At 37.8% G+C, this 59,189-nt stretch overlaps 3 protein-coding genes across 3 annotated transcripts in view; 2 read left to right on the top strand and 1 right to left on the bottom strand.

Annotated features, from left to right (window-relative positions):
- Window positions 1-4,257: 4,257 nt before the first annotated feature.
- Window positions 4,258-48,932, bottom strand: Trappc3l (trafficking protein particle complex 3-like). The gene is made up of 5 exons (XM_013032808.1): window positions 48,891-48,932; window positions 45,560-45,657; window positions 43,297-43,396; window positions 8,537-8,722; window positions 4,258-4,377 (listed from the first exon to the last, which is right to left on the bottom strand). The coding sequence occupies exons 1-5, from the start codon at window positions 48,930-48,932 to the stop codon at window positions 4,258-4,260; spliced, it is 546 nt and encodes a 181-aa protein (XP_012888262.1).
- Window positions 10,677-14,811, top strand: Fam26e (family with sequence similarity 26, member E). Its single transcript, XM_013032807.1, has 2 exons — window positions 10,677-11,236; window positions 14,422-14,811. The coding sequence occupies exons 1-2, from the start codon at window positions 10,688-10,690 to the stop codon at window positions 14,809-14,811; spliced, it is 939 nt and encodes a 312-aa protein (XP_012888261.1). The 5' UTR covers window positions 10,677-10,687.
- A 9,595-nt stretch (window positions 48,933-58,527) lies between the features above and the next one.
- Window positions 58,528-59,189, top strand: part of Fam26d (family with sequence similarity 26, member D) — a 5,012-nt gene continuing 4,350 nt past the window's right edge. The window contains exon 1 of the mRNA XM_013032786.1: window positions 58,528-59,085. Coding sequence (XP_012888240.1) covers window positions 58,528-59,085 — 558 coding nt within the window. The remainder of the gene's footprint in view (window positions 59,086-59,189) is intronic.

The raw sequence follows: 59,189 nt of genomic DNA, 5'->3' as shown, positions 1-59,189 counted from the left end.
TAAACCAAAGGAGGAGGCTGCAATGCTTGGTAAGAAATGTACGCATTATCCTGCCCATGTAATTGTAACCCCTCTGTACAGTATGTTCACAAATAAAAAATAAATAAATAAAAGAAGAAGATTCCTTGGAAGAAAAGTGAAAATTATGCAGTGGCAAAAGAACTGATAGAAAGAAACAAAACAAGCAGAAAGAAGAAAAACAAAGAGATCTGAGAAAGATAGAAGCTGAACTAAGTGATAACCAGGAGCTACCTGAAGATATATATTTCTTAAGAACTTTTAGTAAAGTCTTTGCAACTTTTTTTTTTTACCCATACTGGGATTTTAACACAAGACCTTAATTATCACTTAACTTCCTTGCTCAGAGCTCTACTTGAAACATGCCTTTAGACAAGCATTTCTGGCTATTTTGTAGATAGAATCTTGTAGGTTTTTCTACCAGAGCTGGCTATACCTCAGCCCCCTTGATAGCTAGAATTACAGGTGAGTCGCTGGCAAACAGCTTCTTTGCAACTTTTGATCTTGTTTAGCTCTTCCTTTCTTAGTGAAACACCTGGAAATATAAATCTTTGCTAATCAACATTGTGGCTATGCCTTGTTTCCATCTGCAGGGTAATACTTCTGATTTGAATAAGAATTGTGTCTTCTCAGGTCATAATCTGGCTCTTCACATGTATACGCTGCTGGTGATTTGCCATAGATGCTTCTGGTTAACCACTGGAAAAGCCTAGCAAAAATCCAGAGTGAGGCAGTGCAGCAACTGGATAGATCTTTTAAGAAGGAAGCAACTAAGTGAAACAATTGAAATTTGGCCCTCTGCTACAGGAGGAGGTTAGGTCTAGTGGGAAGAGACTCAGGAGGTCTTGGACTGGGAATTCTAGAAAAACTTTATACATTTTTAGCAGCTACTATCCACTTAAAATCTGAATAGTGTGAACTTTGAACTTAGCTTAAATTTAGACAAAGCCAATATCCAGAGTTTGGATGATACCTTCCTCATGGACTGTGAAGATATTAATTTACCAAGAAGATGTTAATTTATTGGAAAGACATTAATTTACTTCCACAGCCAGTGGGGGAAACTATGGAATATCATGACCACCCAGGATTTACAATCCTAGCTGGAGAGCCACTTGCCAGTGAATAAATAACATGTTCAACATTCACCAAATTAATTAACAGTTAGCAAATCCTTGTTAAAATAGTAGCAGACGTTATTAAATTATCCTCTGGTTACCAAACTCGTACTGTTCTCTCACTTCAAGCATTTCTTTTCCCATGTTTCTATTTCAGTTTTCATAATCTTGGAGAAAAGGGAATTTTCTACTTATAAACAAAAGTATATTTTGATGTTGTAACGAGATCCAGGCTCCCAATTGCTAATGGATGAAACTGAGAGGTTTGAGAAGACAATATTCTGTGTAATGAATCCACAGAATGCTGAGGGAGTATTTCTGATTCCTGGCAACTGTACATAATGAATTAGGCAGCTAAAGCAGACCTCCTCAGCCAACAGCTTAGGCAGCAATCAGGGGTGTCATTTCAATAGCACTTATTTATCTCTCTCCCCTGAACATTTTATCCTGCTTGGTTTTGCCAAATAAAAAAACTCAGTGTTGATCAAAGTTTTGGGTAGTGAGTACTTTTGCAAAGTGTAAGTATAGCACAGCTCTGAGTTATGCCCTAGATCAGAAAAGCCAACTTTGCACAAATGCAATGAAAACATGTTTTGAGTACAAGATTGAAGTGCCATCTCTGTTTACTGTTTCTCTGCATCGTCACTTAGTTGGTGGAGAGGGCATTTCATAGCTCTCTGATAGTATCTTTCTACTTGTTTCCCAGATCAATGGAAGAGTCTCAATGGGACTTTGACTGGAAATTCTAAAATGATGCTGTGTAATAGCTGTTGACCACTAAAAAAAATGACTGGTGTGACTACAATTTTAATTCAGCTTAATTTTGGTCAATTTAGATTTTAAAACTAAAGTTGTTAACACTAATCAAACTTATTTGTTGGGGGTACCATGTTTTTCACTTTAAACTTTGGAGATTTACCTTTAAATTGAGATGTGCTAAAATACACACTGATGTTCATTGTTAGTATGAAAAAGAATGTAAAATGCCAATGTTGAAATAATAATATTTTTGATAACTAGTAAAAATGGAATGCATTATCAAAATGATATGCATTTTATACCTTTTATACCTATTAAACATGGCTAAAATGTGAAACTATGTATGTGGCTCTCATAATTCTAGTGAATGATACTTTCTAGATGATTTTTATAATCTTCCAAGTAGAACATATACTATCAATGAGCCTTACACTTTAGTATGTGGGGCACCTTTCATAGCAGACATTCAGTGCCAAGATACTCCTTTCCATGTGGGGTAAGGAAAACAATGGAAGGAGAATCAATTTTACCTTGAAGCCATCACCAAGTTCAATACTCAGTGTCACTGACATTACCAAATTAAGCTGCCTTAAAGGAGTGGGTAAAACAGAGAAGAAGGAGTAAGGAGATTATATAGGTAAGAGAATATTTCACAGAATTGAACCTTTTCAAGAGGGATGGATAGCTGGATGATGGATTAAGAGAGGCGTCCTTAGGCCTGGATCTCAATGGATTCTTGATTGATAGATGCAATAAAGAAGAAAGTATCTGAGTGGGTGGAGGGGGAAAAAATCACAGAAAGAAGCTGTGTAGGCAATAATTCTTCTGAAAGCATCAGTTTACAGTATTTGACCAAGTTCTTTCTGCTAGCAGATATCATCTTCCAGAATCTACTTATCACTGCGCAACAGGCCTGAAATTCCTTCTGTCAAGGTTGCAAGCAGCCCCATGACCCTATAGGGTCTTCTCTGCCTATCCCTGTGGCCTTTGAAAATACAGCTGGATAGGTTGCCTATACCACTAAAACAGAATTGAGACTGGGTCTTTTGTCTCCTGAGTCCTAATTAATATCTATCACTAACTGCCACATCATTTATCCCTGTTTTTGTTTTCATTTTCAGCACTGTTGTTTGAACACAGGGTGTTGTGTATGCTTAGGCAAGCACTCTACCATTGAGTATAATCTCAGTCCCATCGGTATTAATTTATAGTATTAAAATGATTGTAATTTTTACTTGTGATTTGAGTTTTGTGCACATCCTGGCAGCTTCTGGTCAGCCACCTTGTGTGCTGATGGTCTGGTGACAATTATTGTTTCTTTAATCCAGTTACTTTTGAATTTTAAATATGCTCCAGTCACTGACAAAATAGTCATTGTAAAATTTATATGGAATTAAAGTGATCATTAGAAGTCAAAGTGACTAAGTTTTGGAGTAAGAAAATGTTCTCAAAGACCATTATTTACTTCAGCAATATTTCATAAGAAGGGAAGGAATTTTAGTTAAGAGTAGATGTCTAAAAGTTAAATAAATTGAAATAAAATACTATTTTTAAATGTTTAAGAACTGGCATCCAAGTCATCAATAGCTTTCCTTAGTGACCACAAATCAAAAGTAGCCTCTGGAGGCTGAAACTAAAAGCCAAAGCACTATATGAGAAAACTCACAACTGTACTTTCTCAAACATATGAGAACGGCACAAATAGAACTATTTCTACAGAGAATGCAATCTACAGTATCTACAAACTGCCAATATATGGTAAGCTTTATGCTATATTATATAATACATTTTTCCAGTGAAAAGATAATACTAGACACCTATACACAAACTGTTTATATAAGAGGTTCTTTCTTTTCCCCCTTCAGTTACAGTAAGTAAATGGAATACACTCTCTGAGGATGGATTGTGTTATATGTGAAAGTCATGCTTGCTCTTGAATAAGAGTTGCCTATATATATAAAATCCGATGGGGCTGGGAATGTGGCTTAGTGGTAGCATGCTTGCTTAGCATGCATGAAGCCCTGGGCTCAATTCCTCAGTACCACATAAATAGAAAAACCAGGAAGTAGCGCTATAGCTCAAGTGGTAGAGTGCTAGCCTTAAGCAAAAGAAGCTCAGGGACAGTATTCAAGCCCTGAGTTCAAGCCCCAGGACTGGAAAAAAATAAAATAAAATCCTCTGGACATGAAGTTTGAAAAGGTGTAATTTATAAGCATGCCTGGGGACATTTCGAATTTCTGCCTGATTTATAAGCATTACAAAGCCCATGCTAAGGAAGCAATTCAAAAGTCCCATAGCTGTGCATGGTTAGCTCGTATCCACTCTCAGCCAGCCACCCTGTGGAACGTTTGCACACTAGTCTTCATTTTTTCCGTCTATATTTCTTCTCATCTAGCTTTTTCAGGAATGTTATTCCTATTTCCGTCACACTGTCGCCTTTTAGTCTGTCTTGCAAGAATGTAACATCAGCAGCCAAATTAACCTAGGAAAGAAAAACCGAAATAGGACTGTTTCATTCAATTTTCAAAAATCTCTAAATATTTCTTCATCTCTCAAATCCAGTGTGCTCCACAGATGACTGTGTGTTGCCCAGAGATGGTCTGGCAGCACATGACCTCCGTCATGTGATTTTACTAAGGGAAAGACAACTTCAGGGCTGGGATTTCCAGACATGTACACAATGCTGAGCTTTGCTCATGCATAGAGCTGGACTGTGGCTCCATCTCCAGAAAAGATAGCCTTTACCCAGTGTGCTTTGTCCAGTAGAACTTCCAAGGATAAATGGATTCTTAAAAGTTTCCTCCCAAATGGATTGACAATAAAGCCTTCTGTCATCCCCTAAATAATATAATAACTTATTCTAGCAACATTTAGCCATGACTTATGGCTTTAGTTGCTTTGAAAAAAATATCAACTAAATAAATTATAAATATAAAATTAAAGATCGAAACTACAGCCATGAATATTTGATAGCTGGCTCTCGTTTCTTTTTGGAAGCATTTCCCACTTTTTAGACAAATGAAGGAAGTTCTTAGGGCTCATTTCAGAATTCATTAAACTCAACCACCCTCTGTACAGAATTAGTTCAGAATCATTTAAGATCATTAGGATAAATAACATAAATTAGCGGAAGTACCTAATTACAAACAATCACAAGTGTAAAAATGTCTGAGTATAGCAAATAAGTAATTAATAATTATTGAATCCATCTCCATGTGCCAAATTATCTGGCACATGGTACAAATACCAGAGTACAAATACCATCCTTTGTGGTACTTACTACCAAATAGAAGGATAGAGATGGCACTTTGAAACACAAAATCCAAATTTATCCTCAGCCTTTTCTTTTTATAATTTTCTTTTAGTTAGTACATATTAAGATCATGAGGAAGTTTTACTGTAGTAATACCATAGACACACACAGTATACATAGAACAACTTTACCCCCTCCACTTTGTTCTGAAACCCTTATTTTCCCCCTCTCTTTCAGCGATTGGTGAATTTCATTTTACTGTCTTTATATATCTAACTACATCAAAATCTATGTCTCTATATTAATATAGATGGACAATCCTACAAAAGTGCTGGAATAGAATTATGAAGGATCTTTGCGAAAAATTTATTGTTTCTGTTGCTTTATGGTTTTGAACTACCTTTTTCTCCTTCCCAATTATTATAAATAATTAGAATTTATGATGACACTGATCAAGATATATTGTATTCACAACTGCTTTGTTAAATGGCAGCTCCTTTGTACAACTACTTAAAGATAATAATATTTTAAAATTACATATGCAGCTCCTTAGTGAGTAGGTCAATATATGCCTAGACTTCGGTTACTACCTGGCCCCATCATTCTTAACAGCAAAGGTTCTGGGAGAAAAATGAGACTTTGTTGACTCTTCCCTCTTCCAAAGCTTCCAATAGCAGTTCAATAGACTATGACAGTCTTCTTCTCTTTCTACTTTCCCAATAAAAACTTAACCAAAGTTTGCCACGATCCTTTGGTAAGGTGTGTGAATATTTTTGAGGTCTTGTTTCACTGTCTCTATATTGATCTTGTTTAGCCTGAGATACTGTGTTCTTCCTGATATATTTTCACCTGTATTTACTCTTGGTTTTTTTTTGGGGGGTGGGGTTTTTGTTTGTTTGATTGGGTTTTTTTTGCCAGTCCCGGGGCTTGAACTCAGGGCTTGGGCATTGTTCTTGAGCTTCTTTTTCTGAAGGCTAGCACTCTACCACTTTAGCCACACTGCCACTCTCTGTTGACTTTTTCTGTGGTACTAAGGAATCAAACCCAGGGCTTCATGCATGCTAAGCAAGCACTCTACCACTAAGCCACATGTATTTACTCTTTCTTTTTTTTTGGGGGGGGGTCCGGTTGTGCGGCCTGAACTCTGCGCCTGGGCGTTGTCCCTCAGCTCCTCAGCTCAAGGCTAGCGCTCTAGCGCTTGAGCCACAGCGCCACTTCCGGCTTTTTTCTTTTTGCTTATGTGGTACTGAGGAATCGAACCCAGGGCCTCAGGCATGCAAGGCAAGCGCTCTACCACTGAGCCACCTTCCCAGCCCTATTACTCTTTCTTGATATCCTTTGCAGTCTTTGTATTCTGTAACTTACTCCTAGTTCACTGTTACTTTGGGTTCTATATGAGGTTTCCTTTTCTTCTCTCTCTACAGCCTCTCCCTATTCATTGTTGGCTGATTTCAATGATTCTTCAGTCACAACCCTTCGTAAGCTTCAGACACTGGATGTCTTCAGTCCCTCTGTCTCTGTCTCTGTCTCTGTTTCTGTCTTTGTATGTGTGTGTGTGTGTGTGTCTGTGTCTGTGTCTGTGTCTGTGTGTGTCTGTGTGGTGTGTTAGGCACCCAAACTAAAGCAGATTCAAACATGAGATTTTTTCCCTTGCCTCTTCAAATTCCCAATGAACTCCTGGTTTTGCTCTCCTGGTCAGAGTGCAACCTTACCTACAGGCTGTTCCCCGGACTAAAAGTTATTCTTGAATCCTGTTTTCAGCCTTGTCCCTTAAGTCAGCTCACAACCTGTCTACCTTCATAAACCTTGCTCAAACCGATCGTGATGAGCACTCTAAGGAGTTTGGCTTTTGTTTGAGGTTAGCATCATAGGCTTCCTAACTGCCCTTCTTTCTCTGCTTTTCAGCATTGATCCTTTCAATAAAGGGCTAGGGGAGAAGCTGAACCTTCTTCTATTGTCTGGTATGTTGACAGTGGAATAAAATTTCTAGAACACAAAGTTCAAAATTTCAAATTGAGGGCTGGGAAGGTGGCTCAGTGGTAGAGCGCTTGCCTTGCATGCATGAGGACTTGGGTTCAATTCCTCAGCACCACATAAGTAGAAAAAGCCAGAAGTGGCACTGTGGCTTAAGTGGTAGAGTGCTCCCCTTGAGCTGAAGAGCTCAGGGGCAGTGCCCAGGCCCAGAGTTCAAGCCCAGGACTGGGATAAAAAAGAGGAGGAAAGAAAAAAATTCAAATTGATAAACCTGCACTGACTCTAATTCTTCAGGTATAGAACTCCGAATTCTTTTTTTTTTTTTTTGTAGGTCATGGGGCTTGAACTCAGGGTCTGGGTGCTGTTCCTGAGCTCTTCTGCTCAATACAAGCGCTCTACCGCTTGAGCCACAGCACTACTTCCAGTTTTCTTGTGGTTTATTGGGGATGAGAGTCTCATGGACTTTCCTGCCTGGGCTGACTTTAGAACCATGATCCTCAGATCTCAGCCTCCTGAGTTGCTAGGATTACAAGTATGAGCCACCATCACCTGACTTGAATTCCTTCTTTAATCTGATTTCTGTGAAGGATGCAAACCTCATTCTCCCAACAAGTCCTCTTTCCCTCTTTGTATCAGTTGTGCCAGATGAATTACAGTTATTGGTTCTTGGAATGAAATACTCTTCTTGCTCATTTGGACAATTGGATTTTTCTACCTAAAATATTTTCCTCCTGTTCTTTAACTCAAACCTTTCACCTACCATTTGTCTTTCAAAATCCAGTTCCATTTCTAAAAATTAACAGATGTCTTTCCTGCCTCCGGTCCTCTCCTGGCCATTTATCATACTTTTTTATACATATGACTTTGAATCAGATCCTTTAAGGGTAGTGATTGCATCCTGCTCATCTTTACATCATCAATGCCTGGGATTTAACAGATATTAACATTTGGATTTGTTATACCAATGAATAATTCAGGTGTGGAAGGCAACCTCCAAAATGGCCTGAAATGCCTAGTCCTCACCCTTGTTGTATCAGGGTTGGCAACACGTGTTACCAAGCTGTAATGGTGAGTTTGTGACCTACAAAGTTGTTTATAAAGCTAGAAAATCCACACAACTTCTTAGCCAGTGGCCAAGAAAGCGCTTGAGGTTACCTGCACAAGCTTAGAAGGAGGTCTCCAGCTTCAGTCAGGACTGCAGAGGTTGTAACCCTGGCTAATAACTCAAATCCACGTGTGCTAACCTTGGAAAGGTTCTGAGCCCCAGTTACCCAGCTGAAATGCTCCAAAATTCTCATCCTTACAAACTGTGTCTTGGTTTTGAGGTATTTTTTTAAATCAGTACTAGATAACTAACACAAGTGGAAAATGAAGTAAATGCATTCTCTCTCTCTCTCTCTCTCTTTCCCCTTACCATTTCCAGGGCACCTCTGATAACCCCACAGAGTAAGCTGCAGTAGCACAGAGAAGATCGCCCAGCCGGCAGCTCCTCCACAAACTCTGCCAAAGGATTCTTGTCTAGAATCAGGGAAAATTCATTTCTGCTTGAATTGTGACAGGTCACACTTGGTGTAATTCCCAAGTACATCTTGAAAGCAACCTAAAAATAAAGATGGGGAAGTGGAGAATTTAATAACAGTTGGTGTAGAACAAATATCTATTAGCAGGATAATGAAATACTCCGTTCCAGGCATTGAAGCAGTATGATTAAGACAAGTCTTCAGTGAGGACATCTGGACTCACACTTAGCTTTACAATTTATTGACTCTGTGCCATGTGAGGGTGTTTAATCCTTTTATTAGTTTGATGGAAAATCCTAAGGGATACATTATAGCTTATGGAAAACTGCCATAAGGCAATATTTTTGCAAAACATGCATTTAAAAATATGCATTTCCTTTAGGAGAGTGAGAGATTCAAAGATTATTACTCATGGACATAACAGTATGGTATCCGTCACATTAGTATTAGCAAAACTAAGGTCCTGAAGGAGAGGGGATCTCAGACACCTATGCCCCAACAGGGAAGTCCTGGCTAGAGCCAAGTAAGCTTTGGATCGATGACAGCTATGGATGTGTATGGAAGGAGAATCCTATTATTGTAGACAAACAGATCTCTGAGAAGGAGTAAGGGATATTGGTGAGAGAAACAAAACTGAGACATAAAGTAATTTTCAAAAACAGTGTTTTATAGCACTTGAATTTTACAAGGGAGAGATGGAAGAAATCTTGGAATCTATTTCTTTTGAACGTCTACTTTTCAAATGAGCAAGCTTTTCTGTTTCAGAAAAAGCAAAAAGGATACAGCCAAGATTGTAGTATAACTTAGTTCCTTGGCTCAGAGTCCAAGGCAATTTCTTTTCACAAAACACACAGGTCTGTAGTTAATTAATAAAAACGTGTCAACTTGACATGTTGTAATCCTTCAAACGTCTTAATTAACTAATGTTTTAAATTAAGAGCAGCATGGAAAAGAAGTGAAAGCAATTTTCTTTAGTCATAGTGTAAAACCATAAGAAGTTCTTTGATCATTCATTCAGAACATATTGGGCCTACCAAATGCCTCGTGCAATGTGAGTTCAATATCCCTTTGCAAAACAGTTGCTGACGGGGCATTCACTCTATGTTTGATACTGTGTTTAGTACCAGAAGACATGAATTAGCATGTATTAGCTAACTCATGAAGACATGAGTTAGCATTTGAAAAGCTGACAAGGTGGGGGTAGAGATGAGAAGCATTGTAAGTACTAGGAATATGACATGAAATATCACAATGAGGTTCAAAGAAGTTGTACCTCTATCAACTTGTGAGCAGTGGGGAGCTCTAAAGCTTGGAATGGGTTATGCAGAATCATGTATATTTTAAACCTCTGTGGCAATGTGGAGGGTGAATTTTACTATTGTAGGTACAGGGGGCATGCAGCAAGAGGGAGAGTTACTAATGAAGAAGTTACTACACTGGCCCAGAAAAGAAAAATGATAGCTCCTGTTTTGCTTCAAAATTCCAATTGTCTTTAAAACCTTCACATATAAATTTAAAACATACTAATTTGTAAAATATGGTGGAAATCTTTGAATTCAAACCTCTTTCAGAAGGCATAAGATAAATCCCTGTCTTCTAAATTGTAAGTCATATAACAAGAGAATAAAAGATCTTGAAAGTCTGAATGTGGAGATTTGATTTGGTTCCCAATTGATTGAAACCCATTTCTGCTAGTGTTGATTCTTTCCACTGGAAAATTTCTAACCTCTTTGCATGAGAATTTCTTTGTCTTTTAATCCAAGGGACATGGAAATAATATTTAAAAAGGAGTCCATGCACTTTGAATGTATTCTACTTCTGTGTTTAGGCAGCCAGTTCACGGCCCAGCATCCACCAGTAGGAGGCATTATCTGAACACTGTTGGGAAACACGCATTCCTAGGGAATGACATTGTTTCCTTATCTGGCTGAATTCAGCCAGAGAAGGAGGACTGTTGTTTCTAATGAAGAAAGAACTCCACCCTCACCCAGCCACAGCCACAGCTGCAGTGTCAATAGCAAGAGCAGCATTTCCCCTCTTTGTGTATGTCCAACATGGAAGCTTTTCAAAGCATTTTAAAGTTCTTTCTGAATCAAAAAACTGCTATTGGCTACAGCTTCATGGCTTTGCTGACCTTGGGAGGTGAACGCCTCTTCTCACTGGTGGCTTTCAAATGCCCCTGTAGCACTGAAAATATGGCCTATGGGTTGGTTTTCCTTTTTGCTCCTGCCTGGGTGTTACTGATCCTTGGATTCTTTCTCAACAACAAGGCATGGAAACTCTTCACAGGTTGTTGTGTCAATCCCAGGAAAATCTTCCCCAGGGGCCACAACTGCCGCTTCTTCTATGTCCTAGGACAGATCACTCTGAGTTCTTTGGTGGCTCCAGTGATGTGGCTTTCTGTGGCTTTGCTTAATGGGACGTTTTATGAATGTGCCATGAGCGGGACGAAAAATTCCAGACTTCTGGAACTGATTTGTCACGGCAAACCCAAAGAATGCTGGGAAGAGCTATACAAAGTATCCTGTGGCAAAACTAGCATGCTACCCATGGACAATGAAGAAGTGAAACTGTCTCTTCAAGCCCAGTCTCAGGTAAGAAGAAACTCATCTTTTTTCTTTCTCTCTCTCTCATAAACATGAATTGAAAGTATTCTCTCTGTTCTCTTGTTCGGGGAGGAGTCTAAATCTTGCCCAAATAATTAAACTAGATGGAAATTGGAATCTGATACAGTGCTAAGACAATCTCAGGAAATGCTTTTTAAAAGCTGGATGGCTCCGTAAAATTGCTGGTTGGATTCTATCTTTTCCATTTCTGAAAAGAAAACATCCTCTGGGTTATGCATATGTAAATACTTAAGTACTTTAAAACAATCTCTCTAGGTTGACTTTGTAAATAATGCATAACAGCCAATTCTAAACTGCGTGTTAATGGGGGGGCTGTAATTAAGAATTACTGCTTTCTATCAATTATTTATTTTCAAACTGGTTTCTCAGAGAAACACAAACATATTATTAAAATATGTCTGAGCCATCTGATCTACTACTTTTGTTGCCTGTAACATAATTGCCACAGGGATTCTCTTGAATGGTTTCCCGCAATTGCTGTTTCTGTGTATTAATAATATTGACAAACTTGAGAAGCATTTCCCATCTAAAAAAGGACTTAGTAGTCTTAAATAACTTTCAGTGAAAAGCGACCATATTCACTAGGGAGATGATGTATTTTACTCTTTGTACTGTACAGCAAAAGAACTTCTTATGTTACTTTAGAAACTCACATTTTGAGAGACAGTTTTATTTAGGAGGAGAAAACTTAAGCTTCACTTAACTGACACAAGGATATCTTAGTCAGTCATCTCCTCAGGTACATGACCAGAAATCCAGATGCATAGACCTTGTGAATAGTGGGAATTGTATCTCCAAATCAAAACAAGCAGTGAGAGTGAAGAACTTCAAAATTTGTCAGAAATAATACTCATTTCAGAAAAAAAAGCATTGAAAATAGTGTATGTACTTAAATATAATTTTTCAATAAGATCTGCTTTTATACACATCAAGCAAAGTCTGTTCTTAGGATCAATCATATATTCCAAAATAATAGACAGCAAAGTCACATTTTCTTTATAAACTGATAAGCCAAAAATTGTCCCCAAGCAAAATCTTTTGCTTTTTGTATAAAATACATTTTGATAAAAACCTGCCGAGCTCCTAAAAGTCTTCCTTCTTTTGTTGAAGGAAGGTAATAATTACAAATGTTATGACAGAACACAGGAATTACGGTTTATGTCCTCAGGCACCAGGCTCCATTCAGTCAGTGCCAGGTTCACACTTAGCACTGGGTAAGCTTTTCTTATGTAAACACAGGCGCATCCTGTCATAGCCAAGACTGGGTACAATGACCTGTTGACTTTTCAGCAGGATGAAAAGGACCTGGGGCTGATTTCTATGGGCGGATACCTGAAAGATGTGGATGAAGGCTGATGTAGCAATAGCAGATGCTGACCATAAGGTTCACATGGCAGGAGGCAGTGTATAGTCCAGACCAATAATTGGGCATGTGGGTGGGGGTGGAAAAGTGCATTCATCCATGGGTGGGGCCTGGCAACAAGAAATCCAGCTAGATGACTCTATTCTTAAGGAAGACAGAAGGGAACAGTGGAAAAAGCTCAGTGTTGAGTTAGCTGGCTTTGGATTTGAACGCTGATACTGCCACCCCTGAGCTAGTGACCTACAGCTAGAGCTCTAGTTGTCTCATTGTGAGGGATAATAACACCTACCTTAGAGAATTGTTGAGAGATTTAAAGAGATGAAAGTGGACATAAAGATTCTAGAACATCATAATGTCCTAAGTTGAAGAGAAAACTACCAGGAATGCTCTGGAGATTGAAGTGGAAGCATCCAATGCAATCTAATTAGACTGTGTATATTGTGAATTTGAGGAAGGAGAAGGTTCCACACTCAGATAAGAGCAGGTCAATGCTGACTTCATGAAAAAGGGGAAAGATGACCCAAAGCTGATCAAATAGTTTCAGACTCAGCTAGTTGGCTCAGGTACTGAGGGAGGTAAGGTGGCCTACTTGTAGAGAAAGAGAAATGATGAGCCCAGGAAAATTTCACGATTTTCCAAAATACCTCTATGATGTGCAACCCCCATTTTATAGCTGAAGAAAGTCTGAGAGGTACAGACAACATCCACAATGAGGGGAAATCTAGGATTTAAACCCAAGTAATGTCAATCCAAAGTTGGCCTATATGTAAAAAGTGAGACTCCGATCACCTCATGAATGAGACAGAGCATGGAAATCACTGATCTAAAGCTAATTTGGGGTTCTGTAATGGTCTTGGTGGGTTTAGTAACAAATTGATGTTTCAAATGATCCATCTGCTAATAGGTCATTGAACTAAATATCAAGAGATACTTTTGAGGAAATCTGTTAGTTGTCTAAATATTAAATTAATTCTAATTATGGAAAATAGAATTTAAATACTTAAAATTAGAAGCTATCTTGAGTGATGTGGCTTTTGTTTCTAAATAATTTTTAAAAATTAGCAGGACCATAGCTACTCAACAGGGAGTTTGCTTTTATTTTAATGACCAAACTTGAGAAGAAGTAATCCCCAAGATCAAGAATGGCTATTTTTTTTTCCTCAGCATTTAGACAGGATTTGTTTTTTTACAAGTTCAGCCTCCTTATTATATCAAGTCTGTCTCTCTTCAATATGGATAATAAATAACAACCATTTTGCTGCTCTGCAGATAGTCACATGAAATTATATATTTTAATTTATTATGAATTATATTTATAAACATACTTATAAATATTATATTTATTATAGATATGTAGTGAGAGATGATAGATATAATATATACATATATATATATATATATATATATAAAAATACCTGGCTAATAAACTGGTAATTCCTTCAAAAGCCACAATTACTCAGGCACAGAGGTTTTTCCTCTAATAGCTAATACCATTTGTGAGCTTTATCCAATACTTAATAATCTATACTTTTTATTCTTTTCTATTCACTAGCCTTCTGGTTATTTTACATAGCAATAATCTTGGTTAGGTGACTAGGTATAAGGCCAATTTGAACTCTATTTTGACTGTTAAAAAGTGTTGAAAAGTTTAAGGTGATTTCCAATGACCTATGGTAAGAACTTGTATTAATTTAGTTAGACATATTCTAATAATGCTACCTCTGTGGTAGAACTGCCTTTGTGTTGTCATTCTGCTTTTACATGCCCTCAATCTGTATCTCTTCCTAAGATTCTAGGATGGATCCTGATTTGTTCAGCATCCTTCTTCTCCCTGCTCACCACTTGTTATGCACGCTGTCGGTCTAATGTGAGCTATTTACAGTTAAGCTTTTGGAAGACATATGCACAAAAGGAGAAAGAGCAATTGGAAAATACATTTTTGGACTATGCCAACAAACTGAGTGACAGGAATCTGAAATGCTTTTTTGAAAACAAGAGACCAGATGTCTTTCCCATGCCCACTTTTGCTGCCTGGGAAGCTGCTTCGGAGTTGCATTCTTTCCACCCAAGTCGACAACACTACAGCACCCTCCACAGGGTGGTGGAAGATGGCTTGGCTCCTTGCTCCCAGGATGATGAGACAGCAATGGTCCTTGTTGGTTCTGCCCACAATCTATAGCTCATCATCACTGACTTGAAGTGTCCAGAAGTATACTATTCTGACAGCTTCCTTCTGCATCAATAACAACCTTGTATTGCCAGATTTGGGAAACTGATTCGAAGCTACCAAGTACAATGCCAGGATGGGCTCAAATTGATGTAAAGTGGTAACAGACTCTTACGTTAGTAGAAGATTGGGTTCTGTGGGCCCACACATTGCTCCAAGTTCTAAGATTTTAAAATTCAGCATATAGACTTTTGCAAGGGGTCTCTGTAAATATTGGTCATGGTATCTGGGGTAGAAGTAGTGGATTGTGAGGGAACAAGATAGCCAACAAGGACTGTAGCTATATTCAACATAGTAGGAATACTTGTATAATTCTGTTCTACTGCCTTTCAATATGCATGAATTGGTTCCTTCCACTTGAAAATCATTACCTCAGAATCTGAAGATCTCAGTTCTGAAAAACAAACAATTGCAAGAGTATGATATCTATAGGTTTACACATGCATGCAGTGCTGCATCATGACTTTTGCGGACCCAGTCACATTTGACTTCACAGACCAAAATGATAATTATATTTGTATATAGATATATACATACTTATATGACTACATGATGATAAAGACAAATACCTGAATATTATATATTAAACCACATTCCTTGGGGCTGGGAAGATGGCTCAGTGGTAGACTGAATGTATATGAGGCCTTGGGTTCAATTCCTCAGCATCACATAAGCAGAAAAAGCCAGAAGTGGCACTGTGGCTCAAGTGGTAGAGCGCTAGTGTTGAGCTGAAGAGCTAAGGGACAGTGCCCAGGCCCAGAGTTCAAGCCCATGAACGACAGAAATAAAAAAAAACCACATTCCTTGAACTGAAAGTTCATTTCTTTTCTTTTTTAATGTATTTTTATTGCTACTGCAAGATGATATACAGAAGGGCTATAGTCAGGTAATGAGTACATTTCTTTTTGTAGTGTCACCCCTTCCCTCGTTTTCTCCCAGTTTTTTCCCTCCTGTCCCTCTCCCACAAATTGTACAGTTAATTTTTAACACAGTGCCTAGTGAGAATCACTGCTGCATTTGTTCATCTTTGTCCCACCCTTGCTGTGTATCCCCTCCCCCTTTCCCTCCTAAAGACATATAAACTAACAAACAGGACAAAAGATAAAGAAAACCAAAACAGTAACAAAGGAAAAAAACTCTCATTTCCATTTCTTGGAGTTCATTTCAATTAACATCCTTTTATATGATCTTAAGCACATAGTTATTGACCCTTTGTAATCCTCTCCTAAGAATATCCTCCTTTGGTCTCACTGTATGAATGTCTAGAGAGCTATAAAATTTATCATGTCCAAGTGTATTTTTTTTGTCTTTTACCATCCTGTGTGTTTACTTGTAAATTTATAGACACAATCTAGTTACCACAAATGAGGGAAACAATGCAATCTATGTTTCTTTGAGTCTGCTTACTTCACTTATTTTTTCCAAGCCTTTGTATTTCCTTACAAATGTTACAATATCATTCTTTCTAATAGAAGAGTAGAATTCTATTATATATATGTATATATACATATATCAATATATAACAATATTTTCTTAAACCATTTGTCCACTGGATTGATTCTATATCTTAGCTATGGTAAACAATACTGCAATGAACATGCTTGTGTTGGTAGCTTTAGCATGGCCTGATTTGGAATGCAAATCAGAATAAATGGGGCTGGGATGTAGCTCAGTGGCAAAGCGCTTGCCTAGCAAGCACAACGTCCTGGGTTCGATCCCCAGTACCAAAAAAGAAAAGACAAAAAAAAATCAGGATAAATGCCCAGGAGTGGAGTTGCTGGGCTATAGGGAAGCTCTATGTTTAGTCTTTTGAGGAACCTTTACATTGCTTTCCAGAGTGGCTGAACAAGTTTACATTCTCACCAACAGTGATTTTAAAATTAAAAACACTCTGTGGACTAATGTTATATGGGTTGTAGGCTTAAGGATCCAGAAGCCATGAGTGTATTTTAGTCTGTTTGGGCTACTATAACAAAATACCATAGAGTGAATGGTTTATAGGTAATATAAATTGATGTTTTACTCTTTATAAGTTGCAATTTGGTAATCAGGTTGCCAGCATGGTCAGGGTTGAGGTTGTCCCTCAAGTTGCTGACTCTTCACTGTTTCCCCATATGGTGTCAAGACAAGTAAAGTCACTAGGGTATCTTTTTAAGGACATTAATTCTGTACCTTCTAATCTTACTACAATAGGGGTTAGGCTTCAATATATAAATTGAGGAGAGGGGAGAGCACACAAGCCTAGAGAGTGTTGCAGAGTAAATCAGCCATGATTGAAGATATGGGGTTGCTACTCAGAGTAGTACCAGAAAAAAATTGTTTTACAGTTTCCCATTTATTAGGAATGCGAACTTGGATTCTACCATGTAATTTATATATATGTGTGTGTGTGTGTGTGTGTGTGTGTGTGTGTGTGTGTGTGTGTGTGTGTGTAAATTTCCCTGAAGTCTTTGAGTGGAATTGTACTTAAGGAAAGGGAGGTATGTTTTAGGCTGTGAGTACACTTACATCACTAGTGTGCTAGTTAGAGAAAGCTGGATATTAGCCTTCTACTACCATGAAACATGATGCCAAACTGAAAGGAAATCCTCATAGGTCTAAGACCAACAATCTGTGGAGTTGTGACTGATCAGAAATCTGTTTTGTTTTCATGCCCATTCCTGGCACAGTGCCTCTGAAACCCTTGGAATTTCCATGCTGTATCTTTTTGTGTGCTAATGAGGTGTCCAGTGTTTCCTGGGTAGTCTGAGGATGAGGACTGATTTGTCAGAGGAACTAACCATGAGACTAAAGAGGTGAAATCTTTAACCTTACCCTCATCCCTCTGATGAGTTGGAGAAAACCCACATTTACATTCCTGGTGGTTAGTTTTTACTGTTGCATGTGAGTGCAGAAAGGTATGTATTATATCCTTCAGGTTTTAGAGGTTTGGTATTAGTTATGTATGTGAGAAAGAGAGAGAGAGAGAAGGGAGATAGGCGTGAAAAGGGCAGAGATGTCAGAATAGAGAGGTGAAACTCAAAAACACAAACCTTCTTATTGCTTCCTAACTTGAAGCTTGCCTGCCCTAACGAGTCTGCTAAGCCTGAAAAAGCCACCTAGGAACCAGGGGTCCACATGCATCTTTTGGCTAGTGGAAATCTGAATCAGCAGTTCTACAAAAGTAGCTTAACAGGAGGAAGCTGAAGATTGAGGAGTCAGCTCTGGGGCCTGCTGCTGTCATCCTGAGCCCCAGAGGCTTTCTACAATTAAGAAGCTTCCTCATGACCGGGATGCCTCATTCAAGAATCTCCAAACTGCCTAGTAACAAGCCAGCAGCCTGGGGTACTTTTTCTGTAGCTCAGTAAGTAGAAGAGGGGTTCATCCTCTTACTCTGGAACACGTGGCTCTGGGATGAGTCATGTATTCATCCTGACTTTTGCTCCCCATCCCTGTAGAAGAGTACTTTACTCAAAAGGGAAACACGTTCAAGAAACCTTATCTGTCTTGGAGGAAATAGGTGAAGATAAAGGAAACAAATTGCATCTGCTCTTGGGTGTCCAAAGGGAACAGGCAAGGAGACAAGCCGGTCTTAGGAGACTTCCGAGGTATAGACAATTTGTTGTCTTAGGTTAGGGTCCCTAGAAGCAATACCTCACCTGTGAAACTGTGTGTAAGTGATTTCCTAAAAAGTAATGTGCTCAAAAGAAGCCTCTTAGCAGAATAGACACAAGAAAATGAGGTTTCAGATGAATATTAGTCTAATCAATATCATAGAAAATTCTGGGCCATGAGCCTTGACCTTAATCTAAAGTGAATGCTAGGGCTTCTTATGTGGCTTTGAGTTATTTCAGAACAAAAGAGGGTGAGGCCTAGATGATTCTAAGTAAGACATAGTCAGTAGCCCAATGGTAACCCTCCAGAGAAGGTTACACACACATTGGGTATCAGCACCCTGAAATGAGATATCTGGGGATGTTTTAGAAGACATCCACTGAAGTCTGCAATTGCAATTCTTCCTCAGGTCGATACTTGAAGTATATGGAAGACATTACAGTCAATCCATGCCCAGGATGACTTCTTTTTTAAACTTCTAACTTTCTCAGAAGTCAAAGAACAACAAACCCAGGCATCTTGTCTTATTCTACTATTGCTCTATTACACAACAGCAAAGGATTGGAAAGTGTTCTTTGAACAAATTTGGTACGTTCCCATACAAGGAAAACATCAAAGGACATTAAAATAAATTTATATAAAATAAATTTATATAAAATAAATTTATATAAAATTTTAATATGCTATTTTTCTGCAAGGCTTTAACTTAACTTTTTCTTCAAGGTCACCTAATAAATTTAGAAGTCTTAGAACTCATTCAGTTTATTCACAAACAATGGAAACGGAGGGGGGAAAATGACTGGCCAATGTTACAAAAAATAAGGTTTGGTAGACACATCATTAAATATATTACACATTTAGTAATGTATTATAAAGTATATATGTATCTAAATATATTTTAAAATATGCATGTGGTTTTCTAGTTGGAACACTTGAAGCGCCACTAGAATTATTAAATTGAACAGGAAAATGGTGGCATTATTAATTTCAAATATGGTACAGTACTTAAAATCCTGATGATTAATTTTTATAAAAATTAGCTGTGTGGAAGGCTGCGTTCTGCTACCCGGTGAACTCATCAGTAGCAGAAAACTCTTATGTATTCTAACATGGCATAATTCAGATATTTCAGCTAATACTTTGTGTTAGATAGCTTTCAGTCACTAGAACAAATACCTGAAATAAATTGACTCATTAGGGAATAAGATGTATCTTGGCTCACAGTTTTTGAAGTTTGAACCCATGATAAACTGGTCCCATTTCTCTGTGGCAAAAATAGTTTGCCATGGTGAAATCACATGGAAAAACAAAGCCATATATGACCAGGAAGTAAAAACAATAGAAAAGAACATGTTTTTAGAGCTATTTCTCTCTTTGAGGGCATGCCCCAATGACCTAAAGACCTCCCACTATGCTCCAACTCTTTCTGTGACTATGTTCCAATAGCACCAAACTGGAGACCAAGCTTTTCATGAGCCCTGAAGAATCACCAAAGATCTAAAGAATGGCATAACTGTTTTTCTACTTAGACTTTAATGGCTTTGCATTCTCTAAGATAGGTTTCTAATATTCTAATATTTCTAATATTGCCCCATTTTTTCTCCTTTTGGAAGGCAGAGGATAGTATATTTCATGGGTAGAACTTGAATCTGTCTCTTTTTATCTGTCCAACCCATTAAGTGAGGCCCAGATAAGACAATGTTGTAAATCTCAGAGAATAAAGTTAGACAACCTGGAGTTTTGATGTCCAAAGACAAGAGTGTATGGGTGACACAATTCTAAGAGAAGGAGAATGAGAAGAATAGGAAAAGAATATAAGAAAGGGAGAAGAGACACATATGCATATACAGAGAAAGGAGAGAAAGAGACAAAGAAAGACAGAACCTCACAAATGTATCCTTCACCTGTCTTTTTGTTATCTCTAAGTCCTCAATGAATTGGATGGGCCCCATTCACATTAGGTGAGGGTGGATCTTCCTTATTCAGTGCACTGATTCAAATAACAAGCACTTTAGAACCTTCCTTGCAGACATATCCTGAAATGAAGGCTTACCATCCACCTAAGTATCCTATAATCTAATCATATCAATGCCCTAGATTAACTATTACACATTGTAAATTAAATACATCTGAATAGGTCAAATTGAGAGATAAAGGCTGATTCTCCATACTTTGAATCTGGACTTAATAAACCAATTAAAAACATGACAGAATATAAAATTGGATTTTTAGTATTTAAGTTTATCCCTTGGCAAAATGCAATGGTCAATAATCTAGCCACCATGTAAGAAGTCTAATTATCTAGAATCCTCCAAGTCATGAAGATATATAAGGTTCTCAAGTAGAGAAAGAGAGGAGGGAGTAGGAATAGGAAAGTAAGGAGGGAGAGTCAGAGTGAAATCCTTATGTGGCAGACACAGGAGTGGAGAGTCCATTTTGGAAATTCAGAACACAATACACGGAGAGTAGAAAAGTAGGAAGGCCAGCCAACAGCTAGAACAAAAGGCTCCAAATCCAAAGCTCTACTTAAATATGCATGCCAGCTCTACTGATGCTGTTGGCTTAGTAGAGAAGTCCCCACTATGTCCTGCCCTGCCCTGTCTCATTCCCCCCCTCTCTTTCTCCTTCCCCCCTCTCTCTTTCTCATCTTATCTGAATTTCTGACCCAAGGAATCATGAGCTAAAATAAATATATAAGCCACTAAATGGAGAGGGTTAAGTATTGTCTGAAGTAATAGACAACAACATACATACAAAAAAGAATTAAAATTCATAGAAAGAGAAAAACAACAGGCAATTATATTTATAGAGAGATTTATACAAAGCTTATCTCTATACATAGGCTTTTCCTAAATGTTTTATTCCTCTTTAGATTTCAGTTGGCAGTGTATCTTTTATAGATTAGTTGAATAAATGCTAAATTCAGTCATAAATGCTACCTTCAAAACAGTTCCAGCAAAAAAAAAAAACTTGAGAAGTATTTTTAATAAACTTTTAAAATTTTGTTTGAAAGGAGCACAGTGCTGTGGGCTAGATTCCATTTAAAGCAAACATATCATTGGGAGGAGTAATACATTAAATTATTATTTGCCATTAATATAGAGAACCAAATCAGAAAAGGGGAGGTTACATAAAAGACCTGGAGTAAGCTGGAAACAAATGGTTCTTCGAGTCTTATATCTCAAAGAACACCAGCATCAGCATCATGAGGAAGTTGGTTGGAAATGCACAGAACTCCACCCCTGACATGCTGGATCAAGTCTGCAGGTTTAGAAGACCTTAGCCAACTCCTAACCACTTGGATAGTGGTTCTCAAATTTAGTACATATTAAAATCATTAGGACGACTTATTAAAATGTAGATTGCTGAATTGCATCTTTAGAGTGTCTTGTCGGACTTAATAGTTGTGGAGCGAGGCCAGTAAATCTGACTTTCTAGTGAGTTCTCAGCTGATACAGAAGTCCTTGGTCCAGTAGGAATGGGGGCTCTAAAAAACGTAAAGCAGGCAATTTGGGTGAAGGTAGACTAGAAGAAATTCAGAATGGGCTGGGAAGGTAGCTCAGTGGTAGAGCACTTGCCTTCCATGCATGAGGCCATGGGTTCGATTCCTCAGCACCACATAAGCAGAAAAAAAAAGCCAGAAGTGGCGCTGTGGATCAAGTGGTAGAGTGCTAGCCTTGAGCTGAAGAGCTGAGGGCCAGCACCCAGGCCCATAGTTCAGGCCCCACAACCTGACCCAAAAAAAAAAAAAAAAAAAGAAATTCAGAATTTGCCCTAGATATACTGTGTCAAACATTTTTTGTTGTTATTCTTGTATCAATTTGTCTAAGAACTTGGGTATTCTTCCATTTGTGCAAGGATCACTTTCGTCTATTAGGATCGTTTTAAGTTTATCTCACCTAAATTTTGCAGGTTTATTGTGAACATTATTTGTGTGTCACTGTTTTTCTTCTTCCCAGTTCTTTTTCTAGTGATTGTTATCCCAGTACGTGAAAAGTTCCTGTTTTATATCTATTTTGAATAAATTTATATCTTGTTTTATATGAAATTTATAGCTCCCTACTCACCTTTTTATTGTTTGTAGAACTTTTCAGAGTTAAGAAAATATAGATTTTTTGCAATCCTGAATAACATAATAGATCTAGGCAATAAATATTAACTTCTTAACTGCTAGAAAAAAAGTCAAGGTGGGGGGGGCAGGATGAATCAGGCCTCATTCAATTTGAAGCTACACATGTATATTTTCATCTGTCAAAATGTCAACCGGATATATGTGCTTTGTGATGCAAGAAAAGAATAAGTAACACTGCCACTCATGAAATACTATTTTCTAAAAATTTACATTGGAAGCCAATGAAATATTTGGACACAATTTCTAGTTTTCAGAAAATATGAATGACAGAAAGCAAGAGAATTAACATTAAGAAGATGCACCCAGCTAAGTCTAGATATAGAACTTTTTGATGTTGGTGGTGGTGATGGTACTGGACTTTGAACTCAGGACTTCTACCACTTGAAGCTTGCAGCCCTTCGAACATTCTATTTCAAAGGTTCTATAGCCAGGATCTAAACTGTTTTCCAAAAGCTTATGTACTAATGGCTTAGTCACCAGCCCCTAGAGCTATTGGGAAATGGTGGACTCTTTAAGATCTGGAGCCTAATATAAAGAAGTTAGGTCTTTGTGGACATGACTTTAGAGGGGATCTTGGGATACTAGGTTCTTCCTCTCGTTCTCTTTTTGCCTAGATTTGCTCTACCATGTTATCTGTATAGTGATGTTCTGACAAATTACAAGACTAAAAACCACGGGGTCAAACTACCATAAACTGACACTGGAGCCAAATAAAAATTTTCCTCCTTTTAAGTTGTTTATCATAGATATTTGTCAGTGACAGAAAGCTTCCTGAAACAATATGTTACTCAGTGTTTCTACAGATCAATAGCAGAAATAAAGAATAAATATGATATAGAGATAATACAATATGTGCACTTTATTTGTATCCTATTTCAAACAAATGGCAAGAAAATGTCTGAAATATTTAGAGGAAAATGGATGGGTAGTACATAATTTTAGAGAATTAGTTTTGTCATGTGTTAAGTGGCATTTTGATTTATATCTAATTATATAAATATATATATATATGTTGACATGATATCTATATTTTTCTGCAAAATACTCCAGAGAGAGAGGTTGTGGGAGGAAGGGAAGAACAGAGAGGGAACAAGAGAGGAAAAAGAAGAGAAAAAGGAAGTAAATGAGAATAGAGAAAGTTGTTTAAACAAAATGGCAAAGTATTTGGTACTTTTGACCTTTTGAAGCTGAATAAGAGGTACATTGCCTTGTTATTTTTACATTTGTGTATGCTGGAAAATTTTTATAATAATTCTATAACAAAATTATTAATATGTTTAAGTCAGTTCTTTTGCTGATTGCTGGTCATCCCTCACTTGGATTTCTGCTGCTGAAGAGAAGCCCCGCCTGAAGTCTTATTCTATTTTTTAAAATTACTTTCATAATGTTTTGTTTACATTCTCATAGCATGTTTTCTTTGATTGAGTGCCTGGTATTTTTGCTAAATATACTTTTGGGTAGGTCTTTTGCATACATTTTACTCCCATGAGATATACCTTGGATTGTGAAATGACATTTTGTTTAAAGAAAATCTAGTTGGTGAGTTTCTTCTTTAATCTCCTTCTTACTGTGTATGATTACCAGGGACCTACGTTGATTTGAATTGAGAACGACACAACTACTAAGAGACAACTACTGAGTTTTATTAATTTTTGAAACTAAGTTCACTCTAGATTCGAAATTACACAAGCATATGGAGAGAGATACATTACTAGTAACAGTTTTATAAAGAATATTAAAACTCACAAAAGTTGGTGTGCTTAAGCCACTTTTACCTATAGAACCTAAAAGTGACTCCTAACTTCTATGGCACAAATGTTGTCTCATGGTGCTATAATGCTGAGTGTTCATTTAACCTTTAAAAGCATATTACCTTGATAGAGGAGCACAAATGGAGGGAGGGAGGGTGACAAAATTCAGTCATTATACTCAATGTACAATATGTAAAAACTGAACTAAATAACTTGGGGGTAGCGAGGGGAGGAGGAAATGGGACAGAATGAAGGAAGCGGTGACATTGATCAAGATGCATTGTACTCAGAACCTGACATAGAATTGGAACCTCTTTGTACAACTACTTGATAATAATACCTATTTTTAAAAAGCATGTTCCCTCGTTTGTAAAATGAAGATGTTGAATGAGTACATTTCAATTTTTTCCAATTGTTATAGCCAGTAGTGCATGTGTTTCCAATCTACTGAGTTCTAGGTGCACACAGAGAATACGGGTTCATCTGTAAGTTCTCTGACTTCTGAGCCCCTAGCCTCTTTCACATCTCAGATCACTTTTTACATCTGGGGTTTCTGGATATTTGGGATAGCTATGCTAAAAAATGATACTTCTACTGTATCAGCAAGGTCAACTTCCTGGTTTGCTTCATTTCCTTAGATGAAAATGACTATTGCCAAAGAACGCACTTTCATCAGTGAAAAGTTCATATAAGGTATAGATTACTTCCTACACTTAATTTTATACATTTCAGATTCTATCTTTCTTTTTATAATTTCAAAATTTCCAAACATGAAGCTATATCAATATTAGAAAGAAATCCTTACACATCTTAATTTGTAATAAAATATTGGGTTAAAGTGAGGAAATGAATTCGTTAATTCACCGAATCACATTCACTGGGTTACTTCAAGGAATAGGACCAAGTTAGTAAAGTAAGAACTCGGGTGATATTGAAGAACTTCTCTTTAAAAAGAAGCTCAAAATGTAGTCATCCTCTGCAGTGTCCATCCCCTAGAAAATGGCGACTGGATGCTTTGTAAAAACATTCCATTTCTGGATGTTAGCATAAAGGGAGACGTTTCTACAGTAATAATAAATGCTGATGGCTTCAACAGAGCAAGGTTATTTCTCCCCGGGGTTTTGTTAGTCATGGGAGGAAACATGAGGGATAATAATCAGAGTTCCACAGAGGCTGGTTTGCTTCCTTAAGCAGTTGGCTGAGTGTGAGTGGGTTTCGCTGACCCTGTCCATGACTGGAGCAAAGCAGTCACAAACATCATGCAGCCACACATTCGTCTTTCATCGGTTTCCATCCATTTTAACACAGCTCTCAGCTCTTCCTGTACTCTTGACAGATAAGCGAGTCCTCTCAGCCACTGGTGGAGGGTCTTTGTTTCCATCAAAACACTTTAATCTCAGTCATTTCTGTGAACTTCCCCCCCCCCCCAATTTCATCCAGTGACTTTTATTTTATTTTTTTATTTGGAGCATGAGAAGTGACTCTGGTAGAATAACATGAGAGGTGACTGGTAGAATTGGTTGTAAGGTCTGGAGGATGGCAGCCATTTCATGCCCTCCACTTCTTCAGCATTCACCCAAGAGCTCTGTGGATGGTTTGAAAACTCTTGCTCTGGGGGCTGGGAAGGTGGCTTAAGTGGTAGAGTGCTAGCCTTGAGCTGAAGAGCTGAGGGACAGCGCCCAGGTCCAGAGTTCAGGCCCCACGACCGGACCCGCCCCCCCAAAAAAAACGAAAAAAAAAAGAAAACCCTTGCTCTGTCAGGTGCCAGTGGCTCAAGCCTGTACTCCTAGCTACTCAGGAAGCTAAGATCTGAGGATCAAGGTTGGAATCTAGGCTAGACAGGAAAGTTTGTGAGACTCTTATCTTCAATTAACCACCAGAAAAGCCAGAAAAGGAGCTGTGGCTCAAGTGGGGCAGCACCCAGGCCCTGAATTCAAGCCCAGAACAGGCATACTAAGGAAAAGAAAGGGAAGGGAAGGGAACAGAAAGAAAGGGAAGGGAAGGGAAGGAAAGGGAACAGAAAGGAAGGAAAGGGAGGACCCTTGTTCTAATGTAAATACCCATAGGGGTATTTTTTAAAGTGATTTTTTTTCTCAGAGATTATGATTTAATTGTTCAAACATAAGCTTGAGTATCAAGATTTTTTAAATACTCTAAGTGATATTGTGTTGATATAAAGTATCATTGGGGAGCATTTTAAAAGTGATTTGTTCTCAGAGAATGTGATTTAATTGTTCAAACATAAGCTTGAGTATCAGGATTTTGAAATACTCTACATGATTTTACAGTACCTAAGATCGATAACTATTGTGCTGATATAAAGTAAAGGCAAACCTGGAGCACATCTCACTTCTATGACCTACAAATCACACTACGCAGGGATGGCCCAGAGTTTGTTGGGCTGTCCTAAAATGTCTTTGGGTTGTTAGGTTCAAATAGATTTTGCTTATGCCTCAGGGGTTTGCTTTCTCAAATATTTGCTCCAAAGTTTTCATCTCCTGGTAAGGAATATCATTATAAATAATTATATATCATTGTATAATATAATAGTTATATATAACAGCTATATACCTGAGCATTTCAGGAAGCTATTGGTGCTTTCAACCCACACACTAAGGTTTGTTATGAAGGAGTTAGGTCACACACAAATGTGCTTTAAAGTTAAAAATAGTTGAAAAACACAAGGTGCAAGATTACCCTGTATTCCATGCTGTTTCTTAAAAGCATGTCTTCCTTTTACAATGAGAAAGTATTCTTAGATTTGAGGACAGGAAGTTGCCATTGAGAATTCTGTACAGACTTTATTAAAATGATTCTTCTTTTTAATCTCCTCACATTTGCTTTTTGGCAACATCTTTGTCCAGTTCATTATGTAAGTGGCTCTGCTTTTCCTTCAGAAGCTCCCACACCAAGTACCACTGACATTAAATAAATGTGTATGCTTTGTTACCATTGATCTATTTCATGTCAATTTAATTCTTAGGCTTAGTAAAAAAGCAAAACAAAGCACAGAAACCTTAGAGGTAAAGGTTTGCCTTCCCTACAATTTTATGTCATTCCCTCATAACCTTGCTCCAAAGCAGCTAAAAACCAATAAAAGAAAAACCAAGATTCTCCAAGGAAAGTTAGGGTAGGCAAGTTTTTATATACTAAGATGGAAAATTCAAAACTTCTCTAGAGCCTCTGTGGTAATAATTCCAGGGAGAAAAAAAATGCCTGGGTGAATCCAGATTTCCTGTATACTTTGATAGTAACCAGAAGAGAAAGACAAATATTCATACAATGAGAGGTGGTACTAGGTTTGCAGAATTCACTAAGAATTAAGCCTCAAGTCTCTCAATTAAAATTCAAGGATAATTTCCCTGCAGGTGCTTTCCTATTAAAACTGTGCCATAAGCAGCTGATGTGGTCTTCTGGGGTCTACCCAATTCAGAGTCCTACAAATTCATAGAACTTGTGGCTGTACATAAACATTTTTCCACAAAGAAAAACTTCTATTTCTTCTACTCTTCTGCCCCTCCCAGAGGCACAGAGCAGAATAGATCACATATATGTAGTGTTACATAAAGCTCTCTTGCCTACTCAGTGGGGAGAATCAAGCCTAAGTGGCCACATTTCTTTAAAAAGCTGCTTCTGAGGTACTTTATTAGTCACTTTTACTGTAAATACACTCATTTTTAAATAGTCCAAATGTAATGTTATGACTACAAAGTTTCTTTTCCTTCTCTTTCCACTCCCTTTTCTCCTCAAAAATGTTATTAACTAGGAAAATGGCATGGCATTCAGCTCACGAGGATGCCAGCCTCCTCTGGAATGTTATGTTGCATTGGGCTGTGACTTCTATGGAATTCAATGCCTATTTACCAAGGGCTCCCACTTAGTTTAATATATGGTTTAAAAAAAAGTGGAGGGAAAAGGAAGTCAATTTAATAGTCTTCCATCACTCATTTTTCAGTTAGCCTTTGAAAAATAGCAATGACAAGGAAAGATTTTATATTTAGGCTTAATCTATCTTGCATTTTGTTCGGTTGAGGGAGTAAAGGAAGCAGTAATTCTAGACCAGTGTTGAGAAAGGGCCTTATAGGGTGCTTTGGTCCCTGGATCCTCTCCTGCCTCAGTGTGCTGAGAACTGCTCTGTCTGATCTGGCCTTGTTTCCACCCTATCTGTCAGGATCTTCGTATTCACAAATGACCTTTTCACTTGGCTTTTCTCCACCCCTTCTACTCTGTGCGTGGTGAGGAATGATTAGGTCTCAAATTCTACTTAGACCCTGCAGGATCTTACGTTTCTACTTCAACCTTTTGACTGGTGTGAAAAGCACACACAGTAATAGCTAAACTGCCAAATTATTCTAGTATGAGACAGTGACAAGGTCCCCACGTGGTTTAAGATGTGTGGATCTTTGTAACTCACAGTGATGAGCCGGTAGCTGCCCTTCCCTCTCCTCTCTTCCTGTACAGCACCCTCCTCTTTTCCTGTCCTTCACTGCTGGAATTTCCTGAAAGGTTGTCTCAGGTCGAGTGGATTTGAGCTGAATGGGAGTTACCCTGCACTAGTCACTGCCTTCCCATCCATGTCCTAGAAAGTAGAAGTGGCATTGTCATCTGGTGAAACTGGCAGCTAGGCGTCACAGAGATGTGATACCATCTGATGAGGCAAGAGTTATATTATTGTCACCTTATGTAAGGATCAGCAAAAATCAGTTCTCCATAACATCAACAAAAGATTGTAGCATGGCTAGGTGCTGGTGGCACATGCCTGTAATCTTAACTACTCAGGCTGAGATGTGAGGATTATGGTTTGAAGCCAACCTGAGTAGGAAAGTCTGTGAGACTTACCTCTAACTAATCAATAGAAAACCTTAAGTGGAACTATGGCTCAAAGACATTGAGTGCTAGGCTTGAGAAAAAAAACAAAAACAAAAAACTCAGGGTCAGTGCCCAGATCCTGAGTTCAAGTCCCACAGCTGACCAAAAAAAAAAAGATTTTAGCATACAGAAAGATAAAAGTTGCAACACAATAGATTCCAGATTCTCCTATATTTTACTTCTTTCTAATTACATTTCTTCGCCTATCCCTGAAAGTAAGTTGTGTAAAAGCAAAGGAGTGGGCAAATGTAAGCCAATTCTAAAATTGAAAATAAAATTTTTATCCTAATGAAAGACCAAATCTAGGTCAGATATGAATGCTCTCTATTTGGCATTAGCATTATGAAGGCAACACTATTCAAGGTGTTGGACATTGTACTGAGTAATGACATTTAGGCTTAGAATGTGAATTATAGAAAGTTTTGGTGAAAATGTTCTAAAAATGCTCATTATATAAAAACTGAAGGAAGACAAATGCAAAAGGAAAGAAGAGTTATTTTTGCCTCTGGAAAAAGAACTAATGGTTATTAAAATATAAAAGCATAATACTACAAAACTTTGTGGACGGATTATACACATGGCTCAAGTGGTAGAATACCTGACTAGCAAGCACAAAGCAGTCAGTTCAAACTCCAGTCCTGAAAACAAAACAAAGCTCTCTTTTTTTTTTTGGAGTAGGAGAAAGAGTACATGAAAGAAAAGGAAGGGAAGAAAGAAAGAAAAGGAATAAGAGAGAATGGAAATAAGGAAGGAAGGAAGAAAGAAAGGAAGGAAGGAAGGAAAGAAGGAAAGAAAGAAGAAGGTAAGAAAAGAAAGAAGAAAGAAGAGAGGAAAGCTGGGCACTGATGGCTCACACCTATAATCCTAGCTACTCAGGAAAATGAGATCTGAGGATCTCAGTTCAAAGCCTGCTGGGGCAGGAAAATCCATGAGACTTTTTATCTCCAATTAACCACCAGAAAACTGGAAGTGGTGCTGTGGCTCAAGTGGTAGAGTGCTCGCCTTGAGCTGAAGAGCTTGGGGACAGAGCCCAGGCCCAGAGTTCAAGCCCCATAACTGACAAAAAAGAAAGAGGGGAAAGAAGGAGGAAAGAATGAAAGAAGGAAGGAAGCAAGAAGGAAAGGAAGGAAGGAAGGAAGGAAGGAAGGAAGGAAGGAAGGAAGGAAGGAAGGAAGGAAGGAAGGAAGGAAGGAAGGAAGGAAGGAAGGAAGGAAGGTAAAGAAGAACAAGCAAGCTCACAGGCTCTCTGGCTCAGTGGTCTGGTTCATGTTCATTTTCTCTGGGCAGTTTTCCTATTCACATAAACAATCAGGTTATCGCTAGCAACATTCTTTGAAAAAACACAATGCCTAGAGAAAGGCCTGAACTTAGAAGGGAAAAAGTTACAAAAGAGAAATCCCTATAGGATTAGAGAAACTGAGCAACCTTTTATTACTGGTTCTTTCATAGGCTCAAAAGAAAATCTATCACTTTCTACAGTAGAACAACCTCATTTTTCTAGGAAGGATTTGTTTACCTCTCTTCTCTCAAAGAATACCTTTGAGCTTACTGTTCTGAGAAATGTCTGCCTCATTCTCACTAATGGTTTAAAATACTTGCTTTCCACTAACACTGTGGTTTCACTTGGATGATTTCCTAAGGGAAACATTTTTTAAGGTTTTCTTACTTGATTATTATCTGCAGAATCCATAACAAAGTGTTTGCTTTACTTCAGTACCTTACAGTAAGCATTTTAAATGGACCCTGTTCTCTTCTAATGGTTTCCCCACATTCTAGTCTCTGGAACACAGAAAAGAATGACCTATTTCAGTAAGATGAGGAAGGGGGAGCGAGGATTCACAGGTGAAGTTGATTTGATCTTACTAATGTAACTTTGTATTGTTGGGACATAGATTTAGCAGTTCCTTTGCTCTGTTATAGAAATCGCAGAATGTGCTCATAGGCCACCTCTCCTTCCTGGAGGTGCTGTGATGTCAGTTCTGAGTCTTGTTATCTTGCCACTCTAGCCACAGTGAATACGCTCCAGCGGCCATTTGGAAGCGCAGTAGTCATTCTATAGTTTGTCTAGGGTTGTGTTATGGCCTAACATGGAAACTTTACAGAACTGAGGCTAGTGGTTGACTGGACAAGTTAAAGGCTCTCTTTCCAGAGCTTTGAATATGAGATATACAGAGAAACATCAGTTTGGGAAAAAATCAAAAAAATACCCAGAGAAAAGAGGAAGCAGAACCTGTGGAGCACTGGAGACACTGGTGCTGAGCAGAAAGAATAAGAATGTTAGAACAAAATAAGTAGGGAATACATGAATCACCAAAATGCTAGGGGACTGAAAAGAGAACCAACAAAGCCTGCTCCTGAAAGATACTATACATAGTGGAATTCTATGCTGCCATCAGAAAGGATGATATTGTACCATTCATAAGGAAATAATCATATTAAGTGAAGTAAGCCAGACCCAAAGAAACACAGGGTTTCCCTTACATGTTATAACTAGAAAGTGCCTATAAGTCTACATGTAAACATAATGGATGGTAAAAAAAATACACTTGGACATGATAAATTATACAGGATTCTAGACATTCACACAGTGAGATCAAAGGAGGATATTCTTAGGAGAGGATCACAAAGGCTCAATAGTTATGGGCATATGATCATATAAAATGATGTTTACTGAAATAAACTCTAAGAAATGGAAACAAAAGTTTTTATGCTATTTTGCTTCTTGTTTTTTTCTCCTTTGTCACTATTTTTAATTTTTGTACCTTTTGTCTTGTATGTAAGTTTATCTGTTGGGGGAGGGGAAAAGGTGGTCACAGAAATGATGAGACAAAGGGTGAACAATTGCAGCAGTGACACTCACTGAACACTGTGTTGAAAATGAACTATACAACTTGTGGGGGAGGTGGGGTTGGGAGGGATAGACTGGGAAAAAAAAAGAAAAAGTTGACACTGTTCAAAAAGAAATGTACTTATTACCTGACATATGTAATTAACCCCTCTGTACATTGCCTTCACAGCAATTAAAAAAGAGTACACTCTAAAATTTGGAAATTAAAAAAAGAGAGAGAAGACAGAGGATTTATTCTTCTAATAGGTCTGACCATTCCATCCCAGAATAAGGCCCTATGATCTAAAATACGCAAATGCTGGCAAGCAAAAGGAATCTAATACAATCAAATACAATTTGATTCCATGATGAGTTTGACTCCTAATAATATGACATATAAATGTGATTTGATTGCCTATTTAGTGTTTGTGTTTTGTAACCACAACTGATCTCAGAGTAGAAGAAAGAAGTCTTATCCTATGAAACTTTCTATATACATACAGATAATAGAAAAATAGAAACATTTTGATTAAAAATGTTCAAGGTAACGTCACCATCTATTATTTAATAAGAATCTGTTACTTCTCTGCCTAGGTTCTGTTGACGTTCAAATCTTCTTGTTGAAGGTTAGCTATTATAAACTACCCAACACATTTGGAATACTGGATTGAATGGAATGAGATATGTATGCTTGAAATAGTAAAGTCCTTCTGTATGTGGTGCAAGATATTGTTCCAGTCCAATTTAGAGACCAGTGTGGGTCACTGCCCTCTTCTGGACAGAATAGAAGAAGAAACAGTGTCTGGCTATATGACAATATTTTTTCAATATTTTCTAAGTTCACTTCGGTAACATTTAATGAATATCTACAGGCATGACATCCTACACCAAACCACAGCAGTGTTAGAAATTTTCACTCCCTTTGAAAAGCTCACAAATGTAATAGGGAGAGAAAATTGTCCAGAAACAAACCATACATTCACTGGATAAAATACCAAATCCAACCAACTTGACATGTGTAATTATTATTTAGGGAAGCTATTATTTGCATTCTTTTCCTTATTGGGTCTCTCTATGTTTCCCGGGCTGGCCTTGAGTCCCTGGATTCGGGAGGTGCTCCAACTCTATCCTCTGAGTATTTCAGGTGCATACCGCTGTGCCTAGCTCATACTTGGTGAGACATATTTGGTGAGGTGAAAAATGAAAAAAATGTGTATTAATGATGCTAGTCAACAGAAAATTCTTGGAAGATCAGACACAAAGCATGATTCATTTAGATTTCACCAATGGATTAGAACATTAAACAAAAATGTAGACTCACGTTGCTGTGTTTTCTGTGTAAGGTTATTCATGAACTCCCTTTCCTCTCTGAGGTTGGTCTGTCAATTTCGGTTACTTACCTCCACACTGCAACTCATGCACGGCAAACTAACTCTCACCTTGGGCCCAGTAAAAACCTGTAGATTTTTCAGGAAGGAAATCTGACTGAGTTAAAAATCTATCAAAGCCTTAATATGGATTTTAAATCTAACCCCAAGCTCACACGCCAGAGTCCATTTGGGTGGTAACTGCCACTGTGCCTTGCATATTCAAGGGACTTCCAGAGAGTAGAGAACAATTTCCCAGCAGTATTCTATAGTTCTTTAATAGAATTTACAGCAATAATAAACGATCAAGAGTAGAACTCTGAGAGGAAAGATTTGGTTATCAGAGTTGAGAAATTCATAGAAAGGACAGATAGTAGTAGCTCAGTGCGAGTCTCATGCTACCCAGGAGGCTGAGATCTGAGGATGGCTGTTTAAAGCCAGCTTGGGTAGGAAAAGTCCATATGACTCTCAACTCCAATTAGCCACCAGAAATTGCAAGTGGTGCTGTGACTCAAAGTGGTAGAACACTAGCCTTGAGTGAGAAAGCTCAGGGACAGCACTCAAGCCCTGAGTTCAAGCCCCACCACAGGAAAAAAAAAAAAAAGACTGTGTCTACATTTAGTAAACCTCACAAGGTTTAACAGAAGGTGCTTATTTGAGAAGGAAGTTTTCATACTGAAACTGTGCTTTCCTAACTGCTTTTGTTTTCAGGAAATTAGCATTGCCCTGGCCAGAGAAAAATATGACTTCCTCCCTTCATTCCTTTACTTTCCCTACCATCCAGCTATGTTGTAGTGAAGGCAAGAAGAATTCCACTAAAGGAAGAGTGAAAGGGTCAGAAATGGCCACAGGAATAAGTAATCATCAGAATGGCTTATGCTTTCTGTGCCGGTGGTCAGAGGATCACCTTTCAGCTTAAAAGCCACTGTTCATTACCCTGTGCTGTGATGCTCCGAGTAGAGCACACGTATGTTCCTCCTTTGCCCATAGAAGGAGCTTTAGAAAACACTGCAAAAACATCTGAGGGAAGCTAAGAGGAGGACACAGAATCAGAGGGAAACGGGAAAATATACAACAGAGGGGCCCATCAGCTGCACTGGACATTGATGAAAACGAACTAAGCAACTCAAGGGCAGCAATGGGAAGGAGGGAATGAGTGGGAAAGAGCTGACACTAAACAAAAGGAAAGAAATGTACACATCACCCGATGTAGAAGAAATAGTTGTATTATGTCAAAGATCATAGAATTCACAAACATTATAGACCATGATAATGACACTTTGTCCTGTGAAAACGTGTTTGTAACTTTAACTAAGTCTCACTATCTGATAATATGTGAAATTTGTGAAATTTATGTAATCACTTAATTTCAATAAAAATTATTATTATTTTTGTTGTTGTTGGTTGTTGAACTCTGGACCGGGGCGCTGTCCCTGAGCTCTTGAGCTAAAAACTAGCGCTCTACCACTTGAGCCACAGTGCCACTTTCAGTTTTCTGGTGGTTTATTGGAGATAAGGGTCATGGACTTTCCTGTCTTGGCTGGCTTTGAACCATGATCCTCAGATCTCAGCCTCCTGAGTAGCTAGGATTACAGGTGTCAATTTAAAAAAAAAATTTTAAGAAATTACTGCAAAAAGAGAATGATGTTCATCTGGCTGCAGCGGGCCTTTCTTTGATTTGCTCCGGAGAATCAGCCTGGAAACCCAGCTGCCTTCTCTACCACTTGTGCCCTGCAGTCTCGCCTTCTGAAACCAGATCCGAGCTCAGGTTTGGAAAGAAGAACCGCCCTCAAAATGCCTTTCTCCTTTGTGTATTGTCTTTCAGTCCTAGGGTTCTGAATTTTTCCCCCTTTTCTTTTCTTTTTCTCCCTAGCTAATCTCCCATATGTCATTTGTACTTTTTTATATTCAGTCTTCTGTGTATGTGTTTTGGCTCCTTATTGAGCCCTCACTGGCTAACATTCCAGCTGTGGCACTCACAGCAGTGTCGAACAAAAATGTCTCACAGAGTTGATGTCTCTGTGGAAGGTGAAATCACTGTTTCTGAGTACAAATCTGTGTTGAAGGTTGATATTCTATAGAATGGAGTTTTATCATATGTTCATGGCCACCTGGGCACCCAAATAAGAAAAATAACAAATACTACTGACTATTCTAATTTGCTGGAGCCATTTTGTATGGACTCAATTTTAATCTTTTATTTTTTTCTTGGTGGTACTGGGGAATGAACTCAGGGCCTCACATTTGTTGAACAGGTGTTCCACCACTTGAACCATGCTACCAGGACACCTTTTGCATTGCTTGTTTTTCTTTTTTTAGGTAGAGTCTTATTTTATGCCCTGGATGGCCTGAACTCTAATCCACCTACTTGTGCTTCCCTGTTCTTCCAGGGATGACAGGTGCACATTACTGCTCCCAGGCATTAAGCTTCCCACATAGCTTGAATAACAGGTGTGGCCCACTGCACTTAACCACTGGTTTAGGTAGAGTCTTGCAAACTTCTTTTGTTCCAGGATTGACTTCAGACCAAGATCCTCCAGTCTCTACTTCTCAAGTGTCTAGGACTCTAGGCTTCAGCCATCATGCCTGACTCAATTCTAATCTTAAATCTCATTTTTTAATGAAATGAGTAAAATCGTCTGCTATTTAGATTCCTCTCTGCATTTCCCGATATCCTTTGCCCTAGAGTTTATCTATTTATTGCAGTCCCCATTTAAATTTCCTCCCTTGTTTTAGAAATACTCACTTTTATTCCTCCTATGAAGATTTCCTTTCAAGTATTCCATTGATTTTATATCATTCACCAAAAAAATCATTGCTTACACTATTTAATTAAGGTAAAATTCCAATTTATATACTATAAAAAGAGATGATCTCATTCTTGCTTTCCAGAAAATCCCAACAAGTACAGTATATTGGATTCCAATATTTTAATCTAAAGATCAGCATGACAGGTTTTTACATCTTTTCATACTGTACATTTCTCTATTTAAACCTCCTATTAAGTAATAGCACCACTGATGTGAATGGTGAACTGAAAGGTTCCTTTATTGTACCTCAGAGAAGTAGCAATAAAAAGCTGTCCTAACCCGATGAAGAGAAATTGTACAAGACTAAGAGGTTGTAACTACTATCTGATGCTAGAAGGTAGAAATGCTCTGAGAGCCTTTGGAAACTACACCCTTCACTGTCAGCTGTGATGGGTGTAATTAATAATTCAGTGTCTACATTTTAGCTAAGGAAAGCAATATCTGAACATCAGGAGAACTATGGCTGAAAGAAATTTCATCTGACAAATATGGAAACTGAGGCTCCCAAAACAGAACAACTCACACTTAATAACCACATAGTGGACTTGTGGCTGAGTAGAATGTAGACTCTCTCTTTTAATCTCTATTTGATTAGATATGATTAGGCCATCACTTGCCTCCTGATAAAGATCAAAGATCCTTGTGTATAAATTATGTGTATGGTGCTAGCAATCAAACCTAGGACGCTGTACATGCTAAGGAAACCCTGTATCACTGAGCTATATCCCCAGCCCTAAATTACTTTACTGGTATTCCTGGCTAAGCCCTGTCTTCCTAAGTTTTCTTGATTTGCAAAGATCATCTAGCTCTAATTAGTATCCTCAAGTAATAAAAATGTTCTATCATAAATGTGTTTGGAGATTCTGAAGTATATTTTCATGCAATAAAGAGATATTCCTAGTTCTTAGACTAGAAGCAGATACAACAATGTTTTCTAACTTTCTCCTATAATAAACTAGAAGACAACATGTAGATTTGTAAATAACATTTAAATCTAATATTTCTCTTCTACAATTAAAATCAGCTATGATTGTTCAGCAAATTACATATTTTCATTTTAGAGCAACTACAATTTTTTTCTCAGAATAGTTATCATAATAGGAAAAAACTCTAAAGTATCTTTTAAGGAAAAATGTATGAGAAAAAGCACTGGAATGCATCAGAAGCATTAAAGATCTTAGAGCACTGTGCTAATATCATACAAGTCTCTATTGTTACCTAAATAAAGTGGGGTTAACTTCGCAGTTCTTGAAAGGATATAAGTGATAGGTGGGAACTAGCCTGAAGTTTCATGAAGGAAATCTGTTTGCCAGTAATTCATTGCTATGTTGCAAAGTTTTGCAATTACGGCTATTTTTCAGTATCTACAGGAAGCTGGTTTCAGGTTCCTCACGGATACCATGCTTTGTGGATGCTCAAATCCCTCTACAAAATGGCACAGGCATAGATAGTATTTGCTTATAATCCAGTATCTATGTGTGTGTGTGTGTGTGTGTGTGTGTGTGTGTGTGTTGCTAGGGATTGAACTCAGGGCCAGTCTCCCAAGAGCTCTACAACTTAAGCCACACCCTCGATGCTTTAGTTTGTCTTTCAGGTATTATACCTTTGCCCCAGTTGGCCTTGGACTACAATCCTTACATGTTGGCCTCCCAGGTAGTTAGGATCACAGGCATGTGCTGTCATGACTAGCTTCTCCTGAAATCATCTTTTCATTACCCGTAATACTTAATATATAAGACTGTTGCATAAACATTTGTCATACCATATTGTTTAGGGGCTAACAACAAGGAAGAAGCCTGTACATGTTCAGTAAAGACAATTATTTTTCAATTTTTTTTAACCTGTGGTTGTTTGAATCGACAGATATGACACACTAGAATCAGAAGACCAACTATACAATCTTTCTTTATGTAATCACAAACAGTAAACTGATAGATGACAAAAATCACATGTAGAGCCAGGTCCACTTTAATACTACAGGAAGTTGAATTTGGAGACTGACCACCAGCGATTTTTTATATAAAGTTTGGGACGGACTGGACTCCGTCATGAAATTTCTTTTCAGACCACTAGAGGGCAAAATTTGAGGTCCAGCGCATACTGAGAGAATTTGTCAGATGCTTAGTGCTAGAGTGACCTCTTTAGAAAAGGCAAGTGAGAAAAATAAGGAAAAAGAAGAAGAAAAGAAAGAAGAATACTTAAGGCTACACCACCCATTTTCTTTTTCTTTTGGCAGTAGTAGGGTTATGAACTCAGGGCTCACACGTGCTGCACTACCTGCTCAGGTACTCTACCACTGAGACAATCCTCTAGTCCTCACCATCCTCCTCCTCTTTGAAGGATGAAGAAGTGCAGAGCCTAGGGTAAATCAGAACACTCATTCTGATGGGCTTTTGCTAACTCTGAGAAATTGCTTGTCTTCATTGAGTCCATTTTCTTCCTTTGCATTCTCTTTCTCTTTGGAGATCCTGGGTTCTGTGAGAGCCAGGGTGTTGGGTGCCGGGTTTTGGAGGAGAAGGACAATGGTGCACTGCCCATGCGTGGTCTAGGAGCACAGCGCAGCAGAGTACAACCGCTGCCTTCTTCCTGCCTGCTGTGTTTTGAGGGCAGCATGTGACTAAACTTCCGGTGACTCTGCCCTAGTTCTCCAACACTGACTCAGTATCATTTACCCTACTTCCTCTGAAGAGAGCTTACAAAGATGAATGAGATAATGCTGCCAGAGGCCAGATCTTTGGGTGAACACTGCTAATTACAAGCCATGCATCAGTGGGCAGGTTCATAACGAAAATCTGACCCCCTCATCCGGGTCAAAAGACTTCTGAAATTGGTGACCTGATGGAAGCGAACATAGCTTTTTTTCTTTTTCCTATGAAGTGAAGATGATTAAGGAGTAAAAATCAAGCCCTTAAAGAAAATGGGCAAAGACCAGAGACAATTGCTCTGCACAGGAGAGCAGGGGTAAAGGTGCTAAAATGTTCTCTTAATTGTCAAGAAAGATCTTGCGTAAGTGGAAGTGGAGCTTTTCCCGGTTCACTGAAGACAGCAGAGGCAATGGACTTAAGTCACAATGGCCGTACAGACTCCATTCAGACAAGGGATATTTGCAAAGCAAATAAAGTGCATGGGTTTTTTTCCCCCAGTTTTATAGCAAACAGACTCATTTCTAAAATGATCAAATTTAAGGTATCTTTGGGGGCTGCTTTATTTCCTTTAAAAGCAAAATAGCTTTCTGCAATGGGGAACATTCTATAGGGTTTTCTTTTTTCTTTTCTTTCTGGCTGAGATAGAAATCCTATCATCTCTGAACACGCCATCCAACATGTCTCATTAGTCCTTCTTAATCCTTTCCTTCTTTAATGGGGTGTATAGAAAGGGCTTCTCTTCTACTTCTGCCCACTGAAGACCAAATTGTTAAATGGATTGCAGAGTTCCTCTGAAAGGGACTCAAGGGGCGCTTAAATGTGTTAGGCAGTGGGGAGCATCTTCAGGACCCCCGGGGATCAAAAAATCTCTCTCCTCAAAGGATTTGAACAGATAGTTCTCGTTCTTTCTTCCCTCTTCCTTTTCAACTTTCTTATTTTCTTTCAATTAGTTTTTATTAAATATTACCAAGTAGCAAAACTTGGGTCAGACCCCAAAGAAAGATTCACTGTGTTTAATATTGGCCTTGTTATGTCCACTTTTACATCTACTGTGTGTTCTTCACGTGGCTGACAGGACACGGAGGGTATTGACAGAGAGGAGCAGCGGGACAAGGAAATGTCATGTGAGACCTCCACTCATCTTATCTATTCCTGGGAATACCTTTGTGTGTGTGTGTGAGAGAGAGAGAGAGAGAGAAAGAGACAGAGAGAGAGACAGAGACAAAGAGAGAGACAGAGAGAGAGAGAGAGAGAGAGAGATGGGGCTTGAACTTGAAGCCTGAGTGCTGTCCCTGAGCTCTTTTGCTCAAGGCAGACACTCTGTCATTTTGAGCGTCACTTTCAATTGGAATAAGAGTTTCATAGACTGTCCCTGCCTAGGCTGGCTTTGAATAATGATCCTCAGATCTCAGCTTCCTGAATAGGTAGGATTTAGAGGCGTGAGCCACCAGCCCCTATCTTTGGGGAATAACTTTTTTTTTTGTCAGTCATGGGGTCTGAAATCTCTGGGCCTGTGCACTGTACCTGAGCTCTTCAGCTCAAGGTTAGCAGTCTACCACTTGAGCCACAGTGCCATCCCCAGCCTTTTCTGTTTACGTAGTGCTGAGGAATCGAACCCAGGGCCTCATGCATGCAAGGTAAGCAGTCTACCACTGAGCCACCTTCCCAGCCTCTGGGGAATACCTTTTACAGAATATTTGTTAGCAGGTGTTTTGAGGATAATAATGATTTTTAAAGTTTTTTCTTGGCAATTTTCTGAGACACTGTGTAGCCCTGGCTGATTTTCGATTCATAATCTTTTTGTCTTAGACTCATAATTTCTGGAATTACAAGTGTGAGCTACCACACCTAACTAAAAGTTATTTCTTATTACTGATTTTGTTTTTAATCTTACCAGAGAAATCTAAGCTTTTCTTTCTTTCTCTGATTTAAATGAATAAGTGGAAATATCCCTTTCAAGTCCATAGAAGCTCTTCAGTATTTGGACTTTTACATGATCAAGAATAACAGCAGCAAAGAACTGAAGAGTATCCACATGATAGTACTATTCTAACTAGAGCTCAGTCAGACCAACAGCCAATATTCTCTGGACTAAGGGCATGTATGGTATTGAGCACATTCCAGGTAAGTTCTGTTCTTCAGATGCAAGAGGGAATAACACCTAGTAATACACATAATATATAGTATATTATACTGATTTATATATTATAATTATATTAATATATTTTATATGTACATATTATACCAATTATAAATATAAATAAAATCAGAAATGAGGTTTTGCTGTTTCATTTTTTTTTACTTTTTGTATTCTCTGGATTATTAACCTTTTTTTTTGTCGGTCTTGGGGCTTGAACTCTGGGCCTGGGCTCAGCTTTTCAGCTCAAGACTAACGTTCTACCACTTGAGCCACAGCGCTACTTCCAGTAATGAGATTTTGATATCTCCACATCCAACTGTCCATTGCTCTTTATTCAGGAGAAATTTAAAATCTGTCCTTAATTATGTCTGTTTAAACATAAATGAAGCTGGGCATAGTGGAGCAAACTTGTAATTCCAACACTAGGGAGGCAAAAGCAGAAGAATCACAAGTTCAAGGCCAGCCTAGGCTACATATTAACCCTATCTCAACAGACCAAATTAACCCAAACCAAACCCAAACCAAAAACAAAAAGCAAAATGCTATGAGTGACTATATTATTTAAGGAAAAATATCATATATGTATAAACATATCCAGAGGAAGAAATGAAAACTCACTGATTCTGCTAACATATTGCTAGAATAGACTCTAATTTGCCCTTGGAATTATTTTCTTTTTCAAATACCAAAGCTGAAGAAGCAACCTTAAATGTATGAGACAAGTTTCATCTTTCACATTGTATAATTATTTTCTCAAATTATCAGCCAATATTCTGCCATAAGAATCTGCAGGCTTGGCTCTTCTTAGACATATTTTATTGTTAACATTATATATTCATATGAAGACAATACAATAGATTTGAGCAGAGGTCAAGAAAGTAATTATCAAACTATTATCATGACTGAAAGAATGAGCCTTACTAACCAACAGGTCTGAGAGGGCTTCCAACTAGAAACACAAATAAACACAATCATCTACATTTATATTTTTACTCTATTTACTTTCCACTAAAATGACTAGTATTCTTATAGACTTTGGTTAGGGAAAAGTTATTTTGTCTTTTAATCCTTTTCTTCAGGATCTAGTTTATATTCCACCAATAGAAATGGAAAGTGACTTTTAAAAAAAAAACCTGCTTAAATGATAAACTCACTGTGTTAAGGTTGCATGATTCCAATTTCAGTCTATGTCTTACTAACCAGGAAATAATTAAAGTAATCATTTCAGTAAGTGGATTGCATTTTAATGCATAATTTTTCAAATATACTATTTTTTTAATTTCCTCATATTCGTTCTGCTATATAGCTTCATATTTGGAGAATAGAGATAATAAACTTCTAGTCTGTCTATTTCAGAGCGCTACTAAGCATAAAAGATAAAAAGGAAAAGACTGCATGAAGAATCACAGAGCACCTATGGTAGTGTTGCAGACACTCATGAGAAGAGTCAAGTTCGGTTATGTCTAACAATATCAAGGATTAGAAGAGGAAATAGGAATGAGACTGATTTACTAGGTAAGTTGTATGAATGTTGGGGCAGTATACCAGGACCCCCTAAATATTTCCTATGTATGGGTGCTTTCTGAGTCCCCCACAAAGTAGCATTGCTTAGTTAATAACCATAGGCCTGAAGATCCAAGGAATACCGGCTAAAGATGAACTTCACAATTTTATTTTTAAGAAAATGGAGCTAGTCTCAGACAATTCCAACTTGTCTTCCACACATCAGGACGGTGTTTGTTCTTACAGCACATGCATCTATGGGAAACTTGATTTTTCTCTAAAAAAAGCATTCCTCTGGGTAGAATTATAACAATAGTCTATAACATTGCCAAAGACTATCTTCTTTACTTGCTGGCAAAGGCTACGTAAGAAAACTGGAGTATAATTGGGACTTTGAGATTATCTATTTTATTCTCCTACCATTTGCCTTCACAAGATACTTGTCTCACTTTGACACACACACACACACACACACACAGTGCAGTTGAGAAAATCTATAGATGCATAAGTGCCTGGAAGCATTTTTCTTTCAGCTTATGATAGCTTTTTCTCTGTGGGGAAATAAAATGCTTCTTAATCAGAATCCCTTCTATCAGCACCTAGAAATGTATATACATGGAACTTGTCCAACTAGAACAGAAAACCACCAAACTCAGAAAGAATCAAAGCTTCTTTGACAGAGTTAGGGATGTAGCTCAGCAGCAGAGCATTTACAACATATGCACGAGGCTGCAGATCTGAACCCCAACATCAGAAGCAACCAATAAAAATTTACAGTGAGAAAAAGAAATACATTTACCTGAGCAATTATGTCGGCAATTTCTGAGTAACTATGGCATCTTCTCACACAGGAACGAGCCAAAAAGTCTTCCACCAGCCGTGTCCCAATGCCATAACCCCTGTAGATGATGGGAAAAAATAACGTGGTCTGCACAAACCAAATGTTGACAAGTCAACTGGCCTTTGGCAATGGGCTTCATAGTGTCCCATAGTCCACAGAAAGCAACACACCCAGTCAATTTTATAATTTCCTTCCTTCCCTCGCTTGCTCCCTCCTTTCTTTCCTTCCTTCCTCCCTTCCTCCCTTTCTTTTGATTTTTGAACCAGGATATTTTAATGTATCCCAGATTGGCTTTGACATTACCATGTAGCCCAGCTGGTCCTTGAACTCATAATCCTTTGAATTCATCCTCCAAGGTGCTGGGATTATAATCCTGAACCATCACGCATGGCCATTTCCATGTTTTCTAATCATCATGATAGATAACCATAGATTCAGCCCGTGAGAAGAGCGATGGAAGTCAGGGAATTATACACAGGGCAGCATTGTGTATTTCTTGTTCTAGTCAAAGGTTTCTACAAAGCAGTTACTAATATGCCAAATCAAAAATGTAAGATGCTTTCAAAATCTATTAAAGAAAGTCAAATGGGAAATTTTTTCTTAAGACCAAGCCTCCCTGCTGTCTTTCAAATATTATTTATTTATTAAATAGGATAAAAAATTATTTCATTTGTAAATGAAACGATCTTGTATAGAGAAAATGTATCTATATACTATATGATTAGAACTAGTAAAACAGTTCAACAAGGCTGTAGGATATAATATCAACATGCAAAAATCTATTGTATTCACAGTAGCAATAAACAATATGACATGCAATTATAAGTCAATTCCATTTACTAGAGCACCAAAACAAATACAGTATTTATGATGAAATTTTGAATGAACAAAAAAGCATTGTCGAAAGATATTAATGAATATAAATATTTATTTCACATTGTTGGAAGCTATTAATCAGTTTATTTTTAACTAATACCTTATTTGTATTTATTAACATCTGCATTCAACTAGACAAATATATTTTTAGTCAAGTAAATGTTCTTGTTCATTTTCTACAGCTCTTTTATCAAACAAGGCAAATTTAATAGAAATCAAATAAACCAAAGTCACTTCTGATAGTGCTACATTAGATGTTTAAATGTGACCAAAACATAGAACAGCTTTATCAGCTGCACCAGATTCGTCTGAAGAAGTGAGTGAGGCAAGTCTTAGGTGGGTGGTAGTTGGCTTTTACAGGAATGCACCTGTCTAATCTAGAAGACATGCAAACATTAAAATTAGAAAAGAAAATAAGCATATGTACCAAAACTCGAAAGGAATTTTCCAACATGAATAAAGAGAATAGTACATAAAAAGGAAAGAAAAAAAGTTAAAGACAAAAAACCTTTCAAGTTTTTCCTCTTAATGTAACCTTTTTCTGTGTTCTAAGGGAAAACACAATGAAATCTTTTTTAAAGTCTAAAATGCTAGGCTTAATTTCCTCTTTCACCAGCCTAAGACATCTCTAACATATTTTCCAGATATTTCTCTGTTGCAATTTTTTCATAGTCCTTAATTGAGAGTTAAAAAATGTTGACAGATTTTATTATTTGGCATTAAGATGATGATTATATAATTATTTGGAAGAATTTAGAAGGTTAAATTTGGGCACGAAGCAATCTTCATTAATACAGGAATGTGCTTCATTTTTTTAAAAAAATAAGGTTTTCTATTTAATGTATTTCCAAGTCAATTACAGTAATGGTAAAAACATCCAAGCAATAAAAAAAAAGAAAAATCTCCAACCTATAATTCTTCATGGTTTGGTTTTGTTCTTGGACAACTCCCGTTAGCATTTGCACATACTTGCTAGGTTTTCTATTGTGATGAAGGCAAGTTTTTATATTATAATGTTATATTAAGGGGGAAAACTGAAGAAAAGAATTAAATTTGATGTTCCAGCATATCACTAAAAGAAGAATTCAGTCTTGCCACATCTTCTGAGTATAAGAGGCCAAAAAGGAAATGATTTCTAACTCAAATAAAGGCATTTCACAGTTGAGATGCCTGAGGAAATACTTATGATTTCATAATATCAGCCCAAGTGTCAGGAGAAGAAATTAAATTCATCTTCCAGATGTGGTTCATTGTAACCATAGAGCAAGCTGTTAGAGGCAGAAAAAAAAGTATATAATGCTAAGAAGCAATGAATATTCCACAAAGGTGAGAGCCTTTTACTCACATCTTATCTAAGTATGCGTTTACATCCTCATCCTTTTCATAGTCTTTACACAACTGGGCCACCAGAGCTCCGTAGGTGAGGACAAAGAGGTCTTTGTTCTGGTGGGGAAAAAAAAAGATGGTTTTTGGTGGTAGGTAGATGGGTTTTTATGCAAGCATCTGTTTATTTTTCCATTTTTCTACTTTCCTATTATGTCAACAAATGTCACCTTTGAGACCGTACTTAAATTTGGCTTTGTTGCTGAGGCTGAGGAAAAGAGCTATTTTCTAGATATGAGGTAACCTTTCTATGCGTTCACTTAAATTATATAATTTATCATGTATTTTCATGGAGGATTTTTTTTAATTACTAATTTTGAAGACTATTTCCAGTTGCTCTGGAATGGCCTTTGGTTTCTACTGCTTTCATCTGGAAGGGATAAGGAAGCTGGACTTTCCATGAGTTTGCATAATCCCCAATGAGTTTCAGATCTGCCCAAGAGTCTTAGGATAATTTCAAATTCAGGAGCAAGTTCATGGACTTTTTTTCTTCTTATTTAAAGAAAAAAAGAGGATCTCTGAAATATGTTTTATTTTTAGGTGAACTTCAAATCAAAACCAAAACTGAGGTTAATTTAGTTCTCATTTGGCAGAGACAGTTTGAACATGTGGGAAACAGAAAATAAAGATCGATCTATTTTGGAAAAAAATCTCTGTCTTTTGGTTCTGCTACCGAATAGTACGTAAGTAAGAAAAGGACAGGGCTAGGTGTAGTGCCAACACTTGTGAAGGTGAGGCAGGACAGTCATGAGTTCAAGGCTAGCCTGGGATGTATAGCAAGACCCTGCATAAAAATCTTTTTTCTCTTAAACTGATTTTTCCAGTTCTGTCACTCAACAGAAGAGAGAATGAGGTTTCACAAGGATGGAGGAAATTGCCCAAAATAACCAGCAATGCATGGCCAGAGCCAGAATTTCCAGTCAAGGCTCCAGGCCTCTACCCTGACACAGCACTTCTCACTAAGTATGTGAAGGCACTATTCTGCCTGGAGAAAAAAGTGAGCAGGAGACTGAGGCAGGTCTCCTTCCTCGGAAATAGCCTTATTTCTCACATGCTCCTGCACTTCCACCCAAGGCCATATGTGGGTTTCAGATTGCAAAAGGCTTCCCTCCCTGTCTCTAAGGCCAGGTATCTTGGACTATTTCATTCATAAGGGAAGAGGGTCTCATAATGTGTGGATATTTAAAGCATGGGAATGTTTTTTTTTTTAACTCTGATCAATTTCTTTTTTGGGGAGGGAGGGGTCTGGTCATGGGGCCTGAACTCTGGGCCTGGGCGCTGTCCCTCAGCTCTTCAGCTCAAGGCTAGCATTTTACCACTTGAGCCACAACACCACTTCCACCTTCTTCTGCTTATGTGGTGCTGAGGAATCGAACCCAGGGCCTCAGGCATGCAAGGCAAGCGCTCTACCACTGAGCCACCTTCCCAGCCCAACTCTGATCAATTTCTTGACTAACAAAGTGGTTTCTATAATGTGTTACACTATTTTGATGCAAATATTTCTGAAGTTGATCCAATGCTACCAGTGTCCTCTTTCTTGGCATGGATTTATATGATGACAAATATTCTATTACAGTAAGGTAAAGTATTTATTATCACTATATAACTCTAAGGAAACAGAATCTAAATATTATTTGGCCCATAGGGAGATAATTCATGTGAAAAATATAAACCAAAATGTCATAGATGCTTATTAATACTTATATATTCATTCATATTATCAATTGATAGGTAATATATGTAATTAAGGCATAGAAAAATGAGTATGGTAATGCTTTTAGTGGGAAATAAAGGACGTAAGTCATATGAACAACGTATTATTAAACAATTTTAAGGGTCATCAGTATTCAATTTTTTTCTGTTCTTAAACTTTCTGAGAACTTAATCCTATTATTGCAAGAAATGCTTATACATTACAAATAGATACCTATCTAATGTAAAGGAGCCACTGCAGAAAATATAGTGCTGCTATGTGTCAACAGTACAGCATAAAAAAAAAGCCAAGCTGAAAGAGAGAGAAAGACAGATAGAGACAGACAGAAAGAGAGAAAAATTTGTTAACAGTAGCGGTACAAGTTTCATAAAAGGAAATGAGAAAAATGGTTTTCTATCTACACAACATAGCTTCATCATTGTGCCCATTTGTAATTTAGGCCACACAAATAGTCTCTCTCTCTTCTCATCCCCCCTTTATTTCTATCTCTTACCCTCTTCTCTATCTCTGTCTCTCAATATACTACTGTATTTTTAAACATTCAAGTTTTTTATCCATAAAAGTCCATTTTCTCCATTCAGCCTCACAACCACAGGTTGTACCTCAAACTACATATCCATTTGGGTCTCAAATTCCAAGAAATATAAACTTGAAATTATCTCTTAGATTTTCAAAACAATAAAAAGCCATCACTTTCAGATATGAAAAAAGTACTACTATTTGCAGAGATTTTGGATGTATCAGGATAAAAAGACTTTGTTAAATGCATAATTAAGTCACTTAGCTACTGTATGAACTATATGCTCTATGGTTTAGCATTTGAGAGCCCCTTAGAAAACAATCACGGTTCCAGAATGCTAGAGAGAAGAAGTGTCTGTAGGTGTTTCCAACCAGAGTGTGCCAACTAATTACCAAGTCTGAACTACCCAAGGCTGAAATTACTTAATTATACCAAATGCCCAGCAGCCTCCTGAAATAATTAATATGGCTTTAAAATGAAGCATGATTTACATATGCAACATCTAAATGGTTAAAATGATCATAAGAGGTTAAAATAAACTGAATCTGTGGAAAAGTTAAAATTTTTAAATAACTCTTAATTTGGAATATTTAGGAAAGATAATAGTACAGACGCTATGAATACAAAGAAGACTAGAAAATATATTGTCGTCACAATCTTTAGATAACGTTGACAATCTTATTCCTATTTAATTTGTCACATAGTTGATTCTATACATTTCATTTCCTACTCCTTGCACATGGAAGGTGAAGGATTGCCTCATGTTTTCATATTTTCTGTGGGAGACAAAAGGAAAAATGACACCTTTATGTATGTAATTACTCAGAAAAGTGGTCCTTGAAATTTTTACCAAGAATTGATTATTCTGTTACAGTTGTGAGAGGTAATTGTGCCTATCCCCAGAGGTGCCATTGGTAATCCCCACCAAAACCTACTCTTTGCCCCACTGAAACATTCTACTTGTAGCATCACTTTCCAAAATACATTGGGAAAAAACAAATCACTCAAAACATTTCCTACAAAGTAGAAAAAAAAAGACTTCTTTATAAAAGACCTTACAATTTTACGGTATTCTGGTCTTCTGGGTGTGCGACGAGACATGGCACTTGGTGAAGGGTGTGGTCTTCAGTCTCTTTTCTTCTGTCTCACAAGTGCTTCCGTCCCTTTCTCCTTTTCCTTTGCTTTTGCCAGTTCCTCCTGGCTTTGAGACACGAGTGTGACTTTCGCACTCTACAGCTTCTGCTCTCTGTGGAAAAGGAGACCGAACATCATGGACAAGGGACTGTCTGGTCCCTAACGCAACCTGCACTGATAGAATAACTGCTCCACTTGTGGGGATGAGATGGAATCCAGACCCATGAAAGCTGATAGTGTGAAGTCAGAGGAGAAACACTAAAAATTCTTTAGCCCCAGGGAATTCAAGAGTGGTGTTTTGTTCTCATGCCAATGCATTGTTCTAAAATCACAAACAGAAACCCTCACAATCCAAGATAGATCTCAATGTTAGCATTATTCAGTCTTGTATCGATTGTTGTACGAATAAGAGAGACAGGATCAGCAATCTGGGGGTAGTAAATCCTGGGTTCAAACCTGGTCAACAGTGTAAATGGATATCACATTGACCTCAGCACGCAGACCTCCATCTGTGAGATTACAATACTCAAATGTATCTGTTATTTTCTTCTTCTTCATAAATAGCAATCAGTCATTTTAAGGAGTGATAAATGGGTGAATTGTTGCTTTTACAGAACTGTTGCTCTGTATGGGTGCTCTATAGTTTAATAATGTATAATGATTCTGGCAGAGAAATATAAGCCCTTAGCTTTCCTTTGATAGTTCCTGAGCTATTGAAGGTTCTGTTTATTTATGCAGAAGTATGGATATTTAAAGTTTAAACAAGAAATCTCATCTTGACAACTGCAGGATCAAAGCCATTTCAGAAATAGAAGCATTAAACTCAGTTTAGGAAAGTAATTTCTTACTTTTGGCAGCTTGAGACAATTGTCTTACTTGCTCTGAAACCTTTTTCCTGTAAAGTGTCAGATGAGTGATTATTTTGAAGAAGAATGTGACATAGTTGAAAGAGCTTGGGAGGAATTAGAAAGCTTAGGTTAAGCTGTACTTCTTCTCATTACTGGTGGTGTGGCCTTAGGTAAGCCTCTTTATTGCTCTGTGGCTCAGTTTCTGCATCTGGAAAATGGCAGTAGTAATACCCACCTCACAGAATAATTGTGGCTATCAAAGAGATGATATGTTCTATAAAACACATTGTAATGCACTGCATAAAAACTAATTGCTACAGGTTATTCTTATAAGTGAATACCTGGAATAAAATTCTACAAAATTGAAGGTATTCCTATCAGTGCCATGGTCCATTGGCGCCATGCTCTCAGGAAAATGAGACTTTTCAATGGCAGATTAATAAAAACTTATACTTATATAACCTTTATAGTTGACAATTTGGCTTTCATACGTTTTCTTCTCATCTTAAGTCAAGAATTGTCTGAGAAGTAAATATACTGTAATAACAGACATTTCAGAGGATAGGAATATGAAAGTAGAAAGACTAAGATGCTTGTTCAAGAATATCTACGCAACAAAGAGATATTTGAGCTAAGTTTGCTGATTCCAAATTTTAAAATCCTACTTTAAATGTGGTAAAGTGTTTTAGAAGCAGACTCACAAAGCCTACTAAAATGCAGTTGGCAGGGGCTGGGAAGGTAGCTCCATGGTAGAGTGCTTGCCTTGCATGCATGAGGCCCTGGGTTTGATTCCTCAGCATCACCTAAGCAGAAAAAGGCAGAAGTGGCGCTGTGGCTCAAGTGGTAGAGCACCAGCCTTGAGCTGAAGAGCTGAAAGACAGTGCCCAGGCCCAGAGTTCAGGCCCCACGACCAAAAAGTAAAATAAAATAAATAAAATGCAGTTGACAGCACATTTCTGAGCTGTTTGGGGAAATTGAGAGTGCTGGGTAAGAAAGCCTGATAACCACAGAAAAGGCCTGTATGCTCAGAGAGAGGGGATGGGCACTAGAAGGAGATAGTAAACTCTAAAGGCTGTGGTATGGTCAAATCAGCAATACTTTGAGAATTCGGGATATCATGGATGCAATCTTCCTCCAGCCTGACAAGATTCCCTGCCTCCCCAACCATGCTCCAGCTGGGATGAAGGTCTTGGAGGATGGAGTCCCTGCTCAGGCACAGCCTGAGTGATTATCCCTAGGATACTCATTTTATACTTACTCATTTTATACAGTGAAAACTATGGCTCTCAGTACCTCTTAGAATCTGTGAGCTTTATGTCCCCCAGAATCCTTGTTTCTATGTAAAATCACCCCTCACTTCAGGAAAGAAAGCAGGTAAATGACCTACACGATAAGGTTTCAAGCAGGTAAATGGTCTGTATTATCATGTCTGCCTTGACAATAAAGGTGGAAGGAGATCTATTTCAAAGTAATGCAGAAGAGTAAGAGTTATTTCAGTGAGAGATCTAGTTAGGCTAGTTAGGACTCATTTTGGAACTAGAGTTGGAAGAAAGAAGCATTTTTTTAATCTTTAAAACCTATTGAGTTTCTTATTTTTGATGGAGGCCTCATAAAGAAGATTTATTTTCAGCCTGTGGTAAAGTTGCCGGTAACCTCAGCAGAAAATAAACACACCTAGCTTCATGACCACAAAATTTAGTCAATTGTGTGTCTTTGTTGTTGTTGTTAGTACTGTAAAGGTGATGTACAGAGGGGTTACAGTTACATAAGTCGGGTCATGAGTACATTTCTTTTTGGACAATGTCACTCCTTTCTTCGCCTTTTCCCAGTTTTTCCCTCCCATCCCCAGCCACAGGTTGTATAGTTCATTTCTTTTTTTTTCTGATGTATTTGTGCCAATTCTAGATAAAGATGTTTTTATCTAAAAATTTTTTATTGTGAAAATACTGTACAGAGGGGTTACAATTACATGGGCAAGATAATGAGTACATTTCTTATCAAGCATTGTTGCCTCCTCCTTGGAAAAGAAGCATTCTTTAAGCTCACAAATTTGTTCTGTAGTTGCCACACCAAATGAACAATGATCAAGCCCCTGTCTCCGTGGAGGTCCTCACAGAGGAACCTGGACATGCAAGTAGACTTGGGATGATGCTGACAGACAACAGCCACTTCTAGCCACTACACTATCTGTGCAGAGGCTTGTTTCCTCCTCCTCCTCCCCCTCCCCTCCTCCCCCTCCTCCTCCTTCTCCTCCTCCTCTTCTTCTTCCTCTTTCCTCTTCCTCTTTCCTCTTCTTCTTCTTCTTCTTCTTCTTCTTCTTCTTCTTCTTCTTCTTCTTCTTCTTCTTCTTCTTCTTCTTCTTCTTCCTCTTTCTCCTCTTCTTCCTCCTCCTCCTCCTCCACCTCGTCCTCCTCTTCCTTTAATTAACTCTTTCCTTGCTAAAAGAAAGCCTGATTTTTGTGTTTGTGTCCATCTGATTTCCTTATATATGTGTATGGATTACTCTGTGCCCCTAAGGTAGTGCAGTGCTCAAGATACTGTTTTCTTTATGCAGATGCTAGTTTGTGCTGAGAATGGACTTGGGTTGGTGGGGTCCCTGAGGAGCACAACATAACAGGAAACTCCCTTTAACAGAAAGACAATTTGGCTATAAAGCCTGCTATTGTCTGAATGTCTTCTGAAATTCTTGTATTGAAATTTACCATCTACACCACCCCCCACACCAGTGGTAAATTACAAGATGAGACCTTTTGAAATGTGTTTAAGCCTTGAAGGCACAGCCTTATAAAAGAGCTGGAGGAAACTCATCCAGGACTCTTTTATCTCTCTCTCCCTTGCCTTCAAGGTGCTTTCTTGGAGAATAGACTAGCCCTTACCACACACCAATTGTTGATCTTGGATTTCCAAGCTTCCAGAATGATAAGAGGTAAATTTCTGTTTTTTATAAATCATCTAGCTTTGGGTATTTTTTTAATAGTACCACAGAAAGACTATGATGAAGCACAAAAGAAAACATGACTCACAGAAGTAATAAGTCATTGGCAAGCTGTACACGGGTACTGAAGATGAAGTGATTCTTTACAGGATACAAAATAAATACTTAAAATTTTGTCACCAATAAATTCCTTTACAGCAATCATTTAACAATCCCATACTAGAATTTATGTAGTCAATGCTTCCATCCTTTCCTATGTAGTTGCCAGAAGAATGATCTAGAACTTCCTTCCCTACTTTTTCATTTCCAATCCTAATTAATAGCTTGAAAAATATCAAATTGCAAGCATAAGGATGGATGTGGTACTTACTATCAGAATTTACAGAATGTAAAGTGAATGCTGCATTCACTTCAGGCTTTATTTTAAGCAATAAAACAGGGCTGAAACAGAAAAACCATCCTGCGGCCATCTCTAGTTTAAATTTTCATGTCCTTCTCAGACATGTCCTTCCCAGACCTTGATATTTGCTATTCCTATGCATGGTAAGAATAGTAAACAGAAAATTCTCTGCCTACATTACTGTTCATAAAAACATGAATAGTACTTAACGCAATAGTATCATACTGCACATTTCCTAATGTGTGACTGTTTTGATTGAAGTTATTCACTAAATTTATTTGTATCCCTGTATATATATGCCACTGTAGATCATTTCTTTTTTTAATTCACTTTAAAAAATTACCTTCAAATAGTGGTACAAAGGGGTTTCGATCTGTTACCCTTCCATCATTCCCTTCCTCCTACTTCTCCCTTCCCACACCAGTCTCATCCTTGTTCACATACATACATTGAATTTTATGACCATATTCATCCACCTTCCCTCTCTTTGTTTGTCCAGCCTCCTACCACTAACACCTACCTTGGGTCAAGACATGTTTTATTTTTCTAATATTCTCTTAATTTTAACAGCCTGTTAATTGTTCAAAGATGTTACACCATGGAATCTCATTCCTATAGATACTATACTTTAGTCAGTTTGGTTGACCTCACTGGGAGAGAAGAGGATGGGAAGCGAACAGAGTGCTCACATGAGGGGAATTGTCTATCTATCTGTCTGTCTGTCTGTCTATCTATCTGAGAAAACATGAAACATGCACCCTTTGTCCGAACCTGACTTACTTTACTTAATATTTTTTCTAGATCATCCATTTCTCTGTAAATGGCCTATTTTCATTCTTCCTGAGTGTTAATAAAATTCCATTGTGTGTGTGTGTGTGTGTGTGTGTGTGTGTGTGTGTGTGTTAGTGTATGTTGGTGTCTACTGCGTTTTCTTGATCCTGATGCAGAGCATCTGAAATGTTTCCATAGCTGGGCTACTGTGAATAATGCTGCAATAAACATGAGTGTGCAGATGTCTCTATTACGTCTTGATTTTCATTTGAGTATAATTTATTCTCACAGTTTGATAGCAAAAGTCAATGAAACTTTGTTGTGAGTGACCAAATAGTGAATAATTTATGTTTTGTAGCCAACGAAATTGACCAATGACATGATAAGTCATAGTGCATATAGTCTATCACCAATAAAACCTTATTTACAAATTTGGGTGTCATGTAATTTTCACATATCTCATATTATTTAAATTTTTCCCACGATTTAAAGTTATAAAAACTATTCTTAGCTGATAAGCGATATAAAGCAAGCAATAAAGCTAGGCTAAAACAGCTGAACTATTCTACACCATCTTCAGCCTCTCATGGGGCAATTTGTTCCATAAGCCAGAGATTGCAGACCTCGCCTCTGTGACATTCTTTCGTCAGAGTTCATTAATGTATTCCCTTACTATTGGACATTAAGGCTGACATTTGCTTTGTAATCAGTTCCAAAATGGCTACAGCCCATTAGAATTATTTACCTATTTCTCCTGCCTCATATTTCCTTTCCAGTAGATACCCCCAATAAAGGCTTTAGCCTTAGCTTTCTCCTCCTTCTCTGTCTCCTGGCTGAACCTGATGTTTCCTCATAATACCCCATCTGCCTGGCTTGACCCCTAAGTCTTGAGGAAAGATAACTAATAGATTCTTCTTTCAAAGGCATTACCATTTCTTTGTCATTACTTTCATAAATTCGAATCCTGCATGTATAATTGATTTATAAAAAAACTTATTCTCTTCTCTATTTTTCTATTGTTTTCTATTTTTCTCTATTCTCTATTTTAGGGTATATATATATATATATATATATATATATATTCTATTCTTGAAAGCTTATTTTTTTGCCTCTTTTGTTTCCTTTGCAATGTTTTTACTTTATCAACTCATTTCTGATAATGGTACTTAACAGTTTGAATGGTAAGAATTCTCCTTATGTCTTGAGCCTCTTTTGCTTTGTTTGTTCAAACTTATACAGGTGGAGACATACAAGCTGACATTGCCTTATACTTATAATGGATTGCTGCTTTTATTATGATAGGGTGCTCAAAATTACCCTTTCAAAATTTTTTGCCTTTAGTTCAGCTTTGCATTTATTAATCCTATTGACTCAGTGATCTCCATTTAAATACCATTGTTGTTAAGCTTTCTATGTGGTACAGTTTTGAGAGTGATACTTAGAAGCAATATGACTGTTTTTAAATCACTTTGTGGGTGAGTTTAAGTCAGCTTAGGTTGAGGTGCGTAAAGTGTATATCAGGTCATCTGATTCTCTTTTGCTTCTTCCATTACTGAAATGGGACCTTATGAAATTTCCTTAATTTCTTTACACTCAGGTCTTCTCATCTGTAAAAACACTGAGGTAACTGTTAGTAGCACATTATGCTCTTATTGAGGATTAAAGGAAATAACTTTCTTTAAGAAAGGCAAGTAGCATGGAGTCAGTGTGAAGTAATTGTTATTTACAATTCTTCCTATGACTGTTGACCTATCTGGTCTCCTCTCCTGCGTTGCTTCATTTTTTTCTCTACCATCCTTTTCAGGTTGTTTACTGTCTCCTTTCCTGATATTACCTTTTGTTTCCTCTATTGTTTTTGGGGGTGGGTCTGGTCGTGGGGCCTGAACTCTGGGTTTGGGCGCTGTCCCTCAGCTCTTTGGCTCAAGGCCACCACTTGAGCCACAGCACCACTTCCGGCTTTTTTCTTTTTTGCTTATGTGGTGCTGAGGAATTGAACTCAGGGCCTCATGCATGCAAGGCAGGAGCTCTACCACTGAGCCACCTTCCCAGCCCTGTTTCCTCTATTTTTGAGTAATCTTTATGTTGTCTGTCTATTCTTTTAGTCATTATACTTCAATTTTCTATGGTTTTATGGTGATGAACTTGATGTGTAGTTTGATGAACTGATATATATATACATATATAATTCATATTTCTGTTAGTCTGTTCATGTTTTCTCAATAACATGTCATTTGGCATCCATCCACTACAGGAACAAATAATAGCCAAGTTATTAATTTCTCCCCTCTGGTCCAAAGCCCTTATACTGAACATTCTATCTAAATTTAACATACTGATCCAATATTTCTCTTCCCTAAATCAGCCCATAGCCAGATTGCAGGCACAAACAGACAGTATCTACTCGCCAGAGCAGATTAGAATTACTTACCTAGAATTACTTACAATCCCAAATGTTTCTCCTGCCTTGTATTTCCTTTCTGGTTGACACTCCAACAAAGGCTTTAGCGCTGGCTCTCTCTTCCTTCCATGTCTCCTGGTTGAACCCCATGTTTCCTCATATGACCCACATAGCCTGGCTTGACCCCTAAGTCTTGAGGAAAGATAACTAATAAATTCTTCTTTCAAAGGCATTACCCTTTGCCATTATTTTCATAAATTCAAATCCTGCGTGCATAATTGATGAATTACCCAGGAGTTTTCTCATGTTTCTTTGTCATCCCAGCAAGCATTGGTCTGCTTTCTATCAGAACAGATTATGCTCTATAGAATTGTATATACATATAATTGTACAATGTGCATTTCCCTTTCTGAATTATTTCAATCCCAATTATTCTTAATTTATTATGTAATCTATGTAATTCATTCATTACATTTCATTCTAGTGTGTGAAAATATAATAATTTGTTGATTCATTCATCTAGTGATAGACATTGGATTATTTCTTATTTATAGTTATTATGAAGAATTTTTGTTTGGATATTTAGGTACAAGTTTTCATGTAGACACTTGCTTTGATTCTCTGATATAAACAACCAGGAGATGAATGACTAGATCCCATGGCAGATATATGATTAGCTTTTATAAAAAAAATGACAATTTTCCAAAGGATGTTGTCTCAGTTGACATTCCCACCACCAGTGTATGAAAATGTTGTTCTACATTCTATCAATATCTGGCTAATTTTAAATGTAAGCCCTTCAGTGGAAATGGATTGCCTTATTTATATCATTAGAAATAAAAAAAATTGTTTCCATAGTTAACAACTACATAATGACTTGAAGTATCAGATTGCTGTCATTACCTTTTGATCTCATGTCTTTCCTTGAGTTCATTAGTCTTTACTGAAGAATATGCCTTAGCAACATTTTAAATGAGGTTCTATGGGAAATAAATTCCCTTACTTTTTGTGATTTTTTCTTTTGTTTTTTTCTCCAATGATGATACTGTCTTCTAGTCTATATTATTACTGATGAAAAGCCTGCTTCGGTCTATTGTCATTATTTTTAAGGTTATCTTTCTGATAGCTCTATTTTTTACACTCTGTAGGTTTACTGACACATCTAGATGTAAATTTAGCTTTAACTTTACTTCCCACAACAACTGACATTCTTCTGATGTGAGAACTTTTGATTCTGTTCTCAGCTATTACTCTACTCTGCTCATCCTTTAATCCTCTGGGAACTCTTATTAGATAGATTGTGGAGTTGCTTAATCTGTCTTCCATTTCCATTATCGGATCCTTTAAAATACATTATTTCTTCTCGAATTGAGTTTTGGATATCTTAGTTCAGTGTTCCAATTCATTAATGAGAGATTTAACTAGATATGGAAAGTTGGACAAATGTCTAAACTCAACCAAGCCTGTGCAATGTCTAAACTCAGCCCCGTCTAGTATAATTCATATAGATGGGATGTAGTATCTATTGACTGATCAAATAAATATCAAGACACTTTACATGTTTGATCATTTCATTCTTATGTATAGATGTATATCTTTGTTAAAATAAAATATCATATTTGTATCTAACCTCTTAAACAAATTTGCCACTTAACACTTTTAAAGCTACACATTTGGGTAAACTAAACTTGTTCTCTTTTGGAAAATCCTTTGGGATCTTTTGGCAGAATCCTTAGGTTACAGACCTTCCAGCTAACCCCAAGTTTTGAATTTCTTTTATATTTGATCATTTTCATTATCTTGTATCTTGTAATTTTATGGTTTCCTACAAAGATGAGAATGTCTCAGTTTTGCTTCCTGGGCTATATTTGTTAGTACTTTGTGCTTTGTGTTGTACAAAGCACCATGGAGAAAGATGAAGTTTGCTTTGTAAGTAAGCTATGGTCTTTTTATTATTATTGTTATTACAGTTTCCCTCTTTATTCATACCAGATAAGAACAATTTCTTCTAGCTATAACCTAATGTGAATTTACTAGCTCAGTGTTGACACAGTAAACAAGGAAAGATGCTAGAATCTTTTAAACATGGAAGGATGTTGGGTCACTTGACACAACCAGTTAAACCAGTAAGAGCCCATAAAATGGTTACAGCAGGTAGAGTCTAATGATCAGAAAGGGCCAACAGCTGATTTGAGTCAGAGCCTCTCAGGATGAGCCCATCTCTCAACAATATTGTGTCTTCTCTGCAGAGAAGTGGAACATTGATCAATTCTTTGATTGTGGCTTTGACAATCAGTGGGCAACACCTCTGCTCCTCTTCCACATTCACATGTCCTTGTCAGGTAGGGAAAAATTTCTATTATGGCTCCGCTTTTCTTGTATTTCCTGCCCTGATCCTTCTGATTGCTGGATTTGCTCTGAGAAGCCAAACGTGGACCTTAACCAGTGAATACTGCTGCAACTGTGGCCCTCCATGCCGAAGAATCAGCCCTCTGGAGCAAAGGCTGGCTTGCCTTCAGTGCTTCAGCATCACTGGGAGGGCGCTCGTGGCTCCATTAACGTGGCTGGCGGTGACCTTGCTACGAGGAACCTATTATGAATGTGCAGCGAGCGAGTTTGCATCTGTCGACCATTACCCAGAGTTCGACAATGTCACTGCCAGCAAAAGAGAAGAGATCCTAGCTGGATTTCCATGCTACAGTCCGGCTCCTTCCGATGTGAGCCTAGCAAGAGATGAAGTAGCTCTTCTGCACAGATTCCATTCACAGGTACGGGGTGTGTGTGTGTGTGTGTGTGTGTGTGTGTGTGTGTGTGTGTGTGTGTGTGTGTGTGTGTGTGTGTGTGTGTGTGTGTGTGTGTGTGTTTTCTGGGG

Source organism: Dipodomys ordii, unplaced genomic scaffold (genome assembly GCF_000151885.1).
Source record: "Dipodomys ordii isolate 6190 unplaced genomic scaffold, Dord_2.0 Scaffold157, whole genome shotgun sequence".
In the NCBI taxonomy this organism is placed as follows: domain Eukaryota; kingdom Metazoa; phylum Chordata; class Mammalia; order Rodentia; family Heteromyidae; genus Dipodomys; species Dipodomys ordii.
The sequence above is the reverse complement of the archived record's forward strand: the minus strand, read 5'-3'. Positions and strand labels throughout refer to the sequence as shown.

What these genes read in the sequence shown, in the direction of transcription:
- Fam26e (XM_013032807.1), top strand. Translation starts at nt 10,688, where the DNA reads ATGTCCAACATGGAAGCTTTTCAAAGCATTTTAAAGTTCTTTCTGAAT. An exon ending in CTCTTCAAGCCCAGTCTCAG is followed by an intron (nt 11,237 to 14,421) that starts GTAAGAAGAAAC and finishes TCTCTTCCTAAG; the next exon opens with ATTCTAGGATGGATCCTGAT.
- Trappc3l (XM_013032808.1), bottom strand. Translation starts at nt 48,932, where the DNA reads ATGTCTCGTCGCACACCCAGAAGACCAGAATACCGTAAAATT. An exon ending in AACGCATACTTAGATAAGAT is followed by an intron (nt 43,397 to 45,559) that starts GTGAGTAAAAGG and finishes CATCATCTACAG; the next exon opens with GGGTTATGGCATTGGGACAC. An exon ending in TTGCCGACATAATTGCTCAG is followed by an intron (nt 8,723 to 43,296) that starts GTAAATGTATTT and finishes CTTTATTTTTAG; the next exon opens with GTTGCTTTCAAGATGTACTT.